We start from the raw sequence: 52156 nt of genomic DNA, 5'->3' as shown, positions 1-52156 counted from the left end.
AGCCTCATTTTTACCTTCAGAGTTTTTCACTTGTCTGATTAGTTTCTTCTTCTGTGGTTTTAATCAGTGAAAATTAACAAATCAAACTGAAGATCAGAAAATACAAAAAACATCTTTTTATTGACTTTTTCAGTTGAAACATCCCAAAACACACACACACACAGCGTCAGTGCAGAGTGACTGGACACACAGACACACACACACAACAAACACACACACACACACACACACCAAACACACACATGTTGTAACACACACAAACACACACAGCGTCAGTGCAGAGTGACTGGACACACACACACAAACAAAGACACAACAAACACACACATGTTGTAACACACACAAACACATACACTAACACACACACACACACACACACACACACAGTCAGGTTGGGCCTCTGACTTTGTTCCGTTCAGTTTCAGGAGGTCAGAGGAGAAAATCTGCTCCGCCTGGTTCGATGTGGAGTGAGTCCATCAGGCTTCTGTAGTTGTAGTCCAACAGCTGGTCCTGTTTGTAGTTCTTTCAGTTCCAACAGGGAAGAGGAGCGTGGCTTCATGGGAAACACTTACAGCACACTGTGTGTCTCGGTCAGAGGTTTACTCTCACATTTAAGATTCAAGAAAGAAGTCTGAGTGTAAAAAAATCTCAAATTGTAAATACAGTTTCCTCAAAACTTCAGAGAAAATTAATTCTGAACATTAACGAGACAAAATGTGATCAAACTGAGTCCGATTAGTCTGAATTCATTCAAAGTCTAAAACTATAAAGTCTGGATTTGTCTCACCAAACAGAAGGAAACAGAAATAAATCAGACTTTGATCGATGACAACAAACCGGATCAAAGACTCATCAGAGACAAACGTCTGAATTCTGTTAAACATTCAATTTAATCAAAAGTCTGAATCCACAATTAAGTCTGACTTTCTATATTTAAGTCAGAATTATTAAAACAAAAGTCACAAAGCTTTACATGTTTATGTTTCAATAAGTCCAAGAATTCAAATGTTTTTCTGCCTCGAATCTGATCGAGTCCAACTTTGTTTTTGAGGTTTCAGTCAGAAATTTGAGGATAAAAAGTTTTAAACGTTGTTTTTAAAGTCAGATTAGAATCTTTGAGAAGTCGATCTGAAGACTGAATCTTAATCTTCTGACGTCCACGTCCTGCTCGGTTCTTATCGGGAGAGCAGGTGTCGGTCCTGCCCGGTTCTTATCGGGAGAGCAGGTGTCGGTCCTGCTCGGTTCTTATCGGGAGAGCAGGTGTCGGTCCTGCTCGGTTCTTATCGGGAGAGCAGGTGTCGGTCCTGCTCGGTTCTTATCGGGAGAGCAGGTGTCGGTCCTGCTCGGTTCTTATCGGGAGAGCAGGTGTCGGTCCTGCTCGGTTCTTATCGGGAGAGCAGGTGCCGGTCCTGCTCGGTTCTTATCGGGAGAGCAGGTGTCGGTCCTGCTCGGTACTTATCGGGAGAGCAGGTGTCGGTCCTGCTCGGTTCTTATCGGGAGAGCAGGTGTCGGGTCCTGCTCGGTTCTTATCGGGAGAGCAGGTGTCGGTCCTGCTCGGTTCTTATCGGGAGAGCAGGTGTCGGGTCCTGCTCGGTTCTTATCGGGAGAGCAGGTGTCGGTCCTGCTCGGTACTTATCGGGAGAGCAGGTGTCGGTCCTGCTCGGTTCTTATCGGGAGAGCAGGTGTCGGTCCTGCTCGGTACTTATCGGGAGAGCAGGTGTCGGTCCTGCTCGGTTCTTATCGGGAGAGCAGGTGTCGGTCCTGCCCGGTTCTTATGGGGAGAGCAGGTGTCGGTCCTGCTCGGTTCTTATGGGGAGAGCAGGTGCCGGTCCTGCTCGGTTCTTATCGGGAGAGCAGGTGTCGGTCCTGCTCGGTTCTTATCGGGAGAGCAGGTGTCGGTCCTGCTCGGTTCTTATCGGGAGAGCAGGTGTCGGTCCTGCTCGGTTCTTATCGGGAGAGCAGGTGTCGGTCCTGCTCGGTTCTTATCGGGAGAGCAGCTGTCGGTCCTGCTCGGTTCTTATCGGGAGAGCAGGTGTCGGTCCTGCTCAGTTCTTATCGGGAGAGCAGGTGCCGGTCCTGCTCGGTTCTTATCGGGAGAGCAGGTGTCGGTCCTGCTCGGTTCTTATGGGGAGAGCAGGTGCCGGTCCTGCTCGGTTCTTATCGGGAGAGCAGGTGTCGGTTCTTCTCCAGTTAAACTATCTGTACACCCGACTGCTCGACTTCTGACCTCTCGTCTGTTCACATCAGCTCTGTTTTGTATCCGAGCTTCTTCTTTCGCTCCGTTTCCAAACATGTTCACAGTGGAAGTTGGACTGCAGATGACGATGGCTGTGTGTTCTGATCCGGATCAACACCACAGGTCAGTTTGAGAGTCATGACGAGACAACATGAGGTCACGTCTCAGCCCAGGTGTGAGATTAACTCAGACTTCAGCTTGAAGATGAATAAAGTCTGAATTGAATGTATAAAAGGAAAATGAGGAGAAACAAACAGAAGAGACGCGTTGTGTTCTGGTGTTCACAGGACGTTGATGATGATGATGATGATGATGATGATGATGATGATGAAGTTTTCTGAGTTAAGAGATTAAATATTTAAATCTTCTTGTGTTTTAATCCAGGTTTGTAATTTCTGTTGGCACTCAGTGTTTGATTCGTCTCAGCGTGGTGGAAGCGTCGTGCTGACCTCTGACCTCTGCACTGTGTTGGTTCGCTGTACTTTACGAGGACGACGTGAAGGTTAAAAATCCAACATGGCCGACAGACGGTGCAGGGTCTATTTGTGGCGGCTGCCTCTCCTCTTCATGGCGGCCGTACACTGAGGACAGTACCACTTCCCCTTCGGAGCCTCGGTCAGACCCACGCAGCCGTAGTGGAACCACTCGATGGGACACTGACAACAACAAGCAACACAGATTATCAATATTATTTATTTATGTAGTGGAGCCATTTCTGTTCCAATATTAAAATCTGATCTCTTCTTAACTACAATCGACTTCATGATTCAGCATCACACTAAATAATAAATATGATTATTCTTATTTTCAAGATTCTGAGACTCAAGTCTGTCTTAAAGTTCAGATTCTTTATCCTCAAAATAGATTTAAACCACAAACGTACACAAATCTAGATTAGAAGATTTGAGTCAAAGACCAGATTTGATCTGAAAATCTAAAATCTAAACTTTATTTGTTCTGACATAAAACTGTAAACTCATCAGTCTGAATCTGAGATTCAGGATTCATCAATTTATCTTTTCATTTGTCCTTTTGAGAGACAAAAATAATGCTGAATGAATTTTTAAGACTTTGAGTTTTTATGAAAATAATTCAAACTTTTAATGTTCAAACTTCTGACTTAAATCTCTAAATACAATGTCAAAAATATTAAATTCTGACTTCAGATTCAGACTTTTTCATTAAATCTAGTTTTTTTTAACAAAATGTACTTTATGAATCTAATGAAACTGTCATTTACTCAAAAATCTGATTTGATGTGTTTTTTTAAAGACTCTTCAGTCTGACTTAAACTGATCAAATTGTGACAGTTTAATTAACGACAGCGGGAATTTGTTGTTGAATGAAAGTGAAATAAATGTGAGAACATGAATCTGCTCCAACACAAACACGTCTGTAACAAACAATAACTGTGTTTACTTCAGATAAACTCTGATCACATCACACTCGTCAATAACACAGAAACACTCACGTCTGTGTTGTCACAGCCGACCATCTCTCCATAAGACACCTGCAAAACATCACAGGTCAGTTTCAGCCCTTAAAAACATCAAACTACATGTTTATTAACACAAACTAAAAACCATAAGAGTCTGAAACAGCTGATACACACTGACTGGTCAGGTGTGTGTCTACAGGTGTGTGTCTGCAGGTGCGTGTCTGCAGGTGCGTGTCTGCAGGTGCCTGTCTGCAGGTGTGTGTGTCTGCAGGTGAGTGTCTGCAGGTGAGTGTCTGCAGGTGAGTGTCTGCAGGTGAGTGTCTGCAGGTGTGTGTCTGCAGGTGTGTGTGTCTTCAGGTGTGTGTGTCTGCAGGTGCGTGTCTGCAGGTGCGTGTCTGCAGGTGCCTGTCTGCAGGTGCATGTCTGCAGGTGCGTGTCTGCAGGTGCCTGTCTGCAGGTGCATGTCTGCAGGTGCGTGTCTGCAGGTGCCTGTCTGCAGGTGCATGTCTGCAGGTGCGTGTCTGGAGGTGTGTGTGTCTGCAGGTGAGTGTCTGCAGGTGTGTGTCTGCAGGTGCATGTCTGCAGGTGCGTGTCTGCAGGTGTGTGTCTGCAGGTGCGCGTGTCTGCAGTGCGCGTCTGCAGGTGCGTGTCTGCAGGCGCGTGTCTGCAGGTGCCTGTCTGCAGGTGCCTGTCTGCAGGTGCCTGTCTGCAGGTGCGTGTCAGATGAACCCTGCTCGTCCAGCAGCTGGCAGCCTGTGTTCTGGAGGAGGACCGATGAGTCCGTTACCTGGTTACAGATGCAGTATCGGGGCTCGTTGGGGTCGTAGGTCCAGTCCACCTGGCTGTTGGCCTCGGCCTCCGGCAGCGCCGACGCCTGCTGGGAAAGCTCCTGGGCCAGCGCTGAAGAGGACGAGCACGACGACAGGGAGGAAGAGGAGGATGACGAGGACGACTGATGGTTGGAAGACTTGATGCTGCTTCTGTAAAACACGAGGTCAAAGGGAATCAGTGTTCACGTGTCCTGAATGGACACATCTGTTTGTCAGAGCAGGTTCATTTCAGCTCATACAGTTGTTCTACGTGAACAGACATTTTATTATCTTAGTCCCACAGGTAAAACATTCATGTGTCTCAGGACTGAACATCCTCACGTGTGACGATGATCGATACACTGCTGCTGCTACTGAATACTGCTTTTATCATTTTACTGTATTTCTTATTCTTCACCTACAGAGATATCATGACGTATCGTTACATCATCGTCTCGCATTATCTCGATTAGCAGCTCAGGGTGTGTGTGTCTTACTTGGACTTGCGCCCCCTGGAGTCGGAGGCGGTGGTGGGGGTGAGGGTCTGGGTGAGGGTGGAGGCCAGAGCAGAGGAGGAGTAGCCGGTGTTGTCCCGGGACAGAGCGAACTCTCGGCCCAGCTGGAAGTCGTTGTTCTTGATGGCCTCGTAGCTGGCCTTCAGACTGGACGTCCTGCGGCCCTCCTTCATCTGGACACAACAACCACAGATCTGAGTTCACTGCACTTCAGAAGTCACAACTCGTTTTGTCTCACTGACCATCAAAGAGGTTCAGAGGGAACAGAAAACAGAAGAGCTGACAGAAAAGTGTGTGTGTGCGTGTGTGTGTGTGTGTGTGTGTGTGTATGTGTGTGTGCGTGTGTGTGTGCGTGTGTGACCTGTGCTGTGGCCTGGACAGCCTGAGCAGCAGCCATGGTGATGGCCCCGGCTCCGGCCCCGGGCCCTGCCGGCAGAGAGCTCAGGTTGTAGGAGGCCAGAGGCTGAGACGAGTTCACGCTGTACACGTTGTTGGTGGACGAAGACGTGCTGTTGGTACGGCAACCTGCAGGGGACATACAGGTAGCAGTGAGGCACACACACACACACACACACACACACACAGGGCTGCAGGTGAACAGGTGTGAGTGTTGTTACCTGGTGTGTTCTCCTTGGAGGCGTCGGATGTGAGCGTGGACAGCAGAGCTTCAGACTTGAACTTCTTCTCTGGAACGTGTTCTGTAGTGTGGTGAGTCGGAGCGCTGTACTTCCTCTCTGTGACATCACAACGACACATCATCATCATCATCATCATCATCATCATCAGACAGAAGACTCGTAGCCTTTACTAAACAAGGTGGTTCAGGTTCTGGTTCTGAGACGGTGCCACTCTGGAATCAGTTCTTTGCTCTTGGTGAGCAGAGTGGCACCAACACTCTGCTGGTCCAGTAGAAGGAACTGCTGACATCAGGGACTGGGGCGGACTCATCGTCACAGAGGACCAACTAAACCTTCTTCTGACTGCCATTTCTATACAGCAGAACCGGTGTAGCGTGTTCTGAATGATCCGCGGGACAATAAACACAGATTCTAACTAAAGGAAGCAGCAGAGGTCTGAGGTCCAGTCACATTTGGATGTAGGCGCAGAGTCAGGAGCAACACTAGTAAAGAACCGACGTGGGTCAGCACACTTGTTCCTAACAAAGCTGGTAAACTGGAGGTGCACACAGTGACTGAGCGATGTGACTCTACAGTGACGCCCAGAACCAGCCCAGAACCAAACCTGAACCAGCCCAGAACCAGCCCTGAACCAGCCCAGAACCAGCCCAGAACCAAACCTGAACCAGCCCAGAACCAGCCCAGAACCAAACCTGAACCAGCCCAGAACCAGCCCAGAACCAGCCCTGAACCAGCCCAGAACCAGCCCTGAATCAGACCAGAACCAGCACTTGGTTCTCTCTGGTGGAAGACGGTATCGGAGGCGAGTGTACTTACTCTCAGCTGCGGTGTGAGAGTGGACGTGATGGTTGTTGACCGGCTGAGACGGACTGTCCATCTCTAAAGATCCTGAAGAGACAAAGAAGAAGAAGACAGGAAGTTGAAAGTATCTCAGCTCCTCTCAGGTGTCAGAAGGCGCTCGAGCTCGTCATGAATCATCTGCCGGACGTCTGTGGCTCAGAACCAAACAACTAGAGATGTTCCTGGTTCTGAGAGCTGGACTCTTTCTTCTGAACAGTCGTAAACCACTGAACCTGTACGGACGTTATGTTTCACACAAGGTCTCGTTTCTTTTAATAAATCACACGGTATCAGATCAGAGCACTGAGTCGTGGCACTGATTCTGGTTCCAACATGTCAGGTGGTATCAGAGGCACCTCAGGTTCTGGTGTCAGTATCAGAACATCACTATCAGATCATATAACAGCAGTGAGGGACTCACGTCTCTCCAGGATCTCGGTGATGCCGGCGTTGTCGGCCTCCAGCTCCATCTTAAACTTGGCCAGCTCCTGGTCCAGTTTGCGCAGGTGCCGGTCCACCTGACAGGAAGAGACAGAACCTCTCTGAGCTCAGGACGATGACGGAGACGTACAACAATCTTTAAAGGCTCATTCTGTCTGATAAACGATCACAGAGGACATTTAAACTGTTCTTATTGATCAGTTGGAGAGTTAAAGACACTGAGCTGCTGATCAGACACCTGATCATCAGGTCAGATCAATACTGTGACATCACTGACTGATTGATCATGTGTCTCTCCTCATTGTGTTGTCTGTGACTGCCCTCTAGTGGCCGTGGCAGTGAACTACAGTCACACTGCTCCTGTAAATGATGTCACACTGTCGGGTGAATGAACAGGTTCCATTAGTTCATATTGATCATGTGATTGATCCTGAACAGCAGCTGCAGCTTCTCTGACTGCACTCACATCATGTGCTGAACAGTTTGTTATGTAGATTAATACAATCTGAACACTTAATTAAAAACGTGTTATTATTATTAAACATGGAAGAAGTATTTTCTGTGACTGATGAGATCAGCAGGTTTCTACCTGTCACCTGTTTAAAGAGGATCCTGATGCTGACTGAGCTCTCAACATGTTTTTATCTCTTTATCATTTATTAAACATTAATATAACGGGAGACGGGTGTTGTTATTAATACAACTCTTCTTATTGATCCTCCCTTCAGCCTTCTCTGTTGAAGAGTGAAACTTTGGAGTTAAAAATGGAACAACTGTAATTTTTTTTAATAAGGCTGTTAAATTAAACATCACTGTTTGAAACAATCTGGAGTTTTCTACTTCTACCATCTTTGTTACTGTTTTATTCGTATTCTTCTTTTGTTCTTTCGAGCTTTAACTTTCTTAAATGCAGTCTATGTAAAATAAAACTAAACTCATTAACCTGTTATCTGTTCAGTTCTTATTCAATACTCAGTTGTATTTACATTATTTAATGATTGGTTTTTTTCCAAGAACAGGAATAGAACTGCATGTTTTCAATATCATTACATTGTTTCTATAACAACAGCAGATTGACTATAAACTCACTGATATCTCAGCGGACACAGAACAATTATCAGTGAGATAAATATTCCCAGGCTTCCCAGTGTTTTCCAGGACTTTTCCAGCCCTGATCCAGCTGGTGTGTAACTCACTCGTGCTCATGTGTTCTGTTCTGTGGACGTCTGATTCAGACACAACTCACGCGCTTGGATACAGATTAAAATACTGTTTTTCTGCGTGTTGATGCTGAACAGCTGAATTGATAATTGATCATAACTTATTACACTACTGCACTTAATAAAAGAGCTGTGGCCTGTTTAATACCTGGTTCAGTGAACAGGCTTCATGTTACTCACCAGATCATAAATCTGATTGGCCAGCTGCACTTTCTCATCTGCATCTTCCAGAGCTTTGTAATAATCCTGAAACACAGTGAAGACTCATGAAGTGTTTGTTAAAGTCACTGTGGAAAACAACATGCAGTGAAAAGCTGCTTCAGTCGGACCGTGTGATTAATCATCAATGAGCACATTGGTTCTACAGTCGGTGCTGTCGGACCTTTTTAATGACCTCCATCTGCTCCTCTCTCCACTCCGGCTTGTTCTTCTTGGCGTTGACGAAGAACTCGATCACCTTCTGCTCCAGCTGATCTGTGGCGTCTGGACGGAACAGAGACGGACAGTCGGTGACGTTTCAATACAAAAACACACAAACTGTGGTTTAAAGACACAATGACACACGTTTAAATCCAGTTCACCTTGTGTCCCGTTTACATTCATGGCAGACAGAAACAGTGGTGGAGCATCAGGCAGTTACACATTTAGCTGTCAGTGATCATAACTAACGTACGACAGCAGGAAATAAAGCAGATGATAAAGTGTTATATTCTTCTTATTATATCATAAACCTGCAGGGAGGAGTCTGTGTTTTCTGTTTCACGGTGAAGTTCGGTGTTACAATAAACCAACACTGACGATAACAGCGTTATTAAGGATATAATATATTCTAGATGTTCAGCCTCATGCATCTTTTCCATCAGTTCATCAGGTGTTCTGCACTCTGCTGCTGTGTGCCAGCAAAAGAGAAAATGCAGTAAACAAAGTTTCTCTCTTTTGTCTACAGATATCGTGTTAATGTTACCGTGAACATGTCGGGTCATGATAATCAATGACATTTTGTAGATCAATTAAGAAAATAATCAACAGCTTGATCACTGAAATCAACAGGCTGCATAAAATGGTCAAAAACCGTCATGATGAGTGAACACGTAACAATACACAAAGATACATGTTAGTTAATACTGGTTGTTTCTGTTGATTTCTATGTGGCTGCACAGAAACACAACATTTTGTTAAGTTTGTTATTATTTGTAGCTCAATCTGTGTTTAACTTCTATCAAACGTCTTTTTCTAACTTTAATCTGCAGCACTGTTGATTCACTTCATACAGTAAACTAGACTGTAGCAGGACAGTTTATACTTCTGGTGGATCGAAGATCACTTCATTGCTGTGTGTTTTCTATCCGTATAATTATCTATACTTCTGTTCATACTTCTGTTAACATTTTCTTAAATATGTATTTGGATTTGTGTTCTGTAGGTGTTGTATAAGCTATTGGATGACTGAATTCCTTCTGGATCAATAAAATATCTATCCATCTATTGTAACATGACTTATGATCAGTACAAACGATTGTTTTTGCTTCACAACATTCGTTTTGATTAAAACAGAAGATGAAGATGTTCGTCGGGGTCTGAAGTCGTCTACAGGACGTATTATTAGGACCCATTATGATGATTCACGTTCACTGAGAAACTGCAGCTGCTCAGATTTAGATCTCAGACTTCATCATGTTGTGATTTCAATTATATTTCCATTAACTGTGCTGCATTACTTCAGTCCATGACAGGATATTAACCGACTACTGATTGTATTACATGTAGGGATGCACCGATACCGATATCGGGCCGATACAGTTCTAATATACTCGTACTCGTTAAAGTTCGCTGATTACCAAGAACCGATACCAATCAGTGTTCTCCCCAGACGGTGGAATAGCGGCGCTGCGCTGCTATACTGCTAGCTCAGAGCCACTGTACTCATTTTCAAATTAAGGGTGTTTATTTCCTATATCTTTAACGATATGCAACGTGACGTCATCTGTAACAGCTGTCCATCGGGACCCTTTCTTCTCATACGGGACACAATGATTAAATGATTCTGCTAATGTTAGCTGCTTTATAGCCCGAGTGGGCTGCCGCGGTCTTCTCGTAGTGAGCAACAAGTGTCCCACTCTGATACGTGCGTCTGTTTGAGCGGCTCAGATAAATGTGTCGGTCCGCTGTCTTTAGTCACAACAGCCTTTGAACAAACTGTGCAGTGGACCGACGCCACAAAACCAAGCTACTAACGAGACGGTGCTGTTTTAGGAACAAGCTCTTGGCTCGCTGCGTGTTGTTGTGTTTGCTTCTCTGTGGAAAGTCAATGCGGGGGCGGAGCCACTATGAACTACGGGAGCCCATGAGGAGCGGCGAGGAGCAAGAAACAGACTCACAGCTGTTCATGCAGAGATGATTCTTTTCATCAAAAAGAACCTGCCACTCACTCTCCCAAAAAAAAACTTAGTTCAGAGACCACACCACTGCATGCTGACTGAAGTTTGAGATTTTGTTTGATTCAAATATGGACACTCTGCAATAGGTTCATCAATGTTGTGCAAAATAGTTAATTGATATTTTGTTTGATTAAAATGTGGAAACTCTGCAATAATTCTCAGAAGATTTCACAGAAAATGTTTATTTTTCATTTATCATCATTTGTTGTAACAAGCAGATTAATTGTCTTCCAATTAATTGCATTTTGCCTGATAGTTTTTTGGGGGTTGTTTTGGTGGTTGTAGTATCGGCATCGGTACTCGGTATCGGCAAGTACTCAGATCCAAGTATCGTATCGTATCGGGTTGAAAAAAGTGGTATCGGTGCATCCTTAATTACATGTATATCACAGAGTGAAAATACTCAACAACAAATAAAAGTCCTGCATCAAAAACAACCAGAGTAACAGTAGAGAAGTGTCGGCGTTAAAACACAGCAGCTGACTCATGGGATCATTTCAATCACTCCAGTTTAAAACGAGCACTTTGTAGAAGAAGTGTAATATTTACAATATTAAAGTATTATATACTTATAAACAGCTTGTTTATATAAGTAAATAAACAAGCTGTTCTCTGGTGGCAGGGTCCGCCACATGTAAACAAAGTAAAACAGTATAGATCGTGCTGTCATTGAAGGTCAGTTTGTTGAAGAGTCATGAAAACAAAGACAGTTTGATTATTTATTTGTTTGTTTGAAGATTTTTCTCGGCTCATCAAAATGTCTTCCATAAAACTACAGACTGCTCCTTTAAAGTCTGTTTCATCAGAGCTGCTGTTAGCCGGCTCTGCTAACTTCATGCTAATGACTGACTATAATGTTGCTCTGTTGTTTGAACGAGCCGTCACGGATCTGTGTGTGCGTGTGTGTGTGTGTGTGAGTGCGTGTGTGTGTGTGTTCACACCGGTGCACCGTGCCGTTACCCGGCGGTGTGTACGTACTCTGAACCTGCAGGTCCATCTCCCTCATTTCCGTAAACCTGTCGCGGAGGTCCATGGGAAGCTGCTCGATCACTGCCAGAGAAGAAAAAGCGGTTACCCTGCTAGCACGGCTAGGCTAACGGCCGGAGCCACACAGGCCGGTAAATAACACACACACAACGGACAATACGAGCCAAAAAAGCCTCCACCGCTTAGTTTGAGTCCCATACTCACTCTCGAGATAATCCTCCAGGTACAACATGGCGCTGAATTCGACGGTTTGAGCGTTTTATGAAACAATTGTCTTCTTTCAATATGGCGCCGTCAGCCGCTGTCTCGATCACAAAAATACCCCGAAAGTCTGAGGTCACACAATGTGACGCACACGGCTGCCTGGGCTCTGATTGGTTGAGACAGACGCGGGCGTTGACTTGCCTTCTCCGTACAGATGCATTGTGGGAGTGGTAGTTCAATACGGACCTGCATTGTTTATCCTGTAAAACATCCTCACATCTATCTCCAGATGGATTTATTTGAATATCTTTTGATTTAAGAGTGTATTTTCATCAGCTAACACTCTGTAGTGATGATGTACAGTAAATTCCATGTTCCTCACATGTGCAGCCAACTACAACATTGCACTAAGACTGCAGATACAAAAAATTACCAGGAAAAACAAGTAGAGGATTACACATTCAAGATTAGAAAAATATTTAAATATAATTCTGTCAAATCAGCATTTTAATGTCTGTTCTGTTTTATTTAATTTTTGTACATACAGGACCTGATTATTCTTCCCATAAACAACTAGCTCCTGTGACGACACTTAGCGCTGTTTGGAAACAGTGTCAGACTCTGACACAACGCTTTCATCAGACTGGAATGACAAATTCTTAAACTCTAATTAAGTACACATTATAATTACATTTCAATCTAAAGGGACGACTCAGTGGGAATCATGATGAGTTCATTTATGGATCCATGAATAACACGTTAGATTCTGTTGTAACCAGGTAAAAGAGGGAGTTAAAGAGGACTTCAACATAACCATCATGTATTTTCACAGTGTACATTAAACAGGTTATTCTGTCTCTTGTAATTAATTACACGTCTACTTGTTTCATTTATTCACATCGACTCAACATGATAGAAAACTTTGCATAAAATCTGAAACCTGACACCAGCATTGGATGGAAAATATACATGCAATTAAAATATTTCATTAGTCAGTTCAGTTATATATAGTTAGTGTTACAGTTCAGTTATATACAGTCAGTGTTACGGTTCAGTTGTATACAGTCAGTGTTACAGTTCAGTTATATACAGTCAGTGTTACAGTTCAGTTATATACAGTCAGTGTTACAGTTCAGTTATATACAGTCAGTGTTACAGTTCAGTTGTATACAGTCAGTGTTACAGTTCAGTTGTATACAGTCAGTGTTACAGTTCAGTTATATACAGTCAGTGTTACGGTTCAGTTATATACAGTCAGTGTTACACAGTTCAGTTATATACAGTCAGTGTTACAGTTCAGTTATATACAGTCAGTGTTACAGTTCAGTTATATACAGTCAGTGTTACAGTTCAGTTATATACAGTCAGTGTTACGGTTCAGTTATATACAGTCAGTGTTACGGTTCAGTTGTATACAGTCAGTGTTACGGTTCAGTTATATACAGTCAGTCAGTGTAACAGTTCAGTTAGTATAACAGTCAGTGTACAGTTCAGTTGAATACAGTCAGTGTTACAGTTCAGTTTATATACAGTCAGTGTTACATAGTTCAGTTATATACAGTCAGTGTTACAAGTTCAGTTATATACAGTCATGTGTTACATAGTTTCAGTTATATACAGTCAGTGTTTACATAGTTCAGTTGTATACAGTCAGTGTTACACATGTTCAGTTATATACAAGTCAGTGTTACACAGTTCAGTTATATACAGTCAGTGTTACGGTTCAGTGTATACAGTCAGTGTTTACAGTTTCAGTTGTATACAGTCAGTGTTACAGTTCAGTTATATACAGTCAGTGTTACATAGTTCAGTTATATACAGTCAGTGTTACACAGTTCAGTTATATACAGTCAGTGTTACGGTTCAGTTGTATACAGTCAGTGTTACAGTTCAGTTATATACAGTCAGTGTTACAGTTCAGTTGTATACATTAGTCAGTGTTACAGTTCAGTTATATACAGTCAGTGTAACAGTTCAGTTGGATACAGTCAGTGTTACGGTTCAGTTATATACAGTCAGTGTTACGGTTCAGTTATATACAGTCAGTGTAACAGTTCAGTTGGATACAGTCAGTGTTACAGTTCAGTTATATACAGTCAGTGTTACGGTTCAGTTATATACAGTCAGTGTTACGGTTCAGTTATATACAGTCAGTGTAACAGTTCAGTTATATACAGTCAGTGTTACAGTTCAGTTATATACAGTCAGTGTACAGTTCAGTTAAGTCAGTCAGTGTAAACAGTTAAGTTATATACAGTCAGTGTTACGGTTCAGTTATATACAGTCTTGTTACAGTTCAGTTATATACAGTCATGGTTACGGTTCAGTTATATACAGTCAGTGTTACACAGTTCAGTTATATACAGTCAGTGTTACACAGTTCAGTTATATACAGTCAGTGTTACAGTTCAGTTATATACAGTCAGTGTTACAGTTCAGTTATATACAGTCAGTGTTACGGTTCAGTTATATACAGTCAGTGTTACAGTTCAGTTATATACAGTCAGTGTTACGGTTCAGTTATATACAGTCAGTGTTACACAGTTCAGTTATATACAGTCAGTGTTACACAGTTCAGTTATATACAGTCAGTGTTACGGTTCAGTTATATACAGTCAGTGTTACAGTTCAGTTATATACAGTCAGTGTTACACAGTTTCAGTTATATACAGTCAGTGTTACGGTTCAGTTATATACAGTCAGTGTTACAGTTCAGTTATATACAGTCAGTGTTACAGTTCAGTTATATACAGTCAGTGTTACAGTTCAGTTATATACAGTCAGTGTTACAGTTCAGTTATATACAGTCAGTGTTACGGTTCAGTTATATACAGTCAGTGTTACAGTTCAGTTATATACAGTCAGTGTTACGGTTCAGTTATATACAGTCAGTGTTACACAGTTCAGTTATATACAGTCAGTGTTACAGTTCAGTTATATACAGTCAGTGTTACAGTTCAGTATACAGTCAGTGTTACAGTTCAGTTATATACAGTCAGTGTTACAGTTCAGTTATATACAGTCAGTGTTACACAGTTCAGTTATATACAGTCAGTGTTACACAGTTCAGTTATATACAGTCAGTGTTACGGTTCAGTTATATACAGTCAGTGTTACACAGTTCAGTTATATACAGTCAGTGTTACGGTTCAGTTATATACAGTTAGTGTTACGGTTCAGTTATATACAGTCAGTGTAACACAGTTTAGTTATATACAGTCAGTGTTAAAGTTCAGTTATATACAGTCAGTGTTACAGTTCAGTTATATACAGTCAGTGTAACACAGTTTAGTTATATACAGTCAGTGTTACAGTTCAGTTATATACAGTCAGTGTTACACAGTTTAGTTATATACAGTCAGTGTTACAGTTCAGTTATATACAGTCAGTGTTACACAGTTTAGTTATATACAGTCAGTGTTACACTGTTCAGTTATATACAGTCAGTGTTACACAGTTCAGTTATATACAGTCAGTGTTACAGTTCAGTTATATACAGTCAGTGTTACGGTTCAGTTATATACAGTCAGTGTTACACAGTTCAGTTGTATACAGTCAGTGTTACAGTTCAGTTATATACAGTCAGTGTTACGGTTCAGTTGTATACAGTCAGTGTTACAGTTCAGTTATATACAGTCAGTGTTACAGTTCAGTTATATACAGTCAGTGTTACAGTTCAGTTGTATACAGTCAGTGTTACAGTTCAGTTGTATACAGTCAGTGTTACAGTTCAGTTATATACAGTCAGTGTTACGGTTCAGTTATATACAGTCAGTGTTACACAGTTCAGTTATATACAGTCAGTGTTACAGTTCAGTTGTATACAGTCAGTGTTACAGTTCAGTTATATACAGTCAGTGTTACAGTTCAGTTTATACAGTCAGTGTTACAGTTCAGTTATATACAGTCAGTGTTACAGTTCAGTTATATACAGTCAGTGTTACAGTTCAGTTATATACAGTCAGTGTTACAGTTCAGTTATATACAGTCAGTGTTACAGTTCAGTTATATACAGTCAGTGTTACGGTTCAGTTATATACAGTCAGTGTTACAGTTCAGTTATATACAGTCAGTGTTACAGTTCAGTTATATACAGTCAGTGTTAACAGTTCAGTTATATACAGTCAGTGTTACAGTTCAGTTATATACAGTCAGTGTTACAGTTCAGTTGTATACAGTCAGTGTTACACAGTGCAGTTGTATACAGTCAGTGTTACAGTTCAGTTATATACAGTCAGTGTTACGGTTCAGTTATATACAGTCAGTGTTACGGTTCAGTTGTATACAGTCAGTGTTACAGTTCAGTTGTATACAGTCAGTGTTACACAGTTCAGTTATATACAGTCAGTGTTACAGTTCAGTTATATACAGTCAGTGTTACGGTTCAGTTATATACAGTCAGTGTTACACAGTTCAGTTATATACAGTCAGTGTTACAGTTCAGTTATATACAGTCAGTGTTACAGTTCAGTTATATACAGTCAGTGTTACAGTTCAGTTATATACAGTCAGTGTTACGGTTCAGTTGTATACAGTCAGTGTTACAGTTCAGTTATATACAGTCAGTGTTACAAGTTCAGTTATATACAGTCAGTGTTACAGTTCAGTTATATACAGTCAGTGTTACACAGTTCAGTTATATACAGTCAGTGTTACAGTTCAGTTTATATACAGTTCAGTGTTACAGTTCAGTTATATACAGTCAGTGTTACAGTTCAGTGTATACAGTCAGTGTTACGGTTCAGTTATATACAGTCAGTGTTACAGTTCAGTTATATACAGTCAGTGTTACACGTTCAGTTATATACAGTCAGTGTTACAGTTCAGTTATATACAGTAGTGTTACAGTTCAGTTATATACAGTCAGTGTTACAGTTCAGTTATATACAGTCAGTGTTACAGTTCAGTTGAATACAGTCAGTGTTACAGTTCAGGTGAGTCTACAGTCAGTGTTACAGTTCAGTTATATACAGTCAGTGTTACACAGTTCAGTTATATACAGTCAGTGTTACAGTTCGTTATATACAGTCAGTGTTACACAGTTCAGTTATATACAGTCAGTGTTACAGTTCAGTTATATACAGTCAGTGTTAACACAGTTCAGTTATATACAGTCAGTGTTACACAGTTCAGTTGTATACAGTCAGTGTTACAGTTCAGTTATATACAGTCAGTGTTACAGTTCAGTTATATACAGTCAGTGTTACAGTTCAGTTATATACAGTCAGTGTTACAGTTCAGTTGAATACAGTCAGTGTTACAGTTCAGTTATATACAGTCAGTGTTACACAGTTCAGTTATATACAGTCAGTGTTACAGTTCAGTTATATACAGTCAGTGTTACACGGTTCAGTTATATACAGTCAGTGTTACAGTTCAGTTATATACAGTCAGTGTTACAGTTCAGTTGTATACAGTCAGTGTTACAGTTCAGTTATATACAGTCAGTGTTACACAGTTCAGTTATATACAGTCAGTGTTACACAGTTCAGTTATATACAGTCAGTGTTACGGTTCAGTTGTATACAGTCAGTGTTACGGTTCAGTTGTATACAGTCAGTGTTACAGTTCAGTTATATACAGTCACTGTTACGGTTCAGTTGTATACAGTCAGTGTTACGGTTCAGTTATATACAGTCAGTGTTACGGTTCAGTTATATACAGTCAGTGTTACAGTTCAGTTATATACAGTCAGTGTTACACAGTTCAGTTATATACAGTCAGTGTTACAGTTCAGTTATATACAGTCAGTGTTACGGTTCAGTTATATACAGTCAGTGTTACGGTTCAGTTATATACAGTCAGTGTTACACAGTTCAGTTATATACAGTCAGTGTTACAGTTCAGTTGTATACAGTCAGTGTTACACAGTTCAGTTATATACAGTCAGTGTTACACAGTTCAGTTGTATACAGTCAGTGTTACAGTTCAGTTGTATACAGTCAGTGTTACAGTTCAGTTATATACAGTCAGTGTTACACAGTTCAGTTATATACAGTCAGTGTTACACAGTTCAGTTGTATACAGTCAGTGTTACAGTTCAGTTGTATACAGTCAGTGTTACAGTTCAGTTATATACAGTCAGTGTTACAGTTCAGTTATATACAGTCAGTGTTACAGTTCAGTTATATACAGTCAGTGTTACACAGTTCAGTTGTATACAGTCAGTGTTACGGTTCAGTTATATACAGTCAGTGTTACACAGTTCAGTTATATACAGTCAGTGTTACAGTTCAGTTATATACAGTCAGTGTTACAGTTCAGTTATATACAGTCAGTGTTACACAGTTCAGTTATATACAGTCAGTGTTACACAGTTCAGTTATATACAGTCACTTCACAATCACTCACGTAGTTGGTGATGTCCACGTACCTTTGGCCACATATATGTTGACAGAGAATATTCTTTCTTTAAGCAGAATAACTTTATGAATCACACACACACACACACACACACACACGCTAACTGATATACAGAGCGAGATGTGTGTGTCTCATTTAACTCCATGAATCAGCCTCTCTCTCTCGTTGTGTGTGTGTGTGTGTGTGTGTGTGTTTCTGTTTCCTTCATCCTCCTCTTCCTCTTCAACACAACAACAGTCGGAGCCTGTCGGCCCTCTGACCCGCGGCTCTGCGGCTGGAGGCGGATACATTCCTCTGTCCTCCCCCAGGACTCTGCCTGCCTGCCGGGGGGAGGGGGGGGGGAGAGGGGGGAGGAAGGGAGGGAGGGCGGCGGCTGCTGCTGTGCGCATATAATTAGTTTGGAAGAAGAAGCAGCAGGACGGGACGGGACGGGCCGGGCCGGACAGAGAGCCGCCCCCCTGCCTGCAGCCAGCAGTCCGACTCAGCTCGTCAGTGTGGACCGTTGCAGCAGATTTGAAGCTGCTGCTGAACGTCGTTACTTTTCCTCTCCTCCAGTTTCTGGATCATATCACTCTTGTTGTGAACGTGACTGTGCGCAGACTCGTGGGTTGAACGGATCCGCGCCGCTGTGCGTATTTTCGGCGCTAAGTGAGTGATGATTGATGTGGAAATGTCAGCGCCGCCGCCGCGCACAGCTCGGCACACTCCATCATCCCGGCGGGGCTGCGGGAAGTAACTAACCACCTGTTGTGGAAGTTTCCTGGAGCTCGAGACGAATAAACCCGAGCAGCTAAACCAGACCGGCGGACACAGCCGAGTGACGGAGAGGGCGCGCGGGGAGCGGAACGCGGCTTTTACGCACGGAGCAGACGCAGTTTCTGAGAAGAGGCTCTTCTGATGAGCGACAAGCTGCTGCAGCGTCGCTCCGGCCGCCCTGCTGTCTGTCTGCTGTCTGTCTGTCGGTCTGCCTGTCTGCTGTCTGTCTGCGCTGAGTATGGTGCCATGGTGCCCCGGCCTCACATGAGCGGCACACCGGAGCTCCGGTCGGGATGGCTCGGGAGGACGCGGTGAGGTGTCTGCGCTGCCTGCTGTACGCGCTCAATCTGCTCTTCTGGGTGAGACACAGACAGACCACATCTGATCCGTTTATCGATCAGTCACATCAGGACAGGAAGCGACAGGGCACCGTTAATCTGATATCAAGTAGCAGCCTGTCCCTGAACGCATCACATGTGGAGCACCAGTTTTAGATCAGTCACATGTGAACAACATCAGCGTGAGCCATTTAACAGTTACACATGTTGTACACATGATGCACATGTGATACATTTTGTGACAAAACATTTAACTTTAGTTTCACATCAAGTTTTATCACATGTGATTTTGAGTGACTGGACATGTGTAACATAAAAGCTGTGAAACCATTTATTCACATTTAATGTCACATGTGAACACATCTGTGAACATATTCACATAGCTTCACACTGAGGTTCATGTGGTTTCACACTCATGACAGTTCACATGTGATAACAGTATTTAAATAGATTTCACATAATTCCATTTAATTTCTTTTAAATGCATCACATGTGAATAACATCTGTGAAATCACAATTTCATTGATTAACATTTACACATATTTCACACGTGAAAATGTAAAAAGAAAAACAATAACTTATATGTGCTGATTTCATATCTGGTTTCATATGTGGAACGATGTGATGAAAGTCTCATGTGAAAACTTTTAATGTGCAAAAGTATCAGGTGGAGGTCCAACATTTCACATGTGAGGATTTCACATGCGGTTTTGAGAGATTCGGTGTGAAACACATTTTTAACATCACATGTAAAAAGCGGTTTCACATGTGTGACTTCACATCGTGGTTCTCATGAGAACCATGTGTCCAACAGTTACACATGTTTTACACATGATTCACATGTGAGATGTTGAATAGTTCACATGGGATCATTTCACATCTGGAGGTCATGTGATTTATTTTGTGACAAAACATGTGACCTTTATTTCACATCACATTTCATCACATGTGATGACTTCACACTCACAGACACATGTGATGTATTTCACATGTGCAGGAGAACATGACGCTGTTTCACATGAAATATATCACATGTCCCCTGACAGGTATATTTATGAGTCAGCTCACATTGATGAGTTTACCTGTAAACAACATGTAAACAACATGTAATCAGTTACACTAACAGCTCTCAGTCTGGCTGTGTGTCACATCTTATTCATGGACAAAAATATATGGACACAACACTCAAGTTATTTAGTAGTTTGTGACCAAATACTTGTAATCATATAATCTGCTCATACATGAAAACATAACAAATGAGTCGAGTATCTGAGTAAATGTAAAGTAAACTATTAAGACTCCAATTTGTTATGTTGACAAAACAGTCGTGAACTAAACTCACAGCAGTAATCAGTTATTAGTCAGTCAGTAATCAGTTACTTCATCATGTTTACAGTGAAGGTTCTCAGTGAATCTAGGCCACCGTCTGTCTGTCTCACAGCATGTCTCACATTCTGAGGTGTTATTTGTAGGCAGCAGAAACTGATCTGTGTGTGTGTGTGTGTGTGTGTGTGTGTGTGTGTGTGTGTGTGTGTGTGTGTGTGTCCAGCTGATGTCAGCATGTGTGCTGGGAGTGGCAGCGTGGATCAGAGACTCCCTGAACACCGTCCTGACCCTGACAGCCCACACCAGGTGAGTCTCACACACACAGAGCTCAGGTAACACAGAGGGACCAGGACCGGGACCTGATGGTCCTGATGGTCCTGATGGTTCTGATGGACCTGACGAGGAGTCTCAAAGTCGAGGTCTGCTTCACAGGAACCATATCTGATGTCTCTCAGCAACACCTCTGTATCTGTGTGTAATCAGATACTTCACTCAGTAAAAGTACCAGGTAGAAAAAGTACTCAAGTACAAGTTTACAAGTAAAAGTGTGTGTGTGTGTGTGTGTGTGTGTGTGCATGTGTGTGTGTGCAGGCTGGAGGAGGCGGCCGTCCTCACCTACTCTCCAGCTGTTCACCCCGTCATCATCGCTGTGTGCTGCTTCCTCATCATCGTGGCCATGGTGGGATACTGTGGCACGCTCAGGTGTAACCTGCTGCTGCTGTCCTGGGTACGTCCCACCTGTGACACACACACACACACACACACACACAGTAGCAGCAGGTTTATAACATGCTCCCTCTGCAGAGAGTCTGTGTGGCCCAGGAGAAGAACCTGAACAGAACCTCCTCCAGGTGAGAGCAGGTGCAGCATCGGTTACCATGGTGATGGAACAGGTAACAGCACCTGCTGAGTCCATCAGGTGAAGTCTGTCAGAGGTGAACAGTGATCAGTCTGTCTCCATCTGCATCACTGTGAGCCACATCACCTGTCTGCTGTCACCTGAGGGGGCGTGGCCAGGTGTCATGTGTCTCTATTGTCCTCAGATGAGATAAGATTGTCCCTTCAGTCCGTCGGACACAGAGGAGGACACCCAGAGGGCATGATGGGAAATACAGCCCACACACCCGACAGGTCACAGCTCAACGTCAGACCGGGCTCACTGTGTCTGTGTGTCTGTGTGTGTGTGTGTGTGTGCGTGTGTGTCAGTCGGACCGGGCTCACTGTGTGTGTGTGTGTGTGTGTGTGTGTGTGTGTGTGTGTGCGTGTGTGTCAGTCGGACCGTGCTCACTGTGTGTTTGTGTGTTTCAGTACTTCTGCAGTCTGCTGGTGATCTTCTGTGTGGAGCTGGCGAGCGCTGTGTGGACCTACGACGAGGTCAGAAACATGTTCGTCTTGTTTTGACACAGTTCTATCCAGGCCCGGTCCAAACGTTTCACCACACAAGATTTTAATTATATAAAAATAATTCTTTTCTTTCTCAAAGTATTAATGTGCTCATATTTGTTTGTTATATAAAACTTTATTGTTATAATGATGATTATTACAGTTATGTTTCCTTCGTCTTCTTCTTCTTCTTCTTCTTCTTCTTCTTCTCCTCAGTGTTCTGACTCCTTCATGTCAGAACACTGCCAACATTATGACTTCATGTCAGGTTGATTGCTGTAATAATTTCACTTTGATAAAGTAAAACATGAACATTCAGAGAAGTTCTGATCCACTCAAAAGGACCAATCAGAGAGCAGGATGTGAGCAGCAGCTGAGGTTACCGACACGACCGACTTCTAAGAATAAACAGAAATGTGAGACGAGCGGCTCACACACACACACACACACGCACACACACACACACACACACACACACATCAGTACAAGTGTACACAAAAATACACACTACTACTATTCACAGCAGATACACAACAAACAGCCTGTTCGCTGCTACACAACCACAATACATCACAAGAAGAAGAAGAAGAAGAAGAAGAAGACGAGGAGGAGGAGGAGGAGGAGGTCGCTGTGAGGTCATCAGTGTGTCCGCTCAGAGCAGCTGTGTGTGTTTTTACCTGCAGGCTGATGTCACTATCTCACCTGTCTGCCTGCAGGGGGTTGTGGGTAGTCACTGTGGGGTTTCTTATCAGCAGAGGGCTGCACACACACACACACACACACACACACACACCTGCTGACATGCTCTTTGTCTTTATGTGTGTGTGTGTGTGTGTGTGTGTGCAGCCCTCGGTGCAGCGCTCTGATATGATCAGTCTGAAGTCGAGGATGCCGAACTACGGCCTGCAGCGGTACCAGTGGCTCACACACACCTGGAACAGCTTCCAGACAGAGGTCAGAGGTCTCACACACACACACACAACCACACACACACGAGCACTGTGGGGTCATGTGACCTGCTGCTGACAGGTGTGTGTGTGTTTACCTGTGGACAGTTTCAGTGCTGCGGGGTGATCTACTTCACTGATTGGCTGGAGATGACAGAGATGGAGTGGCCTCCTGACTCCTGCTGCTCCAATCAGTATCCAGGATGTGCTCGCCACGCCCACTACCACGACCTCAGTGACCTCCACCAAGAGGTGAGACGCCGCCGACTCTGATTGGATGAGAGAGAGGAAGCTGAGTGACACTGCGATCAGACGGTTCAGTAGTTGTGGTTCTGTTCATGTTACAGGGCTGCGGTCCAAAGATCTACAGCTTCATCAGAGGGACGAAGCAGCTGCAGGCGCTGCGTTTCCTGGGCGTGTCCATCGGCGTGGCTCAGATCCTCGCCATGGCGCTCACACTCACGCTGCTCTGGGCACTTTATTACGGGAGGAAGTCTCCAGAGCTGGACTCAACGCTGCCGCCGCAGGATGACTCCGCCCCTCTCAGAGTGACTCATGGAGCCTCTGCTGAAGCCTCACAGTCGGGCTGCAGCCGCTCCAATAAAGGATGTTCTGTTCTGACGGCCGCACAGAGCGGACTGCAGTTTGAGATGGAGCGACTGTCGTAGCAGCTGATCGGTCCAAAACCGGTCTGGTTTCAGTTTGATCCAAAACACTCGAACCCACAAGTTCAGATCTGAGAACAAGGTGATCGCAGCATTCAAAAGTCCAGATGGTCTCAGTCTGATGTGGTTTGGTTCCGTGTTGTTCTGGTGACTCTCTCAGGTCTGGTTCTGTTGTTTGTTCTCTGAGAGGCATTAAACAGTCGGATCAGCTGAGAGACCGCCTCACTATCTCAGAACCAGCAGCTGAGAGACCGTCACTCCCAGAACAGTTCTGCATGATGTAACGTTCAGGGTCGACGTACAGCAGCTCTGGCCCCCACACACCGCCCAGACTCAAACCCACAACCAGCTGCCTTTATCCGACCACTCTCTGACCACTCCGTCTGACCCATTCGGCAGAAAAGTTGCATTGAAACGGACCGCCTCGACTACTGCCAACTACACAGCAGCGCGTACGTTCTGCGCTTGCGCAAGATGCGATAAGCCTCCTTAACATCGGGTGGCGCTAGTCTCGTGCCAGTACTCTGAAACATAAAACAGGAAATGACGGAACGGAGTGCAGCCAGTAGATGATCAGAGAGAAACAAAGTGTCGGCTCAGTATTCTGACCTGAGAAGACGTTTGGTACTCGGCATTACTTGAAAGATCAGTTGACTGAGCTGATGGTTGCATTGTCTGCTGTCGGGCTCGTTATTACAGTATACGAAGACGTCGCAGGAGGGAAAAAGTGGTTTGTTCGGCTCCTCCCACACACGGCGCTGATTCGCTAGCACACCGCCAATCAGAATGGTCATTGAACAGACAGCCAATCAGAGAACCTAATGGCTCAGACGGCCGACAGCCAACCTCCTCAGACTTCGCATGTTGAATCGGAGCAGATAACGTCCGTGCAGCTCCGAAAGCTCCAACGCAGCTGAACACACCGAACAGATTTGTTCCCGACATCGTCCGAGTCTCCCCAAACGCTGCAGACGGCCAGCGGTTGGCCCGGTGTGTTCCTGCCTTAAGGCCTCAGTCTGCTCTGATTGGTCGGCTCACACACACCTGAGCCAGCACCGCTGACATCAACAGAGCAGCTGAGATAAATCAAACATAATTAAATTAAAAACATTTTACGTGTGTTTAGACCGTTTGGTGTTTCTGTTATGTTCTTGTTTGACTGGACGTCCGTCAAGACATCACTGCTGAGAGTCAAATGTTTCTGAGACAGAACACGCTGATCCAAGTTGTTCAGGACCGACCCGACCGCAGACTGAGACTCTAACGTTAAGTTTTTCTTTATTTCAACCATTTCTGAGCTGTAACGTCTTCAGCAGGTTTGTTTACGACCCGGTCGTCACCGTGAGCTCAGATCTGAACCTGGTGAGTGAAGTGTTTTGTTACTGACAGATATGATGATGAGGACGGACACAAGGTGGGTTCTGGTACTGTGTGGTTCTTCACTGGATGAGAACATGAACTGACTGAACTGAAGCACTAAAGGAAACAACCACTGTGAGAACGGAGGAACGTTCTTCTTGTTCTTGACACTAAAAAGACGAGTTGACTCTTTAAAGAAGTGAAGAGGTCCGGAGGAGCAGCAGGAGCCCGTCAGAGACCCGCAGAACTGTGCATGAGGTGAATATTTAATGTGTCCTGGTGTTTCTCACTGGAATCAAGTGAACATTACAGCGGGAGAATAAAGTGAGGAGCTGGATGTGGTCAGCAGGGTGGAGGAGGTGTCGATGCTGCTGCAGACAAATAAAACAACCGTCATGAATCTGATCGTGTGTCTGTTGGTGTGAAACTTCATCGTCATGTCGACAGACAGGAAACACAGGATTAAAAAGTGGGCGGAGCCACTGTGACATCACCCACAGGTCTCTGAAGAGCCAGTGTGAAGCTTCTGGGGTACCGGCCACCGTCAGCATAGGAGCACCTCCACCCAACTGCACCTGACTCCACCCGACTGCACCTGACTCCACCCGACTGCACCTGACTCCACCCGACTGCACCTGACTCCACCGACTGCACCCAACTGCATCTGACTCCACCCAACTGCATCTGACTCCACCCGACTGCATCTGACTCCACCCGACTGCACCCGACTCCACCCGACTGCATCTGACTCCACCCGCCTGCACCCGACTCCACCCGCCTGCACCCGACTCCACCTGACTCCACCTGACTCCACCCGTCTGCACCCGACTCCACCTGACTCCTGGCTAATCAAAAACAAGGTCTAGTTAGTAAATAAGCCCACAGAGCTGGAAGCTACCAGGCTAGCTAATGCTAACAAGTGTTCACATAGAAAGGCAAGCAGATTTCACCTCACGTTACCTGAGTGTGTGTGTGTGTGTGTGTGTGTGTGAGACGGCTGAGAGTGACGATGAATCCAGTCGACTCCGCAGGTTCTGGACTGCCGTCTGCTGGTTAACAGTAAGACCGGTGTCTGTCCCTCCCCTCCCGTCTGTCAGTCCAGTTAACCACATAGAAAGATTTATTGTGTTATTATGTGTCTGATTGTTGCATTAAAGATTCTAAAAAAGGCAGAGACGTGAAGATCAAACAGGCCACGCCTCCAAATGTTACATTCCTTTATGCCTGAAGATGATTTGAAGCAGTGAGTTGTATAAAAGTTGTGATGAAGGATAAATGATCAGCATGTTCAGTTCTGCTGTTCAGTTCTGATCTGGCAGGTATGGGTACTGACTCAGGTGTGGGGCCTCGAGTGGCTGTTTGATGAACTGCAGCTTCATTTTTCAGCCCGACTCACAGTGAGCCTCATTCTGGCTCTTCTGGATCCATTCAGCCACGTCGAGTCAAACCGAGCAGGGCCAGCGATGGACCAGCTCCAGAGTGAAGTCAAGCTGCAGTGACGGGCGAGGCTGCTTCATATACGCGTTGTATACATGTTGTGTTGTCTACATGTTATATACATGTTATATATATGTTGTCTACATGTTATATACATGTTATATATATGTTGTCTACACGTTATATACATGTTATATATATGTTGTATACATGTTATATACATGTTATATATGTGTTTTATACATGTTATATATGTGTTATATATGTGTTATATACACATTATATATGTGTTGTCTACATGTTATATACATGTTATATGTTGTATACATGTTATATACATGTTATATATGTGTTTTATACATGTTATATACATGTTATATATGCTGTATACATGTTATATACATGTTATATATGTGTTTTATACATGTTATATATGTGTTTTATACATGTTATATATGTGTTATATATGTGTTATATACACATTATATATGTGTTGTCTACATGTTATATACATGTTATATGTTGTATACATGTTATATACATGTTATATATGTGTTTTATACATGTTATATATGTGTTATATATGTGTAATATACACATTATATATGTGTTGTCTACATGTTATATACATGTTATATATGTGTTTTATACATGTTATATACATGTTATATATGCTGTATACATGTTATATACATGTTATATATGCTGTATACATGTTATATACATGTTATATATGCTGTATACATGTTATATACATGTTATATATTTTGTATACATGTTATATACATGTTTTATATATGTTCTATACATGTTACATACATGTTATATATGTGTTATATACACATTATAAATGTGTTGTCTACATGTTATATACATGTTATATATGTGTTATATACACATTATATACGTGTTGTCTACATGTTATATACATGTTTTATATATGTGTTGTCTACATGTTATATACACATTATATACGTGTTGTCTACATGTTATATACATGTTATATATGCTGTCTACATGTTATATACGTGTTGTCTACATGTTATATACATGTTTTATATATGTGTTGTCTACATGTTATATACATGTTATATGTTGTATACATGTTATATACATGTTATATATGTGTTTTATACATGTTATATATGTGTTATATATGTGTTATATACACATTATATATGTGTTGTCTACATGTTATATACATGTTATATGTTGTCTTCATGTTATATACATGTTATATATGTGTTTTATACATGTTATATACATGTTATATATGTTGCATGCATGTTATATACATGTTTTATATATGTTCTATACATGTTACACACATGTTATATATGTGTTACATACACATTATATACGTGTTGTCTACATGTTATATACATGTTATAAATGTTGTCTACATGTTATATACATGTTATATATGTGTTATATACACATTATATACGTGTTGTCTACATGTTATATACATGTTATATATGTGTTATATACACATTATATACGTGTTGTCTACATGTTATATACATGTTATATGTTGTATATGTTATATACATGTTATATATGTGTTTTATACATGTTATATATGTGTTATATATGTGTTATATATACATCATATATGTGTTGTCTACATGTTATATACATGTTATATGTTGTCTACATGTTATATACATGTTATATACATGTTATATATGTTGCATACATGTTATATATGTGTTGTCTACATGTTATATACATGTTATATATGTGTTATATACACATTATATACGTGTTGTCTACATGTTATATACATGTTATATATGTGTTTTATACATGTTATATATTTGTTATATATGTGTTATATATACATTATATATGTGTTGTCTACATGTTATATACATGTTATATATGTGTTACATACACATTATATACGTGTTGTCTACATGTTATATACATGTTATAAATGTTGTATACATGTTATATATGTGTTGTCTACATGTTATATACATGTTATATATGTGTTACATACACATTATATACGTGTTGTCTACATGTTATATACATGTTATATATGTGTTATATACACATTATATACGTGTTGTCTACATGTTATATACATGTTATATATGTGTTATATACACATTATATACGTGTTGTCTACATGTTATATACATGTTATAAATGTTGTATACATGTTATATATGTGTTGTCTACATGGTATATACATGTTATATATGTGTTGTCTACATGTTATATACATGTTATATATGTGTTGTCTACATGTTATATACATGTTATATATGTGTTGTCTACATGTTATATACATGTTATATATGTGTTGTCTACATGTTATATACATGTTACATAGATGTTGTATACATGTGTGTGTGAGTGAGTGAGTGTGTGTGTGTGTGTGTGTGTGTAATCTGTGTGCAGCAGCTCACTGAGGCTCCGTCCAAACTGCTGAGACAGGAAAACACCAAACTTCATCTAAAACACATTCCTCAGTCACACTGCAGCTGTTGGAGAAAGTGGAGAACACACACACACACACACACACACACTCTCACTCTCTCTCAGACACACACACACTCATACACACACACACACACACTGAGGTGTCAGCTGTTGGGTGTGTAAAGCTCTCCACATCCAGCGTGGATGAAATTCTAGCTGCTCCACCGCTGCTCAGTATTAATAGATGCTGTGACTGACAGACGACCTGTTCATGTTTTACACTCTGACTGTTTTTATATTTTAAATGTGATCATAGTTGATCATCACACACAGCATTGGATCCTAACACAGCTTACAGAACCAGAACTGGAGTGTATCTAACGGCTCCTCTTCGGGTCGAGCTCGTCTCTCTTGTGGTTCCTACAAGTCTCCATCTTCAGTCCAGTTCTTTTCTCCTTGTGCCTGCGATGCACAGCTCTGAAGGGGTTCTGTTCAGTTGTCTGACTGTAAGAAACAAAACACCTCCAAGGGCCCAGCTGGGTTCTTCACCTGGACCATCAGTTCTGAATGAAGCGACGCAGACGGGTCGAGTGTTTTAATAGGACAATGTTTTATTTTATTTACTCACACCGCACCGACTAGAATCATGGAGGCTTCTCTTCTTAATATCATCCTCAATAATTCATCTCTTATCAATAAAACACAAGCTGTAAACAAAAGTATTGATTATAATAATCATCAGGTCAACTGTCACCGCTCCATCAGACCAACACATGCAGGTTTCACCTCTGAGAGGAATAAAAGAAGAAACGTCTGAAACATGAGATGACTGACCTCACCAGAGAGAACGAGCACAGCACGATGCACGAGCAACAGCAGTAATAACAATAACAACAATAATAACAATAACAACAATAACAACAATAATAACAATAATAATAATAATAATAATAATAATAATAGTAATCCTCATTTCTGTCTTTTATAAACAAAATCAAGAATATGATCCTCAAAAATATGTTTCTATTTTCTCCCTTCATCCCAAAATGTACAAAACAAAGAAAGCAGAAGCTCAAAGAGGTCAGAAGCATCTGTCACATGACAGCAGAGCAGTGACGGAGGGGCGGGGTCACCTCCACCTGCTCCTCCACTCAGACGTCCTCTTCAAAAGAAAACAACAAAGTAATCACTCCTCTTTTAATCGGGCTCCAGGTGAGGTTCCGGTGCTGACAGATGAGATGTCAGTCATTAGAGCCTTTCTCAATATATTTGCATCATACGTCCACAAATGTCTGAGAGCAGAAACGTCCAGAAAATCCATCCAGGTAATGAATGTACAGGTGAGAGAGTCCCAGAACCTGACTGTAGGAAAGGGCTTCGTATCAAAGTGGATTCAAACCAGTCCAGACTGATCCAGAAACCGTAAACGGCTGCAGGTCAGAAACACTTCCTCCGCTTCCTGTGATAACGAGTTAATTACAAGATTACAACTGTTGTTTTCTGTGTTAACAATAAACTTTGTAGTAATTTACGTCGTTATCACAAGATCATTTATCATCACAATGAAAACAACAGTTGTTCTCCATGAAAGAAATATTATTTAACCCGTTAATAAGAAAATGAAGGAAATGATGTGTCTGAGCGGCTGTTCAGAGAGAGGTGAGACTGGAACAGACACACACTGAAGCTCTGACAACATCTGGAACACAAACTAATGACTATCGTCTTTCAGTGTTCCAGTGTGAGAGCACTGAGCTGCACGACGTGTTCCAGGCTAACCCTGCAGTTAGCATCGCTCTGCTTCCCTCTGCGGACAGACTCAGTTGGATTTTGGATTATTACAGAAAATAATCTCTGTGACAAACACAAAGTTATGATACTGACACATTTTGTTCATCACAGTAGTGAAGTGGCTGCTTTTACATCTCTGGCTTAAACTCCAGACTGTCACCTCTGAGCTACAGAGTGCTGTTAGCCTGTTAGCATGCTAACTTCAGTAGACATCTCTGAAACAAATACTTATTTCAAATGTTTTTGAATTTAAATATGGACATATTTTACAGATTGCCCTGACTCAATAATAACTTGTGGACACAATATGGATTTACATGTTTAGCTACTGCAGAGAAATGCTACTGTGAATATTAATTCACTGGAACAGACTTTGGAGTTACGTTACGTAAAGAACAGGAGGAAGATTAACTTGCTGATTCTGACAGTTAAAGAAATGGTTAATACACTTAAATCATTCAGAGAGTCAGATGTTTATGCTAGCCTAGCTTAGCTCTGTGCTAAGTTCAAAACTCCAACGTACACGTATAAAGTTCAGAATTTAATGTAATTTGTAAAATCTGGACATAAAACGTGTAAAAACAACAGTTTCTGGTTTTAGAGGACGTCAGGCTACATGCTGAAGCTACGCTAATTGTTGACGAACAAGAGCTATGCTCAGCTAACCACGTGCTGTTTTAATGGTCAGAATCAGTGAGATAAAACTTTAAGACTTTCATTATTATAATCGTAACTTTTAAAAGCCGGTAGTATTTAGCATAGTTGTCTACTTACTGCTGGTAAATCACATGAAGCTGAAGACGTCAGGTATCATCTGTATTGATCCTGCTGTAGCTCCCTGTCTCTCCGTTAGCTGCTGAGCTAATGCTACTTTAGCTAAGATTAGCTAATGCTATAAATTCACAGACTGATGGAGCAAGCTGCCGCTCAGCTCGGATTTTAAAAGAAAAGTTTAAAAGATCTGGACGTAATGAGATTAAAACTGTAACTGAGGACATCGGACTGTTACGCAACATCTGCTCTCTCAATACAGTCGGCACTCCATCGCTATCAGGCTATCGTACAGGGCTAGAAAATAACGTGCACAGGCAGCTAACACTATATTAAATATAATTTATCAACCAACACACACTGAACATCGGACAGATGCTGCGTTTGTTAGCTTTTAAAGTATTAAAACAATACAAAGCCATTCAAACAGCCAGCTGTTGGTTGTGTAGTTTAGCTAACGTCAGGAAGTGAGAACAGTTTCTAAATGTACACAGTGTCCATCCTGCTGGATATTATGGAACAGTTGGTCGGATCAAGGTTGACTTTTTATGTTCTAAGGGGGTTTAGTTTTAAAGTTATTGGCTTCATATTCATGTGTGACGACAGCGGTCGGTAGAGCAGCGTGTCGCTAACGTAAGTCATGTGTTAGCTCGTGGTGCCGTTCGAAAGCCAAATCTGCCTGACAGTGTTTGAAGCTCAGCGACATCACGAGGCAACAAGTGCGTTAAAGAAATCTGCAAGCAAGACAAAACAGAGAAACGCTGCAGTGCAACGACAGAGACACGTTCTGATCACAAGCTGACGTCAGCGTTTGTCATGATGGCATCAGATGAGTTCTGTACAGCAGAGGAAGGCTGTCAGGTACAAAACTGGTATATACAGAGTCAGAACCAGCAGTCTGCATGCAGACGAAAGGCCCGACACACACCGATCCATGCACTCAAACACACACACACACACAGATACTGAACATGCTCAAAGGTTCTACGTCAGCGCTGCAAGTACAAAACCTCGTCCTCTACATCAGCTACTGAAAGGAACAGATCCTGGTTTAGAGAAGAACACTTGTCAGCCATTTCACGCTACGTTAGCCCTGATCCACAACTCCGCTATGTAACATCCTGCGGGTCATCCTGTTTGTGACCTGGACCGGCCCGGCAAGACCCGGATGTCTTCTCAGGCGACCTCGAACGATTATCACAGGTGAAGAAGACCGTTAGTGTCCGAATGGTGTGAAGGAGGTCCGGTACGCTGCAGCGGCCATTTTGTTTTGTGAGACGCTGAAAATGGACCTATTAAATATTTAATGTTGGAGGACAAGACGAGCTCAACACTCCGTCTGTGATCTGGACTGTAAATATAATAATAATGAAGACATGAACACATAAATAACTCAATATAAATAAGTACATTAATTAAGCTATTATAAATAGCAACATTTTGATGATATAAATAATTAATTAAATTAAAACTCAGCTGAAAACAAAACAAAATTATAAAAAATAAAATCTGTCGCACCAAAATACATCGTAAGACTTGCATAATTTATTCATTTAAATTGGTTTAAGTTTTCTGCTCAGTTCTATTCTCATTAAAACTCTGCATCACATGTTGGCCTTTATTCAGTTTTCTGCTTTAATGTATTGCAGTGTCATAAACATAAGAATAATAAAGGTAAAGAATAATAAAGGTCAGAATAATAAAGGTCAGAATAATAAAGGTAAAGAATAATAAAGGTCAGAATAATAAAGGTCAGAATGATAAAGGTCAGAATAATAAAGGTCAGAATAATAAAGGTCAGAATGATAAAGGTCAGAATAATAAAGGTCAAAATAATAAAGGTCAGAATAATAAAGGTCAGAATAATAAAGGTAAAGAATAATAAAGGTCAGAATAATAAAGGTAAAGAATAATATAGGTCAGAATAATAAAGATCAGAATAATAAAGGTAAAGAATAATAAAGGTCAGAATGATAAAGGTCAGAATGATAAAGGTCAGAATAATAAAGGTCAGAATAATAAAGGTCAGAATAATAAAGGTAAAGAATAATAAAGGTCAGAATAATAAAGATCAGAATAATAAAGGTAAAGAATAATAAAGGTCAGAATGATAAAGGTCAGAATGATAAAGGTAAAGAATAATAAAGGTCAGAATGATAAAGGTAAAGAATAATAAAGGTCAGAATAATAAAGGTCAGAATGATAAAGGTCAGAATAATAAAGGTAAAGAATAATAAAGGTCAAAATAATAAAGGTCAGAATAATAAAGGTCAGAATAATAAAGGTAAAGAATAATAAAGGTCAAAATAATAAAGGTCAGAATAATAAAGGTCAGAATAATAAAGGTAAAGAATAATAAAGGTCAAAATAATAAAGGTCAGAATAATAAAGGTAAAGAATAATAAAGGTCAGAATAATAAAGGTCAGAATAATAAAGGTCAAAATAATAAAGGTCAGAATAATAAAGGTCAGAATAATAAAGGTAAAGAATAATAAAGGTCAGAATAATAAAGATCAGAATAATAAAGGTAAAGAATAATAAAGGTCAGAATGATAAAGGTAAAGAATAATAAAGGTCAGAATAATAAAGGTCAGAATAATAAAGGTCAAAATAATAAAGGTCAGAATAATAAAGGTCAGAATAATAAAGGTAAAGAATAATAAAGGTCAGAATAATAAAGGTCAGAATAATAAAGGTCAGAATAATAAAGGTCAGAATAATAAAGATCAGAATAATAAAGGTCAGAATAATAAAGGTCAGAATGATAAAGGTAAAGAATAATAAAGGTCAGAATGATAAAGGTAAAGAATAATAAAGGTCAGAATAATAAAGGTCAGAATGATAAAGGTAAAGAATAATAAAGGTCAGAATAATAAAGGTAAAGAATAATAAAGGTCAAAATAATAAAGGTCAGAATAATAAAGGTAAAGAATAATAAAGGTCAGAATAATAAAGGTCAGAATAATAAAGGTAAAGAATAATAAAGGTTAGAATAATAAAGGTCAGAATAATAAAGGTCAAGAATAATAAAGGTCAAAATAATAAAGGTCAGAATAATAAAGGTAATGAATAATAAAGGTAAAGAATAATAAAGGTCAGAATGATAAAGGTAAAGAATAATAAAGGTAAAGAATAATAAAGGTCAGAATAATAAAGGTAATGAATAATAAAGGTAAAGAATAATAAAGGTCAGAATAATAAAGGTCAGAATAATAAAGGTAAAGAATAATAAAGGTAAAGAATAATAAAGGTCAGAATGATAAAGGTCAGAATAGTAAAGGTCAGAATAATAAAGTTCAGAATAATAAAGGTAAAGAATAATAAAGGTAAAGAATAATAAAGGTCAGAATAATAAAGTTCAGAATAATAAAGGTAAAGAATAATAAAGGTAAAGAATAATAAAGGTCAGAATGATAAAGGTCAGAATAATAAAGGTAAAGAATAATAAAGGTAAAGAATAATAAAGGTCAGAATAATAAAGTTCAGAATAATAAAGGTAAAGAATAATAAAGGTAAAGAATAATAAAGGTCAGAATGATAAAGGTAAAGAATAATAAAGGTCAGAATGATAAAGGTCAGAATAGTAAAGGTAAAGAATAATAAAGGTCAGAATAATAAAGGTAAAGAATAATAAAGGTAAAGAATGATAAAGGTAAAGAATAATAAAGGTCAGAATAATAAAGGTAAAGAATAATAAAGGTCAGAATGATAAAGGTAATGAATAATAAAGGTAAAGAATAATAAAGGTCAGAATAATAAAGGTCAGAATAATAAAGGTAAAGAATAATAAAGGTAAAGAATGATAAAGGTAAAGAATAATAAAGGTCAGAATAATAAAGGTCAGAATAATAAAGGTAAAGAATAATAAAGGTCAGAATAATAAAGGTCAGAATAATAAAGGTCAGAATAATAAAGGTAAAGAATAATAAAGGTCAAAATAATAACGGTCAGAATAATAAAGGTATAGAATAATAAAGGTAAAGAATAATAAAGGTAAAGAATAATAAAGGTAAAGAATAATAAAGGTAAAGAATAATAAAGGTCAGAATAATAAAGGTAAAGAATAAAAAAGGTCAAAATAATAAAGGTCTATACCTTTATTATTTTGACCTTTTTTATTCTTTACCTTTATTATTATTATTATTATTATTATTATTATTAGAATAATAAAGGTCAGAATAATAAAAGTCAAAATAATAAAGGTGAAGAATAATAAAGGTAAAGAATAATAAAGGTGTAGAATCATAAAGGTAAAGAATAATAAAGGTCAGAATAATAAAGGTCAAAATAATAAAGGTAAAGAATAATAAAGGTCAAAATAATAAAGGTAAAGAATAATAAAGGTCAAAATAATAAAGGTCAGAATAATAAAGGTGTAGAATAAAGACGCCTCCTGCCTTCAGACTGATTCTGTGCGACCTTGACGTTGATGTTCTGTCTGTTCTGACGTGATGTCTCTGCTGGATGAAGCCGGGCCGGCAGTCCGGCACCATTTCTAAAAAGTAAATATTTTATTCTGTGAAAGTGAAACTGGATCATTCTGAAGGGTTGTCAGTGTTTCCACTCGCAGCTGTCGGGATGTTTTCTTGATGTTTGCATAGTAACACTGTGACGGGAGGTGAGCAGGGCTGAACTCAGATCTGTGGGTCTGTGATGACTCAGACTTATTATGTGATGAACGTTGAAAAGATGAACTCACCAGTTTGTTTAGTAACTTTAAGGGTGGAGAAAATGCTACTAATACTAGATATCACAACCGTACGACCCACATTTACATTTCTTGTTGCGACCTCTGGTGGCTGCAGTAGTTAATGCAGTAGCAAAAGAGGAAGTCAGATAAAGTAGCATCAGTTTCACATCAGGAGGAGGACCGGGAGGAGGACCGCAGGAGGACCGGATGAAGGACCGGAGGAGGACCGGAGGAGGACCGCAGGAGGACCGGATGAAGGACCGGAGGAGGACCGGATGAAGGACCGGAGGAGGACCAGGTGAAGGACCGGGGGGGAGGAGGACCGCAGGAGGACCGGATGAAGGACCGGAGGAAGACTGGGTGAAGGACCAGATGGAGGGATCAGTAAAACTAGAGGCCGCCAGTCATGTGACACAACAACAGACATGGTGAAGTTACGTCACGTACGAACTGAAGAAGCAACGCAGTGATTTAAACCTAAACTGTGATGTTCTCCTCAACAGAACCAAAGTAAACTGAGCACCTGAGCAGCCATGTTGTTTGTTCAGGTGTGAACGTGTTGAATCGGGCTAAAATGTTGCTTACAGGCTATTTGGCTCGTGGCTTTTTGTTTTTTATTTCTCCAACCACTTGGTGAGCTCATGTTTTCAACAGTAGTCTCAGTTGTTCATGAATCGTATGATGTTCTGATCCAGTTCAGTTTGACAGGAGAAAGCGGTCCAGGACTGTAGTATAAAGTTCTGAATCAGGGCTAACAAGTGCAGAGAAAAGATAGCTTGGTAACCTGCTAGCTTAGCTGAGAGAAACCTAATGTTAGGAGAAGAAAACTACTTTTAAACTATTAACTTAACATGTTTTATCTTATTTGACACGAGAGGAAACAGAAATGAGACGTTTTGAGGAGCAGTTAGCTCTGGAAGACGTTAGCTTAACTCCTTTAATGTGTCAGTGCTCCGTTATGTGTTGACATCAGCGCAGCAGAGCTCAGTCTTTACAGTAACGACTGATTATGTCAGGTTGTTAAGTTTAAGACAAAGCCACGAAGCGCGTTAGCTTTAAGGTCTCAACACCTGACTCCTGAATGGATTGGTTACTAGCTTGTTGGCTAACAAGACACAAGAGTTGTTGGAAGGTTGATTGAGCTAGGCTAGCAGTTTCCCCTCAGTTCCATTGTTTGTGCTAAGCTACATTGAAGACAGATTCTCTGATCCGATGGTTAACAGTGTGCTTCTCACGATGTCCAGCTTCCTTTCAACTGCTTCTAAATTCGAGAAATTAATCTTAGCTTTTTAAGACATCAAATTTAAAGACATACAGGATTTTAAAAATAGCAATGGTGATGATTAAAATGTATCCTAGATGGAGATCAGCCATCCGTCAGAGTGCGACGTGTTCTCTTCTCAGATGTTTGACTGCTGGAATAGAAATCTTTCCACTGAGACGAAACAAGGAGTTCTGACCCAAAGCGGTTCAGCTGAGTTTGAGTGTGAACACGATGACTTTCCCTCCAGCAGAGGTTTGAGCTATTCAAGCTAACCGGTCACATCCAACCGTGGACTCGTGATCCAAACCCCACCGCCTGAGTCTATGGTGGTGTGGGGTCATCAACCCTCGACCTCCGACCCCTGACCCCCCGCCGCCCCCGAGGGGGATGTGGTCATCTAGAGTGCGGACACCCGGACGATGTTGGCCTGGGAGTAGTTGGTGGAGCTGGTTGAATCGTCGCCATCGGGCGTGGTGCCCGGCGGCGTGGGCATGCTGATGACGGCGGCGGTGGTGTAGCGCTCCTCACAGTTCAGAGGAACCGTCTCCTCAAACTTGGCGTTCAGACTCGATCGACTGGAACGACTGCAGAGAAGAAAGAGACAGAAGAGACGAGCGTGTAAAGAGCAGCGTGGAGGAAATATGACAGAACATGTTAATAACTATAATAATAACAATAATAATCATAACAACAATCATAATAATAATAATAATGATAATAATAACAATAATAAGCATACCAACAATAATAATCATACCAACAATAACAATAATAATAATCATACCAACAACAACAACAACAACAACAACAACAATAATAATAATAATAATAATCATACCAACAATAATAATAATAATAATAATAATCATACCAACAACAACAACAACAATAATAATAATAATAATAACAATAATAATCATACCAACAACAACAACAACAACAACAATAATAATAATAATAATAATAATCATACCAACAATAATAATAATAATAATAATAATAATAATAATAATAACAATAATAACAATAATAATTATCATACCAACAATAATAATAAGAATAATAATAATCATACCAACAACAACAACAACAATAATAATAATAATAATAACAATAATAATCATACCAACAACAACAACAACAATAATAATAATAATAATAACAATAATAATCATACCAACAACAACAACAACAACAACAATAATAATAATAATAATAATAATCATACCAACAATAATAATAATAATAATAATAATAATAATAATAATAACAATAATAACAATAATAATTATCATACCAACAATAATAATAAGAATAATAATAATCATACCAACAACAACAACAACAATAATAATAATAATAATAACAATAATAATCATACCAACAACAACAACAACAACAATAATAATAATAATAATAATCATACCAACAATAATAATAAGAATAATAATAATCATACCAACAACAACAACAACAACAATAATAATAACAATAATAATCATACCAACAACAACAACAACAACAATAATAATAATAATAATAATCATACCAACAATAATAATAATAATAATTATAATAATTATAATAATAAAAATAATAGTAATAATAATTATTATCATACCAACAATAATAATAATAGTAATTATAATAATAAAAATAATAATGATAATAATTATTATCATACCAACAATAATAATAATAACAATAATAATCATACCAAAAACAATAATAATAATAATAATAATAATAATAATCATACCAACAATAATAATAATAATAATAATAATAAAAATAATAATAATGATAATAATAATTATCAGTGGTATCAATTTTCATCAGTGGTACTGAGAGCCGGACAGAAACAGGACGAGGCTGGAACTGAGACCGGTCCGGTTCCCAGCTGTCCATGTTTAGGAGAAAGTTCCCAGACCTCCCAGCCGGACAGCCGGACATATTCTGGATTCCTGCTCAGTGACTCTGTGTGTGTGTGTGTGTGAATGTGTGTGTGTGTGTGTGTGTGTGTGTGTGTGTGTGTGTGTGTGTGTGAGAATGTGTGTGTGCTCATGCTCAGCCTGTATCCTGCATGCTGCGCTCTGATTGGCTGTGAGATGTTAAAGTGATTCATGTTCACCTCAGTCACAGTTCAGGTCGACAGTTCGACCGTGGTTAGTACATCAGACTGGTATCAGCTGTTGTAACAGAACCATTGTGCTGGCGTGTGAAACCTCTCTACAGATGTGATCGTGTCCCTGGAGACTCCTGGAACTTCTTCCGGTTCTCTACAACCCAGAGAGCTGTAACCCAGGAGCTGTACAATCTGCCCATGGCCCTGTGGGGCCTCCTGCTGAGACTGTGAGTGTGGTCCAGACTTGTTGAGCTGGTGTTTGTGTTTCCTACCTGTTGGTGAGCGGTCGCTCTCTGAACTGGATGGTGCTCAGTTCCTGGATGCTTCCCCTCAGACCCACCGACATGTTGGAGTTGGGGACGGTGAAGGTCTTCCTCTTCCTGCGGCCGCAGCAGGAAGTGAGGCCGTGAGGTGAGGAAGACGAGGAGATGGAGGAGGAGTGAGACACCTGCTTCACCAGAGGGACGTCCCTGAAGCTGTCCTCGTACGTCTTCTCGTCCACAAACTCGTGGTTCTGAGGCGGATACAGAGGCAGGATGTAAGCGGCCACCAGGGTAGGTGGTCCATAAGTGTGTGTGTGTGTGTGTGTTCTCACCGTGGTCTTCTCCAGACAGTGCAGGAGGTGATGATGGTGCACGTCGAAGTTGGGGTTGGCCTTACACACCAGCGCCTGCCCGGCTTCCTTGGACGCCTTCAGGGCACAAACACAAATCACATGTCTATAAAGTGAACCTGCTATTGGACCCGCCTCCGACCCACCTGGACCCACAGCCCACTGCCACACACCTGTCTGTCCAGGTTTTTACCCACAATCCCCTCCTGGCTCAGGGTTAGTTAGAAGGTGACGGATGCTCCCTGGTTCAAACTCAGACAGCAGCTTCTCTAAATGTCTCCTTGTTTCTGCAGTTTGCTGACTCAAGCCTCATTTGACCCAAGAGAGCCACCGTACTCATACTGCTCAGGGGTTCAGAGTAAATGTGACGCAGCTGGACTGACACGGGACTGGAGACGCTACGATCACAGGGTTTGGACATCCGTTACAGTTAAAGGAACATTCAGACATTGTTGGACATTTGCTTGTTACCCGTCTAAACCCAGAACCAGAAAACTTGACCTGGACTAACAACGTTTAGGGTTCCACCTGACAACCCAGGAAGTCAAGAAGCTGCATCCTGGGAAATCAGTCATGGACCCTGAGACAGCCAGGTCCACTCCTGGTGCCATACAGGAAGTAGAGAACCCGGAGGACCCTGAATCTAGTCCTGCTCCTGAGTTTGTCGGCTCTGCTGTCGTCCTCCATCACCTCTGCGTCACATTGACTCCGCCCCCGTGCTGCCGCGTGGCTGGCTGATTGACATGCAGCTCGGCCGGATCTCAGTCCTCCACGCAGCGATGGAACCCAGGACGCGTAGTGATGATGTCATGAGCAGCGCAGGCCAGTCAGTCAGCAGCCGAGCAGGAGGGCCAATCAGAATGCACGAACAAAACACAGAAGAGGAGGAGAAGGAAACACGGAGCGGAATGAAGAGGCTGAGCTGTGGAGGAGGAGGAGGGTGTGGAGACGAGCCGCCACACCTGAGAGCCGGCTCATGCACAGGTGAGTCAGACTGATGGACTGAACCGTGATCTCTGTGTGCAGCGTGAAGAACACAACGTTCAGCAGTAACAATGAAAAGTTATAAAGGCTCCAGAAAGAGCAACAGTTTTCATTTACTGGCTGCGGATCTGAACACTGCAACTGGAACCACTCAGAACCTCAGCGCTGGATCGGTTCTGGCGGGTATCTTTGCTGAACACTGTTTGCTGAAGCTGCTGTAACGTTTAGAGACTTCAGTCGCCGCAAACCAGCTGAAATCTGGACGTTTAATGTCAGACGTTTGTGAGGAAACAGGACATAATATTAAATATTAATATTTGATCCAGTGGAAAAATGTTACTGCTGAACCATAAAGATCAACAGACAGACTGAGGACAGACTGAAGACAGACTGAAGACGGAATGATGACAGACTGAGGACAGACTGAAGACAGACTGAAGACGGAATGAAGACAGACTGAAGACGGAATGAAGACAGACTGAAGACAGAATGAAGACAGACTGAGGACAGACTGAAGACAGACTGAAGACGGAATGAAGACAGACTGAGGACAGACTGAAGACGGACTGAAGACAGACTGAAGACGGAATGATGACAGACTGAGGACAGACTGAAGACAGACTGAAGACAGAATGAAGACAGACTGAGGACAGACTGAAGACAGACTGAAGACGGAATGAAGACAGACTGAGGACAGACTGAAGACGGACTGAAGACGGAATGAAGACAGACTGAGGACAGACTGAAGACAGACTGAAGACGGAATGAAGACAGACTGAAGACAGAATGAAGACAGAATGAAGACAGACTGAGGACAGACTGAAGACAGACTGAAGACGGAATGAAGACAGACTGAGGACAGACTGAAGACGGAATGAAGACGGAATGAAGACAGACTGAAGACAGACTGAAGACGGAATGAAGACAGACTGAAGACAGAATGAAGACAGACTGAGGACAGACTGAAGACAGACTGAAGACGGAATGAAGACAGACTGAGGACAGACTGAAGACGGAATGAGGACAGACTGAAGACAGACTGAAGACAGACTGAAGACGGAATGAAGACGGAATGAAGACAGACTGAAGACAGACTGAAGACGGAATGAAGACAGACTGAGGACAGACTGAAGACAGACTGAAGACGGAATGAAGACAGACTGAGGACAGACTGAAGACAGACTGAAGACGGAATGAAGACGGACTGAAGACGGACTGAAGACAGACTGAAGACAGAATGAAGACAGAATGAAGACAGACTGAGGACAGACTGAAGACGGACTGAAGACGGAATGAAGACAGACTGAGGACAGACTGAAGACGGACTGAAGACGGAATGAAGACAGACTGAGGACAGACTGAAGACGGACTGAAGACGGACTGAGGACAGACTGAAGACGGACTGAGGACGGACTGAAGACAGACTGAAGACGGACTGAAGACGGAATGAAGACAGACTGAGGACAGACTGAAGACAGACTGAGGACGGACTGAAGACGGACTGAAGACGGACTGAAGACAGACTGAAGACGGAATGAAGACAGACTGAGGACGGACTGAAGACGGACTGAAGACGGACTGAAGACGGAATGAAGACGGACTGAGGACAGACTGAAGACGGACTGAAGACGGACTGAAGACGGACTGAAGACGGACTGAGGACGGACTGAAGACGGACTGAGGACGGACTGAAGACGGACTGAAGACGGAATGAAGACAGACTGAGGACAGACTGAAAACAGACTGAAGACAGACTGAAGACAGACTGAAGACAGACTGAAGAAAGAATGAAGACGCACTGAGGACGGACTGAAGACGGACTGAAGACGGAATGAAGACGGAATGAAGACAGACTGAGGACAGACTGAAGACAGACTGAAGACGGAATGAAGACAGACTGAGGACGGACTGAAGACGGACTGAAGACGGACTGAAGACAGACTGAAGACAGACTGAGGACGGACTGAAGACGGACTGAAGACAGACTGAAGACGGACTGAAGACGGACTGAGGACGGACTGAAGACGGACTGAGGACAGAATGAGGACAGACTGAAGACAGAATGAAGACGGATTGAGGACAGAATGAAGACAGAATGAAGACAGACTGAAGAAAGAATGAAGACGGACTGAAGACAGACTGAAGACAGAATGAGGACAGACTGAAGACAGAATGAAGATGGACTGAGGACAGAATGAAGACAGAATGAAGACAGACTGAGGACAGACTGAAGACAGAATGAAGACAGACTGAAGAAAGAATGAAGACGGACTGAAGACAGACTGAAGACAGAATGAAGACGGACTGAGGACGGACTGAAGACGGACTGAAGACAGAATGAAGACAGAATGAAGACAGACTGAGGACAGACTGAAGACAGAATGAAGACAGACTGAAGACAGAATGAAGACAGAATGAAGACAGACTGAGGACAGACTGAAGACGGACTGAAGACAGAATGAAGACGGATTGAGGACAGAATGAAGACAGAATGAAGACAGACTGAAGAAAGAATGAAGACGGACTGAAGACAGAATGAAGACGGATTGAGGACAGAATGAAGACAGAATGAAGACAGACTGAAGACAGAATGAGGACAGACTGAAGACAGAATGAAGACGGACTGAGGACAGAATGAAGACAGAATGAAGACAGACTGAAGACAGAATGAGGACAGACTGAAGACAGAATGAAGACGGACTGAGGACAGAATGAAGACAGACTGAAGACAGAATGAAGACAGACTGAAGACAGAATGAAGACAGAATGAAGACGGACTGAGGACAGACTGAAGACGGACTGAAGACAGAATGAAGACGGATTGAGGACAGAATGAAGACAGAATGAAGACAGACTGAAGACAGAATGAGGACAGACTGAAGACAGAATGAAGACGGACTGAGGACAGAATGAAGACAGAATGAAGACAGACTGAAGAAAGAATGAAGACGGACTGAAGACAGACTGAAGACAGAATGAAGACGGACTGAGGACGGACTGAAGACGGACTGAGGACAGAATGAAGACAGAATGAAGACAGACTGAGGACGGACTGAGGACAGAATGAGGACAGACTGAAGACAGAATGAAGACGGATTGAGGACAGAATGAAGACAGACTGAAGACAGACTGAAGACAGAATGAAGACAGACTGAAGAAAGAATGAAGACGGACTGAAGACAGACTGAAGACAGAATGAGGACAGACTGAAGACAGAATGAAGACGGACTGAGGACAGAATGAAGACAGAATGAAGACAGACTGAGGACAGACTGAAGACGGACTGAAGAAAGAATGAAGACGGACTGAAGACAGAATGAAGACAGAATGAAGACAGACTGAGGACAGACTGAAGACGGACTGAAGAAAGAATGAAGACGGACTGAAGACAGAATGAAGACGGACTGAGGACAGAATGAAGACAGAATGAAGACGGACTGAAGACAGAATGAAGACGGACTGAAGACAGACTGAAGACAGAATGAGGACAGACTGAAGACAGAATGAAGACGGACTGAGGACAGAATGAAGACAGAATGAAGACAGACTGAAGACAGAATGAGGACAGACTGAAGACAGAATGAAGACGGACTGAGGACAGAATGAAGACAGACTGAAGACAGAATGAAGACAGACTGAAGACAGAATGAAGACAGAATGAAGACGGACTGAGGACAGACTGAAGACGGACTGAAGACAGAATGAAGACGGATTGAGGACAGAATGAAGACAGAATGAAGACAGACTGAAGACAGAATGAGGACAGACTGAAGACAGAATGAAGACGGACTGAGGACAGAATGAAGACAGAATGAAGACAGACTGAAGAAAGAATGAAGACGGACTGAAGACAGACTGAAGACAGAATGAAGACGGACTGAGGACGGACTGAAGACGTACTGAGGACAGAATGAAGACAGAATGAAGACAGAATGAAGACAGACTGAGGACGGACTGAGGACAGAATGAGGACAGACTGAAGACAGAATGAAGACGGATTGAGGACAGAATGAAGACAGACTGAAGACAGACTGAAGACAGAATGAAGACAGACTGAAGAAAGAATGAAGACGGACTGAAGACAGACTGAAGACAGAATGAGGACAGACTGAAGACAGAATGAAGACGGACTGAGGACAGAATGAAGACAGAATGAAGACAGACTGAGGACAGACTGAAGACGGACTGAAGAAAGAATGAAGACGGACTGAAGACAGAATGAAGACAGAATGAAGACAGACTGAGGACAGACTGAAGACGGACTGAAGAAAGAATGAAGACGGACTGAAGACAGAATGAAGACGGACTGAGGACAGAATGAAGACAGAATGAAGACGGACTGAAGACAGACTGAAGACAGAATGAAGACGGACTGAAGACAGACTGAAGACAGAATGAAGACGGACTGAGGACAGAATGAAGACAGAATGAAGACAGACTGAGGACAGACTGAAGACGGACTGAAGAAAGAATGAAGACGGACTGAAGACAGAATGAAGACAGACTGAAGAAAGAATGAAGACGGACTGAAGACAGACTGAAGACAGAATGAAGACGGACTGAGGACGGACTGAAGACGGACTGAGGACAGACTGAAGACAGAATGAAGACGGACTGAAGACAGACTGAAGACAGAATGAAGACAGAATGAAGACAGAATGAAGACAGACTGAGGACGGACTGAGGACAGAATGAGGACGGACTGAAGACAGAATGAAGACGGACTGAAGACAGACTGAAGACAGAATGAAGACGGACTGAAGACAGAAACATGACGGCAGCAGCAGTTAGCAGCAGCAGTTCGCAGCAGTTAGCAGTAGCAAGCAGCAGCAGCAGTAGTTAGCAGCAGCAGCAGCAGTTAGCAGTAGTTAGCAGCAGCAGTTAGCAGTAGTTAGCAGCAGCAGCAGTTAGCAGCAGTTAGCAGCAGTAGTTAGCAGCAGTTAGCAGCAGCAGCAGTTAGCAGCAGCAGTTAGCAGCAGCAGCAGTTAGCAGCAGCAGCAGTTAGCAGTAGTTAGCAGCAGCAGTTAACAGCAGCAGCAGTTAGCAGCAGCAGTTAGCAGTAGTTAGCAGCAGCAGTTAGCAGCAGCAGCAGCAGTTAGCAGCAGTAGTTAGCAGCAGCAGCAGCAGTTAGCAGCAGCAGTTAGCAGTAGTTAGCAGCAGCAGTTAGCAGCAGTAGTTAGCAGCAGTTAGCAGCAGTAGTTAGCAGCAGCAGCAGCAGCAGGAGTTAGCAGCAGTTAGCAGCAGCAGCAGCAGCAGCAGTTAGCAGCAGCAGCAGCGAGGACGACGGCTGCGTGTCCGTGGTTACCTCATCATGGAGGTCAATCAGCAGCCGGCTCTGTTTGTACTGCATATAAGCGTTAGCTCCTCCGCTCTTCACCGCGCGAATTCTAGCAAGCCTGGTTTTCTGTTTGTGGACACATACAAACGCCCGTTTAGCCCGCCGGGTGTTTACTGAGTGTGAGAAGCCGATGATGAAGACGAGAAGCAGCAGGACGAGAGGAGAGACACTGAGTTACAGCTTCAGGTCTGACGTGAAGAATTGATCCTCGTCTTCGACGTCTACTGGAGACCAGCTGACTGAAAACCTTTCAGGGCTGATGATGATGATGATGATGATGATGGTGGATCAATGAACAGGTGACACACCTGGAGGTTAATAAACCAGACGACACAGACAGGAAGCTCACTGCTCACAGAGGACGCTGCGTGACGAGATGATATCTGAGGACGGCTGTCTGAACAAGAAGTTTGTTTAACCAAAATAACTTCTGTAAAATGAGCGATTAGTAGTGATAAGAAGATGAAATCAGAAGCATAATGTTTCAGGTTCATCCTCCGTATCCTGATGATCAGACGAGATTCACGTCTGTTCCAACCTGTTCAGCTGTCTGAGTTAATGAATGATGAAGCTTTGACGAGTCGTGTTAATGACACTGAGTCTGAGTCTGAGTCGGTGGATTCGGACTCGTCTCGGTGTCGTCCGTCTCCCTACTTTAAGAAGGAAGTGGGCGGAGCAGACATGCAGACCGACTCTGAGTCTGACGGGAACACAACCAACACTGATGCTTCATTTCATCCTGACACATCAACATGGAGACCGTGAGCACCACAACGGCCTCGTTCTCCAGGTCTCAGCAGGTATACCTGCTGAGACCTGGAGAGGAACACAGACCCGTGTCGGTCACCTTCTGCGCTCGCCTCTTCTCCGCTCTCTGGCTCTGGTGGTAGATCCGGCTGAAGTTGGAGACGATGACGGGGACGGGCAGGGCGATGACCAGCACGCCGCTCAGGGAGCAGATGGAGCCGAAGATCTTCCCCATGATGGTCTTTGGGACCATGTCTCCATACCTGACAAACAGAGACAGTTAGGTTAGAGTCCAGATCAACACACAGGAAGTCCATCAATCAATCAGTCAATCAATCAATCAGATTTACAGCTAAACAAACACAAAATGCGTCACACATGGAAAACAACACACCCAAACCCGCCAACAGCCACCTGAAGGCGAGGACACCTGACCGCCAGGTACTCCGACCCCAGCGGGCATCGGCGGGCGGCTGGAGACCGAAAGAACTAAGCACCCGACAAGAAGCTCCTCCCACCGCCACGTCACGCCACAATAACAGGAGCCATCAGGTTGCACACAAACCTGCAGGGCCATCAACACTCAACCACTCATCCAACCGCCAAACCCACGCCATCACGAGACAGACGGCCTCCTGACGCGTGGCGGCTGTTTGTCCCTCCACGCCATCACGAGACAGACGGCCTCCTGACGTATGGCGGCTGTTTGTCCCTCCACGCCATCACGAGACAGACGGCCTCCTGACGTATGGCGGCTGTTTGTCCCTCCACGCCATCACGAGACAGACGGCCTCCTGACGCGTGGCGGCTGTTTGTCCCTCCACGCCATCACGAGACAGACGGCCTCCTGACGCGTGGCGGCTGTTTGTCCCTCCACGCCATCACGAGACAGACGGCCTCCTGACGTATGGCGGCTGTTTGTCCCTCCACGCCATCACGAGACAGATGGCCTCCTGACGTATGGCGGCTGTTTGTCCCTCCACGCCATCACGAGACAGACGGCCTCCTGACGCATGGCGGCTGTTTGTCCCTCCACGCCATCACGAGACAGACGGCCTCCTGACGCATGGCGGCTGTTTGTCCCTCCACGCCATCACGAGACAGACGGCCTCCTGACGCATGGCGGCTGTTTGTCCCTCCACGCCATCACGAGACAGACGGCCTCCTGACGCATGGCGGCTGTTTGTCCCTCCACGGCAGCGATAGCGGTGACAGGAGGCTCAGAGCGAGTCGTGTTTCTGATCAACCGTTAACGACTGAAACGTTTCTGAAGACAAATGAAATAAAACAAATGAAAGAAATGAGTCTGCTCGTTAATGATCAGGACCGAACATGTGATCAATAACTCAAGTGATTGACTAGCAGGCATGGAAAGTAACTGAGTACATTTACTAAGAAGTGAACTTCAGTGAAGTCTGAGGATAATTACATAATAACAGGTTTGAGTCAGTGTTTCAGGACGACTCATTTAATTCAAGGAGAAAGATCAAATCTAATTTTATGTTTTAAATAAATAACTTTAAAAAAACAGCTTCTTTATTTAATCTGACTCATTTATTAATTATGAGTTTCTCATTCTTCCATCTTAATCTCTTAATCTCTTAATCTCTTAATCTCTGGGTCTCTGGGCTCGTGTTGGACTTTTCCTCCTCTGCCTCCATGAGAATGAAACAGAACCTGTAATCTGAGTTAATCTGCAGCAGATTAACGAGTCTGTGGACTGTCTCTGTGAATAACGAGCGTTCACTCAGAAACTTCATCTTCAAACTGAACTCACATTTTCAGACAATCAGCAGAAAACAGTGTGTGTCTCTGCACGAGGCTGCAGCTGCACCCGGCGGCCACGTGGAGGCGCCAGAGAGCTGCGTCAGCTCACAGTGACGTCACTCTGACCTGCTTCAGAAACACTGAGCGCCGTTACCCAGCATGCTCAGCGTGCTCAGAGCTACCATACAAACTTTATCCTGAACAGAAACATTCAGATCTGATTTATCACATGATGTCAGTGAACACACACACACACACACACACACACACACACACACACACACGCAGCAGACTCCATTAACAGCTGTAGTGATGTTAAGAGCTGCTGAGTTTAAACAACTCGTCTTGTTCCATCAGCACGAGGTGTGTGTGTGTGTGTGTGTGTGTGTGTGTGTGTGTGTGTGACTGATCACCTCGTCTCCTCCTACAAACCTTCAAACTTGAGTCACAGCGTCGCACTACCAGCCAATCAGAGCCCGCGACCTTGTGTGTGTGTGTGTGTGTGTGTGTGTGGGTTGTATCATGTGAATGTGTCCTTCATCAAGGATTGTTTTCAGTGTGTGTGTGTGCGCTCACTTACACACACACACACACTGATGATTGTGTTGATGCATTGATGAGGACGTCCTGATCAATCATTAACTCAGAGTTCAGCTCCCTCTTCTTCCTCTTCTTCTTCTTCCTCTTCTTCTTCTTCCTCTTCTTCTTCTTCCTCTTCTTCTTCTTCTAATGTTATTTTCTAACACTAAGAGAGTACTTCAAACTGTCCCCACAGTGTCCTTGACTCTTGAGGGAAATGTCAGGTGGTGGTTGGTATGTACAAATACCTTGATGACTCTCTCACCTTCAAGCCCCATATTGACAATCCGGTGAAGAAACTGAAACTTAAATTGGGTTTTTTCTTCCGAAGCTAATTTTGTTTTTCTTTTGAGGTGAAAAAGCGGCTTGTCACTGCAGCTTTGTTATCCATCCTAGATTAGGGAGACTTGGTGTATATGAATGCCTCAGCTAAATGTCTAAGTAAGATTGTTTATCATGCTCCTCTGAGGTTCACTGCTAACTGTGGAGCACGGACCCATCATTGTGAACTGTACTCCAGAGTGGGATGGCCTTCTTTGTCCAGCAGGAGGCGGAGACACTGGTGCACTTTTATTTACAAGGCCATGCTCGGGCTGCTGCCCTCCTACATCTGTAACTTATTCACACGGAGAAGTGTTGATTCTTACAGTTTGTTGCTGTCTGTTCCATTTTTCCGGACAGAACTGGGAGAAAGGGCTTTGGTCTACTCTGCTCCTTCGACATGGAACATGCTGCAAATAGACTGGAAAATAACTGAACTGATTTCCTTGAATGCTTTTAAATCCAAGCTGAGAGCATTTGAGACGACCTCCTTTACCTGTAACTGTTTTTTATCATTTGAATTTATTTGTAACTGTTTTTACAACCCTATTTGCCGTCTGTATGTTGAGTGTGACTGTGTAGTTTTTGCTGCCTCCTGGTCAGGACTCCCTTGAAAAAGAGGTTTTTACTCTCAATGGGATTTTCCTGGATAAATAAAGGTTAAATAAAAAAATTCCTCTTCTCCTTCTTCCTCCTCCTCTTCTTCCACTTCCTCTTCTTCTTCTCCTTCCTTTTTTTCTTCCTCTTCTTCTTCCTCTTCCTCTTCATCTTCCTCACACTTACACATTAAGAGGTGCCAGGTTCTGCAGGTTCTGTTACTGGGTCCAGTCACAGTTAGAAGTCCAATGAAGAAGAATGTATTCCCTTCTCTTCTTCTGTGGTTTTATTCCCCTAATCCCTCAGTAACTCTGGAGCTGCTCTTTCAGAATAAAAGCACCATAATCCAGCTGTGGTCATGTTGACAGTGATTCAGAACGTGTTCGCTGCAGAGACGAAGGTGAGCTCGTCTTTCCTCACAGTCACCTTCATCATCATCATCGTGTGTGTGTGTGTGTGTGTGTGTGTGTGTGTGTCAGACTCTAATGCAGCTGTCAGCACTTTCTGCTCCCGACAGACACACCAGCAGAAAAATGTGTCAGATCCAATAAAAACTGATGTTTTCTCCTCCAACAGCCAATCACAGAGCTTCACCCTCTGACAACAACAGCCAATCACAGAGCTTCACCCTCTGACACCAACAGCCAATCACAGAGCTTCACCCTCTGACACCAACAGCCAATCACAGAGCTTCACCCTCTGACACCAACAGCCAATCACAGAGCTTCACCTTCTGACACCAACAGCCAATCACAGAGCTTCACCCTCTGAAAAAGGGTAAAAATAAATGTATATTTTGACACCCTGAGCAGGACGATGTGGCGTCATGACTTCATGAGCTGTGTTCCACTCATGGACAGGTGGGTTAGACACACACATACACATACACACACACACACACACACACACACATACACACATACACACACACACATACACACACACACACAAAGGTAACAAAACAGTGATTTTACAGTTCAACTGCAAACAGCCAATCAGGTGTGAAACTGTGTGTGTGTGTGTGTGTGTGTGTGTGTCATGTCGTGCTCGCTGACTCTGAATCATTTATGCTTCCATGTGACAAAACAACTTCTCGCCACGCCATTAACAGGAAGTGCTCGACAAATAGCCTGCACACACACACACACACACACACACACACGCGCGCGCGCTTCTCGCTTAATGAGAGGCCACATTTATTATAGATTAACATAATCTGTGTGTGTGTGTATGTGTGTGTGTGTGTGTGTGATACTAAGGACTGTTCACACTGATGGGATGGAGGCTGCTCTGACAACATAACAGGGTTATGATTAGTTCATATTCATAATTAACGACACCTACAACAGCTAAAAGGCTAACAGCTAAAATGCTAACAAACAGAGCTACAGCACATGATTCAGCTCACACACACACACACACACACACACACACACAGGACACCCGTTTAAAAGCACATAGGTGTGTTTCCTATCACTTTCAACAGTAACACAACATCACCAGACTCCATTAACAAATGTAGTGATTTTAAGAGTTGTTGAGTTGGAGACACTTTATAAACTCTGTCTCATTCTGCATCATTTGGACCTTCTTGTTCAGAAGAAGCTAACAGACAGCGAGGCTTTTACCCATCCTCCTACTTTAAACATGTCACCTGACAGACTGAAGCTGTCAGAGTCAGCATCCATCTTCTTCAACACACACACACACACACACACACACACACACACCGTGTAGAAAAGCACCTTGATTTGTTTGACCTCTGATCTCAGAACAGAGATGGATTGGAACACAT

The 52156-nt window shown here is 42.4% G+C and overlaps 3 protein-coding genes across 4 annotated transcripts; 1 reads left to right on the top strand and 2 right to left on the bottom strand.

Moving 5' to 3' along the window:
- Nucleotides 1-871: 871 nt before the first annotated feature.
- On the bottom strand, nt 872-11917 carry ing3 (inhibitor of growth family, member 3). The gene is made up of 12 exons (XM_030440615.1): nt 11767-11917; nt 11554-11625; nt 8520-8620; nt 8318-8383; nt 6898-6994; nt 6453-6524; nt 5616-5732; nt 5360-5523; nt 4981-5171; nt 4462-4654; nt 3708-3746; nt 872-2892 (listed from the first exon to the last, which is right to left on the bottom strand). The coding sequence occupies exons 1-12, from the start codon at nt 11792-11794 to the stop codon at nt 2776-2778; spliced, it is 1257 nt and encodes a 418-aa protein (XP_030296475.1). The 5' UTR covers nt 11795-11917; the 3' UTR covers nt 872-2775.
- A 6601-nt stretch (nt 11918-18518) lies between these two features.
- Nucleotides 18519-25308, top strand: tspan12 (tetraspanin 12). The gene is made up of 7 exons (XM_030440622.1): nt 18519-19244; nt 20773-20855; nt 21141-21276; nt 21858-21923; nt 22779-22886; nt 22988-23131; nt 23227-25308. Exons 1-7 carry the CDS (start codon nt 19179-19181, stop codon nt 23545-23547), a joined length of 924 nt encoding a protein of 307 aa, XP_030296482.1. The 5' UTR covers nt 18519-19178; the 3' UTR covers nt 23548-25308.
- A 10315-nt stretch (nt 25309-35623) lies between these two features.
- On the bottom strand, nt 35624-47385 carry LOC115595799 (potassium voltage-gated channel subfamily D member 2-like). 2 transcript variants are annotated; one of them, XM_030440629.1, is made up of 5 exons: nt 47198-47385; nt 46318-46416; nt 40011-40106; nt 39688-39929; nt 35624-37874 (listed from the first exon to the last, which is right to left on the bottom strand). In XM_030440629.1, exons 1-5 carry the CDS (start codon nt 47348-47350, stop codon nt 37688-37690), a joined length of 777 nt encoding a protein of 258 aa, XP_030296489.1. In that variant the 5' UTR covers nt 47351-47385; the 3' UTR covers nt 35624-37687. The 2 variants fall into 2 exon arrangements, with proteins under 2 accessions (XP_030296489.1, XP_030296490.1); XM_030440630.1 differs by lacking the exon at nt 46318-46416 and having other exon boundaries at nt 47198-47383.
- Between the last annotated feature and the right edge of the window lie 4771 nt (nt 47386-52156).

The sequence above is a fragment of the Sparus aurata genome, chromosome 14 (genome assembly GCF_900880675.1).
Source record: "Sparus aurata chromosome 14, fSpaAur1.1, whole genome shotgun sequence".
NCBI classification, from domain to species: Eukaryota; Metazoa; Chordata; class Actinopteri; order Spariformes; family Sparidae; genus Sparus; species Sparus aurata.
Note: the sequence above shows the minus strand (reverse complement) of the source record. Positions and strands in the feature narration are given on the sequence as shown.

Coding starts and splice junctions, on each gene's coding strand:
- LOC115595799 (XM_030440629.1), bottom strand. CDS start 47,350: ATGGTCCCAAAGACCATCATGGGGAAGATCTTCGGCTCCATCTGCTCC. Junction 46,417..47,197: donor AGAAGAGGCGAGCGCAGAAG/GTGACCGACACG, acceptor GTCCACAAACAG/AAAACCAGGCTTGCTAGAAT. Junction 37,875..39,687: donor GAGCGACCGCTCACCAACAG/GTAGGAAACACA, acceptor TCTTCTCTGCAG/TCGTTCCAGTCGATCGAGTC.
- tspan12 (XM_030440622.1), top strand. CDS start 19,179: ATGGCTCGGGAGGACGCGGTGAGGTGTCTGCGCTGCCTGCTGTACGCG. Junction 21,277..21,857: donor ACCTGCTGCTGCTGTCCTGG/GTACGTCCCACC, acceptor TGTGTGTTTCAG/TACTTCTGCAGTCTGCTGGT. Junction 23,132..23,226: donor TCAGTGACCTCCACCAAGAG/GTGAGACGCCGC, acceptor TTCATGTTACAG/GGCTGCGGTCCAAAGATCTA.
- ing3 (XM_030440615.1), bottom strand. CDS start 11,794: ATGTTGTACCTGGAGGATTATCTCGAGA. Junction 11,626..11,766: donor CCTGGAGGATTATCTCGAGA/GTGAGTATGGGA, acceptor CTTCTCTGGCAG/TGATCGAGCAGCTTCCCATG. Junction 3,747..4,461: donor GATACTGCATCTGTAACCAG/GTAACGGACTCA, acceptor GATGTTTTGCAG/GTGTCTTATGGAGAGATGGT.